At 51.0% G+C, this 67,971-nt stretch overlaps 8 protein-coding genes across 9 annotated transcripts in view; 5 read left to right on the top strand and 3 right to left on the bottom strand.

Annotated features, from left to right (window-relative positions):
* The first annotated feature begins 3,992 nt into the window (after positions 1 to 3,992).
* Positions 3,993 to 7,830, top strand: Kcna7 (potassium voltage-gated channel subfamily A member 7). The gene is made up of 2 exons (XM_027420637.2): positions 3,993 to 4,653; positions 7,015 to 7,830. The coding sequence occupies exons 1-2, from the start codon at positions 4,096 to 4,098 to the stop codon at positions 7,828 to 7,830; spliced, it is 1,374 nt and encodes a 457-aa protein (XP_027276438.2). The 5' UTR covers positions 3,993 to 4,095.
* A 4,150-nt stretch (positions 7,831 to 11,980) lies between these two features.
* Positions 11,981 to 14,748, top strand: LOC113836309 (neurotrophin-4). The gene is made up of 3 exons (XM_027420634.2): positions 11,981 to 12,114; positions 12,509 to 12,632; positions 13,401 to 14,748. The coding sequence occupies exon 3, from the start codon at positions 13,412 to 13,414 to the stop codon at positions 14,039 to 14,041; it is 630 nt and encodes a 209-aa protein (XP_027276435.1). The 5' UTR covers positions 11,981 to 12,114; positions 12,509 to 12,632; positions 13,401 to 13,411; the 3' UTR covers positions 14,042 to 14,748.
* Positions 14,749 to 14,882: 134 nt separating this feature from the next.
* LOC118239104 lies at positions 14,883 to 18,613 on the top strand. The gene is made up of 4 exons (XM_035446992.1): positions 14,883 to 16,924; positions 17,026 to 17,190; positions 17,660 to 17,778; positions 17,998 to 18,613. Exons 1-4 carry the CDS (start codon positions 16,829 to 16,831, stop codon positions 18,335 to 18,337), a joined length of 720 nt encoding a protein of 239 aa, XP_035302883.1. The 5' UTR covers positions 14,883 to 16,828; the 3' UTR covers positions 18,338 to 18,613.
* Positions 18,614 to 18,892: 279 nt separating this feature from the next.
* Lhb (luteinizing hormone subunit beta) lies at positions 18,893 to 19,821 on the top strand. Its single transcript, NM_001246810.2, is given in 3 exon segments — positions 18,893 to 18,914; positions 19,147 to 19,314; positions 19,502 to 19,821. Coding segments are annotated over 3 exon segments (426 nt in total). The 5' UTR covers positions 18,893 to 18,899; the 3' UTR covers positions 19,745 to 19,821.
* A 44-nt stretch (positions 19,822 to 19,865) lies between these two features.
* Positions 19,866 to 37,304, bottom strand: Ruvbl2 (RuvB like AAA ATPase 2). Its single transcript, XM_027420632.2, has 15 exons — positions 37,019 to 37,304; positions 31,660 to 31,714; positions 29,666 to 29,721; positions 29,020 to 29,161; positions 28,043 to 28,172; positions 27,872 to 27,938; positions 23,628 to 23,734; positions 23,324 to 23,417; positions 23,110 to 23,233; positions 22,665 to 22,759; positions 22,462 to 22,580; positions 20,716 to 20,835; positions 20,363 to 20,492; positions 20,071 to 20,185; positions 19,866 to 19,978 (listed from the first exon to the last, which is right to left on the bottom strand). The coding sequence occupies exons 1-15, from the start codon at positions 37,028 to 37,030 to the stop codon at positions 19,953 to 19,955; spliced, it is 1,392 nt and encodes a 463-aa protein (XP_027276433.1). The 5' UTR covers positions 37,031 to 37,304; the 3' UTR covers positions 19,866 to 19,952.
* A 262-nt stretch (positions 37,305 to 37,566) lies between these two features.
* On the top strand, positions 37,567 to 56,974 carry Gys1 (glycogen synthase 1). Of its 2 annotated transcripts, none has more exons than XR_004770624.1 (16): positions 37,567 to 37,897; positions 39,268 to 39,449; positions 41,068 to 41,259; positions 42,252 to 42,437; positions 42,688 to 42,832; positions 44,044 to 44,161; positions 44,529 to 44,649; positions 45,135 to 45,241; positions 46,279 to 46,338; positions 46,426 to 46,504; positions 48,476 to 48,589; positions 49,352 to 49,478; positions 51,436 to 51,656; positions 51,742 to 51,905; positions 55,206 to 55,286; positions 55,408 to 55,465. XR_004770624.1 is itself a non-coding variant. In XM_027420631.2 (16 exons), exons 1-16 carry the CDS (start codon positions 37,780 to 37,782, stop codon positions 55,732 to 55,734), a joined length of 2,217 nt encoding a protein of 738 aa, XP_027276432.1. In that variant the 5' UTR covers positions 37,569 to 37,779; the 3' UTR covers positions 55,735 to 56,974. The 2 variants fall into 2 exon arrangements, 1 of the variants encoding a protein (XP_027276432.1); XM_027420631.2 differs by having other exon boundaries at positions 37,569 to 37,897; positions 51,561 to 51,656; positions 55,408 to 56,974.
* Positions 56,975 to 58,220: 1,246 nt separating this feature from the next.
* On the bottom strand, positions 58,221 to 60,043 carry Ftl (ferritin light chain). The gene is made up of 4 exons (XM_027420633.2): positions 59,727 to 60,043; positions 59,319 to 59,465; positions 58,746 to 58,871; positions 58,221 to 58,542 (listed from the first exon to the last, which is right to left on the bottom strand). Exons 1-4 carry the CDS (start codon positions 59,826 to 59,828, stop codon positions 58,366 to 58,368), a joined length of 552 nt encoding a protein of 183 aa, XP_027276434.1. The 5' UTR covers positions 59,829 to 60,043; the 3' UTR covers positions 58,221 to 58,365.
* Positions 60,044 to 62,370: 2,327 nt separating this feature from the next.
* Positions 62,371 to 67,971, bottom strand: part of Bax (BCL2 associated X, apoptosis regulator) — a 5,890-nt gene continuing 289 nt past the window's right edge. Inside the window, 5 exon segments of the mRNA NM_001244020.1 lie at positions 62,371 to 62,640; positions 64,234 to 64,338; positions 66,715 to 66,850; positions 67,434 to 67,580; positions 67,676 to 67,727. Coding sequence (NP_001230949.1) covers positions 62,536 to 62,640; positions 64,234 to 64,338; positions 66,715 to 66,850; positions 67,434 to 67,580; positions 67,676 to 67,727 — 545 coding nt within the window. The 3' untranslated portion in view covers positions 62,371 to 62,535.

Here is a 67,971-nt window from a genome sequence, read left to right on the forward strand (position 1 = left end):
CAATGCTTGATCATCAAGCACACACATATCCAGCTTTCTGCTGTTCGCTCATAAATATCAATAACTATCCAGGTAACCAGGACAACATTCCCCAACTCACTTAAGCCTTCACTTAAGCATTTCATAGTCTATTTTCCATATGAAGTAATAGTCTAAGGTCCCAGTTGAAAAGTTTCTACACCCCAATAAGCCTCTCTGCCGATGCAGGAATCCAAGCCCACATTTAATGGAGACAATGCTCCCGGATGGCCTTGAGGAGACAGGAATGGGAAACTGGAAAAGCCACAAGTCTGTTCTCTGGGGGACACTTTAAATACCCTGTGGGAGTTGTTTTGAGTATCTCTGAGGGAGGGGCCATCATTTGGCAGGCTTTCTGAGAGCATCAGCGTTTGGAGGGAGGTGGGGGAGGGGACTTGGGTAAAACCTCCACCATAACATCCCAGACTCTTTGGATGCCAGGGGCTGGGGCAAAGCTTCCACCATAAAACCAGTGATTAGGGGATGGACATTTGCTTCCACATTGTAGACATAGAACTAGCAGCAAGGATCCCAGCTGTTTTAGCCAGAGTTCTATTGCTGTGAAGAGATTCCATTACCACAGCAATTCTCTCTTTTGGTGGGGGAGGGGACTCAAGACAGGGTTTCTCTGTGGCTTTGGAGGCTGTCCTGGAACTCTCTCTGTAGACCAGGCTGGTCTCGAACTCACAGAGATCCACCTGCCTCTGTTTCCAGACTGCTGGGACTAAAGGTGTGCGCCAACACCTGGCTCCATAGCAACTCTTATAAAGGAAAACAACTGGGGGGCTGGTTTACAGTTCCATAGGTTTATTCCATTATTGTCATGGCAGGAAGCATGGCGGCATACAGGCAGACATGGTGCTGGAGAGGGAGTAGAGTCCTACATCTGGTTTCTCAGGCAACAGGAAGAGATAATGAGTCACTAAGCCTAGCACCAGCTTCTGAAACCTCAATGCCCACCCCCCAGTGACATAATTCCTCTAAACAGATCACACCTTCTAATAGAATTGGGCAGGGCCATGGTCTGAGTCTGTACAGGACAAGTTTCTTACTCCAACCTTTGAGAAGAGAAGCATCATGTCAGTCGGGGTGCACTGTGTAGCGCAGGTCTATTGAAGGAAGAAGGCACTCCAAGATGAAATCTTAAGGCAATAGCAGGAAGGTCCAGCCTCTTCTGATGGACTGAACCCTGAACAGCTGTATAAGGATGTATTTATTGAAAGTTACACAAAGTATTTCCTCATACAAAGGTCCCTAATCTAATTTACATGTCTTACTAAAGGAAAGTATCACATGCCTCCAGGATTAATTCTTTATTTGGTATCGCCTGTAATACATAATGATACAAGAGCCTCAGGTGTGCCTGAGGTGTCCTGTGACCAAAGTCATCAGATGGCTGTAATGACCCTTCAGCAAAACAATCACTGTTTCCACAAGGATTCTTCAAGGTCAAAGTACTTCTATAAAACAAAACAAAAACAAAAAACCCACCCGCACTACACAGTGCACCCCAACAATGGCAAATAGTAACATGGACCTTAAAAAAAATTTATTAGCCTGGTGTTGATGGCTCAGCCTTTAGTCCCAGCACTGGGGAGGCAGAGGCAGGTGGGTCTCTGTGAGTTTGAGACCAGCTTGGTCTACAAGAGCTAGTTCCAGGACAACCTCCAAAGCCACAAGAGAAACCCTGCCTCGAAAAAAACAAAAAAATAAATAAATAACAAATAAAAATTAATAATTTATTGCCGGACGTTGGTGGCACACGCCTTTAATCCCAGCACTCGGCAGGCAGAGGCAGGCTGATTGCTGTGAGTTCGAGGCCAGCCTGGTCTCCAGAGCGAATGCCAGGATAGGCTCCAAAGCTAAATAGAGAAACCCTGTCTCGAAAAACCAAATAAATAATAATAATAATATAATAATAATAATAAGAATTTATTTAACTTTATTTTATGTGCATTGGTGTGGGGGTGTCAAATCCGCTGCCATGTAGGTGCTGGGAATGAACCCAGGTCCTCTGGAAAAGCAGCCAGTGCTCTTAACTGCTGAGCCATCTCTCCACCCCAGATAACATGGGTGATGAAGTGTTCTAATGTCATTTCAGCTCCCCAGACACCCACCCCAAAAAGTGTAGAGAATGTGAGAGAATTCACGAGGGTCGGGTTTAACACACAGCATCTTCAAATGGTGGCAATGAAGAGCTAAAGACACACTGGGGAAGGAGACGGCTGAGCCTTGAGATGCAAGTTATTATCCCAGCCACTCTTGAGTGAGGCTAGAGGATTGCCAGTTCAAAGCCCACAGAATGAGTTCAAAATCAGCCTAGGAAACTTAGCAAGATTTCGTCTCAACACAAAACAAAACAAACAAAAAGAAAGGACTGGAAAAATAGCTCAATGGTAGGGCTCTTCTCTAGTCAGAGGTGGACACTGAATGTCCTCTCTTACTCTCCACATTATTTGGAGACAGTTTCTCTCACTGAACTGGAGCCCACAGACTCAGCTACACTGGCTGGCCAGCAAGTCAAGGGATCCTCCTATCTCTCTCTTCCCAGCGCTGCCATGACCAGTTTTTTTAATACACGGTCTCACTGTGGAACTTGATGAGTAGATCCGGCTGGCCACAAACCCAGAGGTCTGCTTGTCTCTGCCTCATGAGTGCTAGTATTAAAAGCGTGTGACAGCACACATAGTCTCATAACTGACTTTTTGGGAGGTGGGGGGCAGAGGCAGGAGGATCTCTGTGAGTCCCAGAAAGACAGACATAAATAAAGCTGGGTTTAGTTAGGAATTGCATCTTTTGGTGCATGTCTCCGTCCCGCCAGCAGAGGGCGTGCAGGATACCTTTCCCTGATAGTTGACTAGGTATCAAAGCCCTTTACCTCCCTACCCCATCAGACGAGACTATTTTTTACCCTGTGTCATTAGACACCGGTGGCTGGAAGCCCATCCTCTGTCTGCCCTTCGGCTCCTGACAGTGACCCTGCCCATCTCCCCGCCGACTCCAGACCCTTCCCTGCAAGCCAGGCCTCCTCTGTCGCCATTCTTAGCTTCAGCCTAGGCGTTCCTTATTAATCTCAAAACGCAGAAATTCTAAGTTCAAACTCTGGTGCTCTGAGCGTCTAGGGAGCCATCCGGAGCACAGACGCAACTGTGAACAGTTGCAGAAGAGGCCATGAGAATTCGGCAAGCACCCGGGTTGCTGCCCCAGAGCTCCTTGGGAGTGATGGTTAGAGATGCAAAGGAAATAAACACACATGACTCCAGACACACAGATATTCTTTGAGAAATACTAGGCAAAAAAAGAAAGGCAGCAACGAATCCAGGCGTGGTGGTACACATCTGTCATTCCAGCTGTTGGGAGGCAGAGGCAAGAGTATTGCAAGACTGAGACCAGCCTGACTCGGTGTCAATAAAAAGTAGAATAATAAAAGGCAGAGAGATACAGAGCTCCTAGCCAGAGGGATAGATATGAGCGGCGACTGGTAAAGCGGATACCACCCCCCAACGCAATAGCCGAGGAGGACAGACTAGAGATGGAGAGATGGAAACTGCAGATAGACGCCATGACTCGTGACTGTCATCCCAGCAATCCGAAGGATGAGGCAGGAGGATGGCCACGAGTTCGCGGTCAGCTTAAGTTACAAACTGAGAAGACTGTCTAAACAACAAATAAATAGCCGTGATGGCATACACCTATAATCCCAGCATTTGGGAGGTGGAGGCGGGGAGGGGGGGCGCATAAATTCAAGGTCATTTCAGATAAACAGAGTCCTAGGCCACTTTGGGCGACATAAGATCCTATGTCATGAAACCAAAAGCCAAACAAATGAAGATGACTATAAGGGAAGGTTCACGGAACCCACGGAACCGGGGGTGGCCGTGGGAGAAGCAGAAGTGGCAACAGCAGAGGGCGCCCTGCGCCCCGCGGGGTCACGCCGCCCCCTCCCCCTCGCCCTGGCCGGACTTTCCGTGCTATTTTTACGCGCGGACACCGGACACCCGGCTGGGGCGGCTGCGGCACCGGGGCCGGGCGTCGGGGCCACAAGTCCGTCCGCCGGTCGTCCGGGCTGTGCGCGCCATGGAGCCGCGGTGCCCGCCGCCCTGCGGCTGCTGCGAGCGGCTGGTGCTCAACGTGGCTGGGCTGCGCTTCGAGACCCGTGCGCGCACGCTCGGCCGCTTCCCGGATACGCTGCTGGGGGACCCGGTACGCCGCAGCCGCTTCTACGACGGCGCGCGCCGCGAGTACTTCTTCGACCGACACCGACCAAGCTTCGACGCGGTGCTCTACTACTACCAGTCCGGCGGGCGGCTGAGACGGCCGGCGCACGTGCCGCTCGACGTCTTCCTGGAGGAGGTGTCCTTCTACGGGCTGGGCGCCGCGGCGTTGGCACGGCTGCGGGAGGACGAGGGCTGCGCGGTGCCTCCAGAACGGCCGCTGCCGCGCCACGCCTTTGCGCGCCAGCTCTGGCTGCTCTTTGAGTTCCCCGAGAGCTCGCAGGCTGCGCGAGTGCTCGCCGTGGTCTCAGTGCTCGTCATCCTGGTCTCCATCGTGGTCTTTTGCCTCGAGACGCTGCCAGACTTCCGCGACGACCGCGATGACCCGGGGCTCGCGCCGCTGGCGGCTGCCACTGGCCCGGTGAGGGGCGGGGATTTCGGGAGGGCCGGGGCGGGGCCTTGGAAGACCTGGCCAGTCAGAAGGTGCGGCCAGGGGCACTAAAAATCGCAGAAGCAAGCTGTGCTGCTTCATATGTGAATCCCAACACTCAGGAGACCGAGACAGGGGGATTGCCACGAGTTAAAGGCCAGTATGGGTTACTGTATAAGGCCCTGCCTCGAAACAACCTAGCAGTGACTGAGGTTGTGGCTCAGAGGTAGACAATCTGCTCAGTGAGGGACTGGGATGTGCTCAGTGGTAGATCTTCTGCATGGTCACAAAGTGAAGGGTTGGGGTTTGTGGGACTCAGTGGAGAGCTGCTGCCTACCACCACACTGAGAGGGACCTGGAGAGACGGCTCAGCCGTTTAAAGCACTGACTGTGGACCTAGATTCAATTCCCAGCACCCACATGGTGACTCACAACCATCTGAAACTCCAGTTCCTTGGGATCTGATGCCGGCTTCTGGGTTCCTTGAACACCAAGGCACACACGTGGTGCATAGACATACATGCAGGCAAACCACCCAATCACATAAAATAAATAAGTTTAAAGAGTCGCCCAAAAGCCGGGCGTTGGTGGTGCAGGCCTTTAATCCCAGCACTCGGGAGGCAGAGGCAGGCGGATCTCTGTGAGTTCGAGGCCAGCCTGGTCTCCAGAGCGAGCGCCAGGGTAGGCTCCAAAACCACACAGAGAAACCCTGTCTCGAAAGACCAAAAAAAAAAGTAGCCCAGTGAGGGGTGTGGTTGAGTCTCTGCCTAGAGGAACTTGGATCTTGGCTCGGTGTAGAGCTCCTGCTAAAAATCCATTAGTGAGGGGCTGGAGAACAATGGAGAACAGTTTGCCACGCATGTGCAAGGCCCCGAGGTCCGTCTCTAACAGTGTGAAATGAGCATGTGGGATCAAAGAGACTGCAGTGTCTGTGCATCTGGCAGAGAGATAGGAAAGATGAACTATCAGGCCAGGGCCAACAGTGAAGGAGCTGGAGCTGAGCATGGCAGGTTGCTGTGTGGGACTGAGCGGCAATTTGCACAGAATCAGGCTGGGGGGTGGAGCTGAGGGCCATACCGCAAAATATATAACCATTCTGAACCATTATAGTCTGGGCTGGGTTGAAGACAACGGGAAAGATGAGGCATGCAGCGGAAGGTAGAGCCAGAGCAGAGCACCGCCTTGGTGATTCAACACTGGGGAGTGGGCAAAATACCGGAAGGAATGGTTCTCCCCGAACAACCATAAGATCAGGAGTTCCCACCAGTGAAAGAGGCTGTATTTTGGTTTAATTACTAAAAAAATATTAATATGGGAAAAATAAGTTATAAGGGTCTCATTATGTAGCCCAGGGTGGTCTGGAACTTGCTATATAGACCAAGAATGGACTTAAACTCACAAAGATCCAACTGTTTCTGCCTTCTGAGTTCTATGGCTGAAAGTGCGTTCTATGGCTCCTGGCCTTGTTTTAATTTTTGATGTACTGTGGTGGAATCTAGGACATTAGGCAGATACTCTCACTGATCCAAGCCCCCAGACCCTCATTGGATAATGCTTGAACCACACCACCAGCCCCTCACTGGGGGATTCTAGTCAGGAACATTATCACCGATCCACACCCCTACACCCCTAACCCTTCTTAGAGGGGTTCTAAGCAGGGACTGTGTCATTGAACTACATCCCAGCCCTCTTCACTTTATTTTTTTCCAGACAGGGTTTCTCTGTGTAGCTTTGGAGCCTATCCTGGCACTTGCTGTGGAGACCAGGCTGGCCTCAAACTCATATAGATCCACCTGCCTCTGCCTCCCAAGTGCTGGGATTAAAGGTGTGCGCCACCAATGCCCGGCTGCCCTCTTTATTTTTTAATGTATTTTTAAACATTATTTTATTTTATGTGTATGGGCATTTTCCTGCATGCACAGATATGTCCACCACATGCATGTCTGGTGCCATGGACCCCCTAAACTGAAATTACAGACAGTTGTGAGCTGCCATGTGTGTGTTGGGAATTGACCCAGGTCCTCTAGAGGAGCATCCAGTGCTCTCAACTGCTGAGCCATCTCTCCAGCCCCTCACTTTTTATTTTAAGATGGAATTTCACTAGCTCTGCCTTGAATTTACTTCTCCTGCATCAGTCTCCTGAGTATGGAATGACAGGCTTGTATCACCAGGCCCAGGAGACACGACATTTTTGTATGTAGGTCTGAAGAGCAGAAAGTTGGCTATCCAAAGACAGCTCCTAGGGTCCTGGGTTGTATAGGACAGTCGGATCCTTGGGAACTGGTACTTTGAAACTGACAGTGACTAAGGGTGTTGGCCTGTTTCTGTAACCCCTTTCTGTCCCCTCTGCAGTTCCTCGCTCGGCTGAATGGTTCCAGCTCCATGCCAGGTGCTCCTTCCCGTCTGCCCTTCAGTGATCCGTTCTTTGTGGTGGAGACCCTATGTATCTGCTGGTTCTCCTTTGAGCTGCTGGTGCGTCTGGTGGCCTGCCCAAGCAAAGCCATATTTTTCAAGAATGTGATGAACCTTATCGACTTCGTGGCCATCCTGCCTTACTTTGTGGCACTGGGCACAGAGCTAGCCCGGCAGCGGGGTGTAGGTCAGCCAGCTATGTCCCTGGCCATCCTAAGGGTCATCCGATTGGTACGAGTTTTCCGTATCTTCAAGCTATCCAGGCATTCGAAGGGCCTACAGATCTTGGGTCAGACGCTTCGGGCCTCTATGCGTGAGCTAGGCCTCCTCATCTTCTTCCTCTTCATCGGTGTGGTCCTCTTCTCCAGTGCAGTCTACTTTGCTGAAGTAGACCGGGTGGACACCCATTTCACCAGCATCCCGGAGTCCTTCTGGTGGGCAGTGGTCACTATGACCACAGTTGGCTACGGAGACATGGCACCCGTCACTGTGGGTGGCAAGATCGTGGGCTCTCTGTGTGCCATTGCGGGGGTGCTCACCATTTCTCTGCCCGTACCTGTCATCGTCTCCAACTTTAGCTACTTTTACCATCGGGAGACAGAGGGTGAAGAGGCAGGGATGTACAGCCATGTGGACACACAGCCCTGCGTCACACTGGAGGGCAAAGCTAATGGGGGGCTAGTGGACACTGAGGTGCCGGAACTCCTACCACCACTCTGGCCCCCTGCTGGAAAACACATGGTGACCGAGGTGTGAGGCATGGCTGGGGCCTTCAGGAAGCAGTGGGGTGGGAGGGACTGCAGGGCACGTGCTGGGTTGAGGAACAGAGACTGGATGTGGATTTGTGTCACGTGGTGTCTCCTGGGGGGCCTTAAGTAGACATGAATGACCAGGATATGGGTTGAGTCCAGGGGTTCCCCATCAGTTGTACAAACTTCCAGGGGCCCCTATGGGTAGCACTGAAAGAGGCCTGTCATAAGTTGTGCCTTTCCTGGGTCTATGTGGGGTCTCATTCAAGTGTATGATGACCAGTTATGTGGCTTTGAGGCCCCTAGGGCCATGTTGGCTCCATTGTTAAGAGTGATCTTGTGGCTGCGTAGGCACATACAGAAGTTATGTAGGGAGGCATAGAAGAGTGTATGGATTTGTGCTTCTAGGACCCAGGTTATTTTGGGTTCTTTGAGCTCTGGAGCCTTGCAGACAGAATATGATCACTCTGGGTCCTGATGGGAAAAACTGTGTTAGAGTATAAGAGGTAGAAGGAGGGAGGCAGAGATCCAGAGAGTAAGGGACCCAAATAACAGTTCTCTGTGATGTATAGTGTTATAGGGCTGGAATCTGTTTAGAGCCATGCAGAGCTGATGTGTGTGGAATTGTGTGACAGTGTGAGTCTCCTAATAGCCATACAGTTGAGTCTGATGACTTCTTTAGTCTCATGGGACCATGCTGACTCGTGTCAATCTGAGTCCCGTGGGAGTGTATGTGAGGGCCATAGGGTCATAGGATCATGTTAAGTAGTAGCATCAGGGCCCAAAGATAAACAACACAGATAAAACTAACTGTAAGGGAGCAAGCATGGGCACATAGGTGGCCTATTGAACAAGCTTGCTCAGAGATATGCACTGTAGAGCCAGTAATTTCTGCCTCCCTGGGTCCCCTGCCCCATTCATCTGGAGAGGCTCTGTGGGGACTAGCAGTCAACTTACCTTGTTCATTTGGGGCCCAGCTTTATGCTGCCTTGAGCTGTAGTAGGGTTTCTAAGACTGGAGCCACAAGGGAAGGAAAACACTTGGACCAGACATGACAGGCAGACAGAGATCTAGAGAGGAGAGAAGGGAAGGGGGGGGGAGAGGGGGAGAGGGAGGAGGAAGGGAAAGAGAGATCCAGAGAGAGGAAACCAAGAGTGAGGGATGGGCACAGAGTGGCGGATGTCAGACATGCAGGATGAGGCAAAGATGTATTAAAGAGAAGAGAGACAGGAGAGGGAGAGAGAGAGAGCAGAAACCATGGTAGCCTTGAGCCCAAGGGTCACCCTTTCTGTTCTCTGAGTCATAACAGACTCTAAGCCATGGCGTCAGCACCCCTCACAGCCAAGGAAGGTCACCATACTCCTGGAGGTGCTCTATGTTTCCTAGGGCAGAAACCCAAGGCTGTAAAATGTTGTGGTGTCCCCCAAGGTCACCCAGAACGTCATAGGGCCACCAGGACTGGTAGCAGGTGGCCTGCTTGTGACACCCCCACAGCTTCTGGTGTGCAGGCATTGCTGGAGGCCACTGGTCCTGTGTCTTCTCCTTTTGTTTTGTCCTTTGAGACAGGGTTGGTCCTTCTGTGTAACTCCAGCTATCCTAGACCTGAGTATGTAGACCTGGATGGTTTTGAACTCGCAGAGATCCTCCTGCTTCTGCCTCCGGAGTGCTGAGGATTAAAAGTGTGGGCAAGGCCATGCATCTCATAGGGGGAAGCTGATATTAGAGGGAACAACATTACCCTAGGCTACAGAGAGAAATATTTTTGGAGTCTTCTGGGATTGAGAGAAATTTTGGGGAAGAGGAGAGATTACAATCACTAACAGAGTTCAAGGAATTTGACTGGCATTAACTTATTAAAACCTGTTCATGGTGCTCAGTGTTGGTTGAGTTATTTTTGATAAGGATGTCACCTGCTTCAGTCATATGAACTATTGCTTAAGACCAGAGAGTGAAGCATCTCAGGGGGGCTGCTGGGAGGATATGCCTCCTCTGAGGTGTCAGATATCAGGGGAAGATGTGAAAAGGATCCTCTTTATCACCAGCCATCTTGCCATACAAGAGAAAGGAGGGATAGTGGGCACGGCATGATGTGACAGACATGACAGAATCTTAGGGTGGTTGCTTCACTTTAACATAGACTCACATTCAGTCATAGAAATGGAGACTGGCAGTCTGAAGAGATGGCTCAGAGGTTAAGAGCACTGACTGCTCTTCCAGAGGTCCTGAGTTCAATTCCCAGCAACCACATGGTGGCTCACAACCATCTGTTATGAGATCTGGTGCCCTCTTCTGGTGTGCAGATATACATGGAAGCAGAATGTTGTATACATAATAAATAAATAAAATCTTTAAAAAAAAAAAGAAAAGAAAAGAAAAGGAGACTGGCCAGAGACCAAAGACTGAGATGTAGGACACAGACTGAATCACAGAATACACGGAAGAGATGATGGGTGCAGAGGAAGCATGGCCTGGAGAGGAGATACAAGCCAGCAGAAGAGAAGCAGGAGACCAGGACAGGGGGGAGAGAGAGAGAAGAGAGAAGGGAGGGGGAGGAAGGGGGAGGGAGAGGAGACCAAGAACAGAGACAAAACTTCCCTCTTCGTTTTACAGACTTCTCCTTTGACTCCTAATTCCTTGGCAGGGATGGCTGTGTCAGGAAAAAATGAACGGTCACAAGGGTGACCCAGATGGACACTCAGGCTAGGAAGTGTCCCTTCCCACCTCCAATAAACAACTGGAGTGGGCTCTGAGTCACCCTGGCTGGGATGGCAATTTAAGGGGAAAACCCTAATCCGGGGACACCCTTCTTGCCACTTTGCCATGCTAAATTTAGGTCGGGAGGATGGGTGCTGGGTGACCCCCCTCAATGTAAGTGTCAGCTTTCTTCCTAAATATAGCTCCCCCTCCAGGGGAGCCAGAGTCCTAGAGAGGGGCATAGGAGAGCAAAGGGCCCTGCCACCCAAGGGACCATCCAGCTGCAGTGATGCTGGCACTGCTTGAGGTCTCTCCCGCCTTTGTTTCCCAGGTCCACTTCTTGGGCCGTTTCCCTCCCTCGACTGGGTTTTTGTCCTCTCTGTCTTCTTTCTTCTCTTTCCTGACTGTTTGAATAGGCAGGCCACAGTTCTTAAAGCCCACCATGTATGTTCTCCTCACTCTAATTACCTTGAAGTTTTCTGTCTGCCCTAAGACTCCCTGGTCCCCAGCCAGGAAATTCCAGGATAGAAGACTGTGTGGGGGAGCCCCCACAGTCACTGTCTCTAGGCATTGGGCCTTATCACTGCATAGGCCCAGCTGGCTAATGTCTGGCAGGGAGATCCAAGAGGGGAGACAGGAGCAGAGGGTGGGAACCTGCACTAGACACCATAGCAATTCCAGACCTGAACCGGGGACTGAAGGGAAAGGCTGGGGCCTGGATCCCTGTGTCTGAAGGAGGAGGGCTGGAGCTTGCACCCTTAGGTCTGGAGGAGGAGGCCTGGGGTCTGCACCCCTAGGTCTGAGGGAGGAGGGGCGGGGTCTGAACTCCAGTGTCTGATGGAGGAGGGCTATAGCCTAGTCTCCTGGAACTCAAGTCCCGAGGCCAGGCTTCCGAGGTGCCGGCACTCGCGTGCTAGGCGGGATCCCCCGCCCCTCCTCCCTCCGCCGTCGGGCGCCGCCCCGCCTCCTCCCAGACCCAGGCCCTCCCAAGCTCAAACGGCGAGTAGCCGGCTAGCAGCGGGCGTCCGAGCTGCCAGCGAGCCGGAGGAGGAGCCGCGGCGGCGCTAAGGACAGCCGGGGAGCAGAGAAGGGCGCCCCAGGTAAGAGCTCCGCGCCTCCTCTGGCGGATTCTGCCGTCCAGGTCGCCCAGCCCCCGGGTAGGGAGGGGCGGGGGCGGGGCCGACAGGGGCGGGGCTTGGCGGAGGAAACTGAGGCAGGACGGAAGTGTCCAAATGGTGGAGCAGATCCCCTCCAACCGACTCAGGAGTAGGGATCCCCAGTCCAATTTTCCTAGATGGAGAAGCAGGGAGTCCCCATCTATAAGCACCTTGAAGGAGGGGCCGTAACCTCAGAACCTGTGGGTCTGAGGGAGCAGGCAGCTGGAGTCCAGGAAGCCTAGTCTGCAGGAGGAGGCTCCTGGGGAACCAGGACACCGTGGCTGAGGGAGGATGGTTCTGGGGCCTTGGACCTCTGGGTCTGAGAAAGGAGGCGGCAGCGGGTACCCGCACTCCTGTGTTGGCGTGGTCAACCTCTGCCCTTGTTCACACTCCACACTTGCCATTCTCCATCTCGGAGCCTGGCCAGCCAGACACTCCAGGTATGCGCAGTCGGAGTCTTGGGCGGGCCCTGGCCTGTCCTGCGAGGAGCTAACATTCCAGGAAGCAGCCTCAGGGACCCAGAGCCCTGAGCGTGGGCCGGCAGGGACCCGGGTGTCCGGGCCAGCCCCACCCCCGCCGCGTCCGGTGGAGGAACGGGAGGAGGGGATGCAATCTCTTCCAGTTGCCTCACCTGCCACTCCTTTCTGCCCCCCCATCTGCTTTCCATCCCTCCAGAGCTGTCACCTGCACCGGGAAGGGGCCTCTGGATGTACCCTGGAGTCTTCTCCAGGGTACCCTAGGTTTTCAAAGACATTGGAAAGGGTGGCTTTTTATGGGGGGCGGGGCGTGCCCTTCCCCCATCTGCCTATGTAACCGGTTTCCTTCTTCCCACAGGTGGTTGCCCCCTTCCTCTCCTGAGATGTCAGGGAGGAGACTACCTGTATCCTACACAGGGGCCCCACAGAGCCTGGGGGCCCCCACTCCCAGAGTGCCTAGGAGGTGGAGGTGCTGCTGACAGGTCTGGTATTCATTCACCTGCTGCTTTCCAGCCCTGGCCCAGCTTCTAGAATGTTCTAGTCTCTCCATCTCCCTTCCTCCCAGCATCTCCCAGCACCTGGGTCAGTCTCACACTCAGGGGTATCAAGGCCCAGCAAGCTCCTCTGGGAGATATATATATATATATATATATATATATATATATATATATATATATATATATCCATCCAAATGTCATTGCTCAGAATCCAAATCTTTTTCGTTTGTTTTTTTTTTCGAGACAGGGTTTCTCTGTGTAGCTTTGGAGCCTATCCTAGCACTCGCTCTGGAGACACAGAGATCCTCCCGCCTCTGCCTCCCGAGTGCTGGGATTAAAGGCGTCCGCCACCAACACCCGGCCAGAATCCAAATCTTACCCATGCCACTTGCTAGCTGTGACCCTGTAGAAATCACTTCTCCTTTGTTTCACTGTACAGCCCTGGCTGGTGTGGAACTCATTGTGTAAATAGGCCTGACCTCAAAATCAAACGTGTGGCCATCTTCCTGCCTCTGCCTCCTAGGTGCTGAGATTACAGGGGTCCATCACCACACCCAGCTTTGGCTGTTGGTTCACACTAACTGAATAGTTATTATTAATCTAAAAGCTGAGCATTCCCCAAGTTCTAGAACACAGGGTGCCCCCTAGGATCCTCCCCCAGTCGGCCATGCGGAGAGCCGCTGTGGGGGGGGGGTGTGACTTATACTACCCAGGTGTCTTCTTTCTCTAACGACAGCCTTTCTCCATCTTCAGGTGTGCAAGCCATGCTCCCTCACTACTCCTGGTCTCTCATCCTCTTCCTTTTCCTCCTCCCCGGCGTCCCCATGGAGCCCCAATCCCCATCCTCCACCTTGCCCCCATTTCTGGCCCCTGAGTGGGACCTCCTGTCTCCCCGCGTGGCCCTGTCAAGGGGCGCCCCTGCTGGCCCCCCGCTCCTCTTCCTGCTAGAGGCCGGAGCCTATGGGGACCCGGCAGGTACCCCGGCCAACCGCAGCCGGCGTGGTGTGAGTGAGACTGCGCCCGCGAGCCGCCGGGGCGAGCTGGCAGTGTGCGACGCAGTGAGTGGCTGGGTGACCGACCGGCGGACGGCTGTGGACTTGCGTGGGCGAGAGGTGGAGGTGCTAGACGAGGTGCCTGCAGCAGGTGGCAGTCCCCTGCGTCAGTACTTCTTCGAGACGCGCTGCAAGGCCGAAAGCGCTGGGGAAGGTGGCCCGGGTGTTGGCGGAGGGGGTTGTCGCGGTGTGGACCGGAGGCACTGGCTCTCCGAATGCAAGGCCAAGCAGTCCTATGTGCGGGCGTTGACTGCAGACTCCCAGGGCCGAGTGGGCTGGCGCTGGATTCGGATCGACACAGCTTGCGTCTGCACGCTCCTTAGCCGAACAGGCAGGGCCTGAGAACCACAGCTTGGGAACTGCTCAGGTTGAGGAAAGAAAAGAGCTGGATGCTAAAGGACCTCAGAGGCGATCTGGATGCTCCACTTTGCCTTTTGATTGAGAACTGAAAAAAAAATCATATCTCTTACATTTTGAGAGCTCCATCTATGTGGAATGTTTGATGAGACCAAACAGGGTTTTGAGGAATGAATAAGAGTTCTCCTGGAGGAAACTGACAGCAATAATAATAGCCAATGTTTGCTATCTACTGTTTGTTAGAACTAATACATGACTCTGCTGACTACCATCCAACTTCGGAGGGCCCTGACTCAAGAGAGACAAGGAAAGAATGTATGAAAAGTGATGACTGAGCAGGCTGTGCCTCAGTAGGTGACAGTCTGTTTGCCTAGCATACACCAAGTTCTGGGCTCTGTCCTGAGTACTACCATCATAAATCATGTACAGTGGCAGACATCTGCAATGCCAGCACTTGGGTGGTAAAGGCAGGCAGATCAGGAGTTCACAGTCATCTCTAGCTACACAAGGAATTTGAGGCCAGCCTTGTCTACATGAGAAACTATCTCAAAAAAAAAAAAAAAAAAAAAAAAAGGAAGAGAAAGAAAAAATGAAAAGGAGTGGGGCTTTGTTGTGATCCTAATGCTTGGGAGGCTGCAGACAGAGGATTGCCTCTAGTTCCAGGGCAGCCTGGGCTATATAGACAAATTTACAGGGGCGGGGGGGGGGGGGGGGGGAGGGGGGACACACTAAGAAAACGATGGGAGCAGCTGGCCCCAGAACCTTGAGAATGTGGTGAGTGAAAGGCCTTGAAGCACCTGGGAGCCTGGGAGCCTGGGAGCCTGGGAGCCTGGGAGCCTGGGAGCCTGGGAGCCTGGGAGCCTGGGTTAAATGGGGAGTCTGACCTGGCCAAGGCATACAGGTGTTGACTTGGAATGCAGCACTCTGCTTTGAGTGGCAAGCACTAGAGAGTGCAAGCACACTTGGATACTGAATATCCACAACAGATCTAGTCTTTTTTGTTTAGCTTTGATTTTGGAGACAGGGTCTTGTGCGGCTCAGGCTGTCCTCAAACTCACTAAGTTTTGAACTTCTGTCTCCTGCTCCCACCTCTCAAGTGCTGGCACTACAATTTATGTGGTGCTAGGGTTGGAACCCAGACTTTCTGCGTGCTTGGCAAGCATGCCATCAACAAGAACCCCACACACAGCTCCTTTTTTTTTTATGTTTTGGGGCAGGTTCTCATGAAGCTCAGGCTGGCCCAGAACTGGAATATGTTGCTGAGATGACCTTAATTTTTAAAAAAGATTTCTTTAACTTTGTGTGTATTGAGTGTTTTGCCTTCATGTATGATGTGCATTATGGCTGTGTCTGCAGTGGCCAAGCCAGAGTATTGCATCCCCTGGACCTGGAGTTACAGATGGTTGTGAAGCACCATGTGGGTGCTGGGAACTGAACCCTTATCCTCTGCAAGAGCAACAAGTGCTCTTAACTGTTGATCCATCTCTTCAGCCCCGCCTTCATCTTGAGTGCCACCACACCTGTGAGATAGGCTCGCTCCACAGTAGGTCAGACTGGCCTCAACAACAGGCCTATGACACCACGGGCGGGTGCATAAACAGTCTTCGGAGGCCAGCTTCTCTCACCCTGAGTGAACCTGGACCACTAGCTGGGCAGAATCTGCCCCTGGATGCTCCGAGGGTGGCCCTATTCCCACCCTCTAACCACCTCCCTCTCAGTCTCTCTGACTTCCTGTCTCTTTTCTGTGGGTGAGGAGCTCCCCTTTCTTTTCTAAGTGTTTCCCTCGGTGCCCCCAGGTGGAAGTTTTCAGCCAAATGAAAGGCAGGCAGGACTGGGGACGCCCTCCCTTCATCCTTCATGGAAAAGAGCTGTCTGGAAACTGTTACCCCGAGTTGGGCAGGCCTGGCACGAAGTCATCAGCAGATGGGAAACCACCTCAGGCTCCTCACACATGCCCAAGACACACGGTGGGCCCTGTGCTCAGCCCAAGGCAGCAGAGCATGAGGACCCTGTGCGGAGGCAGTCCGAAGGCCAGGGGCCCTGCAGGAAAAGGGCGTTTAGTTCCCCTCCCCCTGAGTCAGCCTGCCTCCCCAGTCTGCTGTGTCCCCTCCCCTGACCTCCTGTTTCCTTTCTCCTCCTCTCCTGGAGTCTCCACCCATCTCTGTGTATCTCTTTCTGTGCAGGTCTTTCTTAGGGTCTCCTCCAACCTCCTCTTTCAAAGTCCTAGTCTGGGTTCCTGAACCCTCCCCACACGATTGGCTGGGCTCGGGGTGGGCGGGTTCTGTTACGAGGGGCAACGGCCACACCACAAGCCGCTTCTTGGCTTCCGAGAGTGAGAACCATGGCAGGTCGGACCCTAGCTCTGCGATATGGGCCCCCTTGGTCCCCGATTTCTGAAACCGAGGTTCCTGGAACCTGGCCCAGCTGGTGTTTCACCAGCAGCGGGGTGGCCCACCACAGGATCCCACCGGCGCACTTTCCCCCGCCCAGTCTACAGGTGAGAGGACTCAGGGCGGAGTTCACAAACCCGTGTGCTGGGTGTGCTGTCGTAAAGAACTAGGGTGAGGCTCTTGTCTTGAAGGAGGCGGGGCATGGGAGCCTGCATGCCAGGAGCTGAAGAGGAAGGCTCTTTGGGTCTTTTGGCTGAACTACACGCCTTCTCCCCAGTCTACGGTCGCGGCACCGCTGCCCGCAGCCGTGAAGCACGATCCGCACATATGGACTTTTGACGAAGTCATCAGCAGATGGGAAACCACCTCAGGCTCCTCACACATGCCCAAGACACACGGTGGGCCCTGTGCTCAGCCCAAGGCAGCAGAGCATGAGGACCCTGTACGGTCACTAGGGATCAAATCTTTGGCAGAGAAGGTAGGGCTCTGGGCTCTGGGATCATGCAGCCCGAGGGATGGAGAGTTGGACACTGGAGCCCCTGCTTGCTCACCTTGAGTCTTTGAACCTCCTCCTTGTAGCTAAGAAGACACCAGGGCTGGGGTGTCCCCCTAATCACAAAATACCAGGTCAGCGAGACAAAGACACAGTACACGGGCTTGCCAAGTCAGGACCAGAGTGCGCCTCTTTTTGAGAAGTCCCAACCCCTGGAGCTCGCCGACCACCACCGCGGGGGCCCTTCCCAGGTAGAGAGGGATTTGACACTGCAGGAAGGAGCCTGGGCTGCCCAGAGAGTTAGCTTCACTCGAGGGTGAAGCTAAAAGGTATTGGATTAGGGTCAGGATACTGAAGCTTAAAGTCTGGAGGACACAGAGCCGGGAGGCTGGTGCAATGAACTAAGTTAAAGTTTTGCTCCCCAGAGTTGGAGAATATTCTGAGACAAGGTCAGGTTAGCAGAGGTCAGGTTTACTGGGCATGTTAGCAGTTAGGTGGAATTGTTATCCATGATGTACTTACTATCCAGTGTTTAGGCGAGGAGGGAACTGGAAAGCTGCAGCTGGAGTTTGGGTTCTTGGCCAGTAAATGTTTGGATGGGGTGCAGAGCTTCCTAAGGGCTCTGATTTGAGTCACAAAGCCTGGGACTAGTGGGAGGGCTTTGTAGGCAGGGTACATCCAATCTCTTTCTTATCTACTTCCTTTCCCAATACTCCTCAGGCCCTAATCCCCTGGACGAGAAACCCAGAGCTGGCTGGCAAGCCCTTTACAGTGAGCAAGATGGGCACCTTGGACCGCCTCCAGCCCTATCTGACCACCACTGTACGTGACTTCTCCAGGTGAGCCTATGGCCTGCAGGTTCTGGTGTAGGAGCAGCCCCTCTCCTTGGCAGTTTCAACTGCAGATACAAGAGCCACAGTACTGACCCAAGCTGAGGTCTTCAGCTCAAGATCCAGAGCCTCCTCCAAGGCAGTAAGGGCCTATTCCCAGGCCCTAGAGGCCCCTGGAATCCCAACTCTACTGCTCTTGGTCCTACTCACCCGCTGCCCCACCCACAGGAAGGAGTTGCCTGGATACCCTGATCAAGAAACAATGACTTGCTGGAAATGGAAGTCACAGGCCTCCTGCCATCTTGAGCTGCATGGCGGTCAACTGAAAGGGCGCCTAGCCCGTGCACGCCCAGCGCCACCAGCTGTGCCATACCGGGGTGCCCTGCCTCTGACCCAAGAATCTTATGGACCCCCAGCGCACCCACTCCGCAGGCTGGATCGCTTTTGCCCACTAGTGGCACCCTGGAGATGCCCCCACCCAAAGCCAGTGCCTGGTATCTACAGCGTGCCCAAGGCCTACTGCACTGAAAACTCCCGCTATGGGAGTGCCAGGGCAGAGCTGGTGTGAGCATGTGCGCCCCGCCCACCAGGCAGACATTCATTACAGAATTGGATTTGTGGGTGGGTCAACCTGGGCATACCCCATGCTCCTCCAGGCTGAGCTTACTGATCAAGGAGTTTTACAGTTAAAACCACACCCATTTCTGGACCCAAGCATCCTGATTAGGGAGTTGGGTGAGGGGTGGTTGCTCCACCTCTGGCAGTGTCTGGATATAGTAAATTCAGAGGTCCACTGGGCATGGAGGGACACTAACACTGAAGCTGTTCTTTCCTAGAAGGTTGCACCGAGAGTGAGAATACTCCCCTTTCCCCTCCCATGATGAGGTGAAGGACCTAAGGACCCTTCCTGCTCTTCCAAGGTTGGCTAGGCTCAGACATCTGGGCTGAGTGTGGGGCCAATTACCGTGACACTAGAGCTGGTCCCTTGCTTCCCTGACCTTGTCTGCCTCTCGCCCCCAAAGAGATTAGTGTCTAGGTTACCCAAGCCTACAGCTGCTGCTTGGTGGCCTTGCCACCCCCACAACCCGCAGGTATAAAATCAGGTGGCCAAGGTAGGGAAGACATCAAGAATGGAGAGGCTCCAGGTAAGAGTGTAGGGTCCAGGGCATCTCCCAGTTCCACCAGACTCTTAACTGGTACAGATGGGCAGCCCTGTGGCCTGTGGAGGGAGGTGGTGTCCTAGCTGGTGGACTCAAGCAGGACAGAAATGAATCTGATAGCAGGTGATGGGTCCTAAGGCCAGGATTTATATTATACCCTGGTCCAGAGTCTGGGAGGGAAAACCCAGAGCAAGACTGAGGCACTGACTATGTCCAGGGGCTGTTGCTATGGCTGCTGCTGAGCCCCAGTGTGGTGTGGGCTTCCAGGGCCCCCCTACGGCCACTGTGCCGGCCTGTCAACGCAACCCTGGCTGCAGAGAATGAAGTCTGCCCAGTCTGCATCACCTTCACCACCAGCATCTGTGCCGGCTACTGTCCTAGTATGGTGAGCTCACCAAATGGGCTGGGACCTCACTTGTGACACAAAGTACTGTCACTTCAGCTAGACCCAAGACAGGAGGTGGCAGTGGGGTCAAAAGGGATGGTACCTGGGCAGGGGTCATAGCCACTGTGGGGTTTGGAGGGTCAGGTGGACAGGAGAACTCATAATTGCTTATCTCCCTGGGCTCCAGGTCCGAGTATTGCCGGCTGCCCTGCCTCCTGTGCCCCAGCCCGTGTGCACATACCGTGAGCTACACTTCGCATCTGTCCGCCTCCCTGGCTGCCCACCTGGGGTGGACCCCATGGTCTCCTTCCCTGTGGCCCTCAGCTGCCGTTGTGGACCCTGCCGTCTCAGTAGCTCTGACTGTGGGGGTCCCAGGGCTCAACCATTGGCCTGTGACCTCCCCCACCTCCCTGGCCTCCTCTTCCTGTGAGGCCCACCCCCTAAAGCCTCTATCTCAAGGAGCTGGCAGGTGTTCCAACCTTCCCTCCCAATAAAGGCTTTACAAGTGCACCAGGGTGTCTTCTGTGGGCTCTGAGGACACACAGCAGGGCTCCAGCTGTTTACAACCATTTTATACAGAGTCACAGTGTCAGAACTTGTAGAAAACAAGGTAGGAAGGGTTGGGGTGGAGCTTCAGCTCAGGAGGTATCCATTGTTTCGCCTTCTGTGGAGAGAGGAAGCCAGGCATGAGTGAGGTCCAGGGTGCTCCCATGTGGCCCTCTCCCGCAGTGGCAGCAGGCTGGGAGGGATACTCACTGAGCTCGTTGAAGAGGAAGGCATCTTGGTATTCCTTCATGTACTGCGTGGAGCGGGATTCGTCCAGGAAGAGGGAGTATACTCGTTTGATGTCGTCTACCTGCACCTCTGTGCCCTGGGGACAAGTGGGACTCAGCTCATGTCAGCTTAGGGTCATGGGTCTCCCCTCCCCCGCCACTTTTTCCTCTAAGATTGCTGTGGTTCTCAGTCCCCACCCAATACCCATGTGCCATGGTCTGTAGGCTACCCCAGGGTCATCCCTTCAGTCCTCCAGGCTAACTTGCTAGCTTACCTTTCGTTTCCGGCACACCAGACTGGCTGCTGTGATGAGCTGGATGGCATAGCGCAGGGAGGTCTCTAGCCCAATGCGGGTCAGCACTGTGTAGGCGTCCTCACTCATCTCCACATCTTCCTCCTCACAGCTGTGGGCAGGCAGGCCTCAGCCAGACAGAATGGCACATCACCCCACCCATCCCCCCAAAGACACGTGACACATGCCTCAGAACCACATATGAGGGGCTCCCAACCCTACCCCCAGAACTCCCCCACTGGTAGGATGCCATACTGGTCTTCTCAGATGCAGAGGCCTAGGTGAATCCCTCCCATCCAATGTGTGTTCCTATAAAGGGGCCAGGGGTGCCCCACCGGATGCGTAGAATCTGCTTGGTGTCCTTCTCACTGTAGGGTGATGTTGACACAATGAGCAAGCGGTCTAGAAGGTCAATGGGGATGCCATGGGGACTTTGGTAGCTGGTGCCTCGGATCCTGGGGGTCAGGGAAGATTGTTAATGGATGCTCCTGGAAACCATGACAGCCATCAGTCCACTTGGGAGCTGAATAACTAACTATATGAGCACAGTCTCTTATCACCTGTAAGCACAGTCCTCCCCAGTAGTGCCAGTGGCTCTCCTGTACCCTGCTGCACAGGCAATTCTTGGTGGGCAATGGGACCCATAACAATTTGTTCCAGTCATAGGCAGTTTAGCCACAAATAATGATGCTGTTCTCCAGGAAGGTGGCTCAGGACAGCTGCCAGACTCCAAACTAGAGTCCAAGAACTAGTGCACTTCCGGGACTGGGGATTGCAGGTGAACGTCATGTGACAAAGGGATTAGAAGCAGCCACCTCCCTCAGAGACCTGAGGACTGGCTCCTCTGTAGGCACTGGTCTAAAGATGCCTCTCCTCTCACCCTGCCACCTTAAACCTATGGCCTTAGCAAGTCGATGAGTTTTGCTGGCCTAAGTGGGAGCGATGGAATGGGGTGAAGAGCAGAGCAGGTGAGGTTGCCAGGCCACAGCCTGTTGTCTACCCTCTACCTTTCTCATAACCACATATAACTCCAGTTCCAGAGGGTACGGCACACTCTTGTGGCATCTGTGCAGACCACATGCATGTGTGCATATATATAAACACACACAAAAGTGAGATGCTTAAGAACACATACTGTTCTTACAAAGGACCCCAGGTGGGCTCCCAGTACCCACAATGGGTAGCTGCTCATAACTGTTTGTCAATTTACCTGCAGGGAACCTGACATACTGTTCTGGACTCTGCACACACCTGAACTCACACTTACACATTACCCCCCGCCTACATACACATCACTCTTTAAAAAAACGGGGGATGGATGCCATGGAAAAACATGAGACAGGCTAATATGCTTGATGAAGCTCATGACCCACCACCAGCGGGAGTCTGGCACCCTGGGTCCTGTCCCTCCTGGGTCTCCAAACTCCAGCCCTCTTAACCTGGGAACCATTGCTTCAGACCTGTTTTTTGTTTGTTTGTTTGTTTGTTTTTGGGCGGGGGACAGGGTTTCTCTGTGGCTTTGGAGGCTGTCCTGGAACTCTGTAGACCAGGCTGGTCTCCAACTCACAGAGATCCACCTGCCTCTGCCTCCCCAGTGCTGGGACTAAAGGCGTCTGCCACCACCGCGTGGCTTGTTTGTGTTTTTTTTTTTTTTTTTTTTTTTTTTTTTAAAAAAAAAAAGGGTCTCATGTAGCCCAGACTAGCATAGAACTCAAAATCCCCGTTTCAGCCTACATAGTATTAGGACTACTGGTGGAGTGGGTGCCACCATGCCCAGAACTCCACAGCATCTTTAGATCAAAACTACTAGTCTGAGTGACTTGCCTGATCCCAGCAGTTTGTGACATGTCTAACAGATGCCCCTGTGCTCAGCACAGGGTGATTTCCTGGGGTATCTTTGGGTGTCTTGGTCAACAGTTCTGAACGACAAGTGGCCCAGGATTGTGGGGGCAACATACAGGGCAAACTTCAGAAGGAGGTGCTAGGTTAACCAACCATGGCACTCAGTCCACTTATGCTCAGGCTGCCATCAATCCCCTGATCCAGAGGGCCCCTTCACCCAGAAATCTACGGCTGCTCACCGGGTGATGCCTCGGTTGGTGGCCATGATGAGGACTGGGGCCATGTCACTCTCCAGGGCCCGGTTGAGGAAGGAGAAACTCTCAATATCTAGCATGTGGACCTCATCGATGAACAGCACCTAGAAGCCATTGGGGCACAGATCAAGCTCACCTCCACCCCTTTCCCCAGGTCATACCCGCCCACCTTGTGTCTAGCCACTCACCCCAGGGATGATCTCCGCCTTGCCCTCCTCCCTCCACTCAGCCACTTTGGCATTGATCTGTTCTCGGACTTCTGACTTGATCTCCCCTGTGTCTCCTGCCAGACACAGGGCACATCAGTGGAGATGGAGACTGGGTCCAGGATCCGGGGTGGGCAAGGACAGAGAAAGACAAATGCCACAGAGGAGGGCTCTACTGCTACAGCAGCAGGGCTAGGACCTGGAGCACTTTAGAAAGGACGGAAGGCCAGGCCCTGACAAAGGGTGTGAGGGCAATGCAGGGAAGGACAAACTCCAGTGGGAACAGAAGGCAAACAGCAGGTCTGGGAAGAAAGACTGAAGGGGCAGGAAAGCCGGGGGTTTGTTGTGCCAAGGGAGGAGAAAGAAGGGACACACCAGAAGGGGGGTACATCAGTTGCTGGGGACTGGTTGGGGAGGGACAGCTGACCTGAGAAGAGGGCCAGGAAGCCCTGAGTGCGGGAGTTGATGACGTCAATCTCATGGAGGGACACAGTGTGCACCACCTCCTTGCGTTTCTGCAGCTCCCCGTCTGGGCACTGCACAAACTTGGTCTATAGGGTTGAGGGCAGGTGTGAGGGCAGCAAGGGCACAGGCACCTCATGACGTCACAAAAGATATACAAACATCCCAGTGCCAGGTACCTGGGAGCCCATGGCATCATAGTCGCGAGCGCGTGTGAAGGAGCGGCCCAGCTTGGAAATCTTGCCAGTGGCCTTATCAATAGTGATCACGTCCCTGCAGGGGCAACAGCAAAGACTGAAAGGGCTGGGCAGAGGTGGCGCATACCCTTAGTTCCAGCATTCAGGAGGAGGCAGGAGGATCTCTGTGAGTTCAGGGCCAGCTTGGTCTACAAGCAAGTTGTAGGACAGCCAGGCAGAGAGACCCTGTCATGGAAAAAAAAACATTCTCACTACCCCAGCCACCTTCATGGTCCCAGTGGCTCACCCGGCCTGGACCTTGTCCTTGGTCAGAGACTCGATCATCTTGGTGCCCAGGTCATAGATGGTCTCCATCTCCGTAGTCTTGAGGGTCAGTTTGCCCACCTTAGATCCCTGAGGGGACACATCAGGAAACCCTTAGATGACCTCACCCCTTTGTGACCACAGCTTCAAAATTGGTGTGGCATAGGAAGCTTGTGGAAGGGATGGCCTCAGAAGGTGGTGTCATGGGTGCCAAGATGTACCCTCCAATGTCTGCTGATGTGTAACTGTGAAGCCCACAAATGAGTGGAGGAAAGTACCAAATGCTAACCCCCCCCCCCACTTGTTTCTGTATTTAGTTAATACTTATTTATTGTGTATAGTGTTCTGCCTGCATGTATGCCTGCAGGCCAGAAGATGGCATCAGATTGCATTACAGATGGTTGTGAGCCACCACTTGGTTGCTGGGAATTGAACTCAGGACCTCTGGAAGAGCAGCCACTGCTCTTAACAGCAGAGCCATCTCTCTGGCCCCTAACATGGCTCTTTCATACCCAGATGAAAGGCATCCCTCCCCCCACAACTCTGGGGCTGGAAGCCTGCATCCAGCGCTGTACCACCAAGCTACACGGCAAGACTCTCACACTGACTCTAGGCTGACCCTCTGCTACTGAGCTGCACATCCTCAGCCCTATTCTCTCGTTTCATTATCCCTGGGCTCATAAGACCTCCTGCCTCAGCCTCCTGAGCATCTGACCACAGTAAAAAAGTGTTTTTGTTGATTATAAAAAATCAAACAATTGAAACTGGGCCAGCAAAGCAGCTTGGTGGACAGAGTACCTGAAACCAATCTTAATGACCTTGGAACCAGTGTGGTAGAAGAACCTACTCCCACAATTTGTCCTCTGACCTCCACACCCACTAAATAAACGCAAAAACAAAACAAAAATCCTTTTATAAAAAGTTAATTAAATTTGAGGCCAGCCTGGTCTACCTACAAAGTGAATTCCAGGACAGCCAGAGCTATACAGAAAAACCCTGCCAAGAAAACCAACCAACCAACCAACCAACCAACCAACCAACCAACCAACCAACTAACCAACCCACCCACCCACACACACATTCTCCTCAGGGCATAAGCAGGCATTAGACTACTTAGGCCTTATTCGGGAATCAACTGTTGGTCTCTGGCCCCTGTAGGGTAGGTGGCATGGTAAAAGGGAGGGTCTAAGGGGGAAATGGGTTTATCTGTACATAAATATTTTAACATTTTATTCTCTTTAATTACAAGCAGCATCTGTGTGTCTATATGTGGGTTTGTGCACATGAATGCAGTACCCACAAAAGCCAGAAGAGGGTACTGGATCTCTAGAACCGTGTTATAAGTAACTGGCTGTGAGTCACCCAAAGTAGGTGCTGGGAACTGAGCTTGGGTCCTCTGGAAGAGCAGTACATGTTCTTTACTGCTGAGCCATTAAAAAAAGTTCACAGATATACACATACACAAATCTTAAAGATATCTCTTGGAAAAAGCTTTACCCATAGTATTCTCACCATGTTTATAGAATCTAAAATTTAATTACTGATAGAGCAAATTTAATTACCAATTTAGAAGTCTATTTACAATTACTAGAATTACTTAGCAGCATTGCCATGCTGAATCCATCTCTATTAACAATGAGGAATGAGCTGGGTTGGGTGTGGTTGTATACCTGTAATCTGAGCTCTAGGAAGCAGGAGGTAGAGGACCAGGGGCCCATGTCCAATGCACATTAAAAAAGAAAGAAGACTGTCTCAAAACACAAACAAATCAGGAGTGCTGGTTCATGCCAGCAATCCAGCACTCAGGAGGCCACAGTCAGCCTGGGTGTAGATCCTACCTCAGAATGCAATGGGGATATGGATGTGGCTCAGCAGAGGGCTTACCTATCATGCAAAACACTCTGGGACCATTCTCCAGCAGGGCACAACCTGGGCATGGTGACACCTAAGATCGTAGCACTCAACAGGAGGAGCACTGGAAACTCAGTGCTCGGATCATCTTTAGTTATATAACAAGTTCAAGGCTACATAAGACCCTATACCAAAAGGAAAAACAATTGAGCAGAGGGCCAGAGAAATGGCTCAGCAAATAAGCCATTTTTTGCACAGCAAAGCAAATAAGCCTTGCTGTGCAAGGGTGAGGACCGGAATTTGGATCCCAGCACCCATGATGATGATGACTATGATAGACAATCAGGCATGGCCATATGTATGTAGGCCTGTAACCCCAGTGCTGTTGGGGAGGAAGAAAGGATCACAGGAGCTCTCTGGCTGCCAGCCCACTTCCAGGTCAGAAAGAGACCTTGTCTCAAAGAAATAACACATCACGACAAAGCAGGAAACCAGATACCCTGGTCCAGTCTCTGCATGTGTGAAAAAGTGTGCATATACATCTTGCATAAACAAGTACACCCAGGGCTGGGTGTAGTGGTGCACACCTTTAGTCCCAGCACTCAGGAGGCTGAGGCAGGGGAATCTGAGGTTCAAGAGCAACTTGGTCTGCATGAGATCCTTAATAAACAACAACAACACACATAGACACAGACACGAACAGACACAGACACGCACACACACACACACACACACACACACACACACACACACACACACACAGAGCCAATGAAAAAGAAGAGGGTTCACCTATGACACAGAGGCGGGAATCACTCAAGGGTTTTATTTTGGCTCAGTGAGCTCAAAATACTTCTTTTCCCAGGCACTTCAGTAGCAATTAAAACATCATATGAAGAACCAGCAACACCGGGGTTTTGTTTGTTTGTTTGTTTGTTTGTTTGTTTATCGAGACAGGGTTTCTATGGCTGTCCTGGAACTCGCTCTGTAGACCAGGCTAGTCTCAAACTCACAGAGATCTCCCTGGCCCTGCCTCCTGAGTGCAAGAATTAAAGGTATGTGCCAACATGCTCAGCTGCAACACAGAACTTCAAAACCCAATCACCCGAGCTGGGTGTTGATGGCGCATGCCATTAATTCCAGCAACTCAGTAGGCAGAGGCAGGCGGATCTCTGTGAGTTTGAGGCCAGACTGGTCTACAGAGCTAGTTCCAGGACAGACTCCAAAACAATACAAAGAAACCCTGTCTTGAAAAACCAAAAAACAAAACAAAAAAACAGATTGTCCACTGCCCCACACTCCTACTCGTATCATACAAAGCTTCCAGAACATGCAAGTCCAGAGGCAGGAAGAGATCAGGAGGCTAGGGTGGGATAAAGTCACGGCTGTTGGTATACAGGTACAATTTTCTCATGGGGCAATAGAAAATTCTAGAACTAGATAGAGGTTTTGATGGCTGCATGACACTGAGTGCATTGCCATCCAACCACTCTCTCTGAAATAGTGCAAGAGCTCTGCTGTGGAGGCTCACATGGCGCACACAGGAGGGTCCCACCCTAGCAACTCCTGCAACGGAGAAGTTCCAAGGGCCTCTAGACTTGATCCATCAGTCCTGTGCAACCTCACCTCAGTCCTCAGAGATGAGATTTCAGACCAACTGTAAAACAGGATGAAGGGGAACCTATTATTTACTCTGTAAATTAAAAGAAAAAAAAAATCATGCCAGGCAGTGGTAGCACACACCTTTAGTCCCAGCACACAGGAGGCAGAGGCAGGTGGGTCTCTGTGGGTTCCAGACCAGCCTGGTCTACAAGAACTAGTTCCAGGACAGCCTCCAAAGCTACAGAGAAACCCTGTCTCAACCCCTCCCCCCCAAATCACATATGTTCACATACATGGGTGCACGTGCACAGTGTAGGTTGGAGGATAACTAGTGAGTTTGATTCCTTCCATCATGTGGGTGGTGGGAACTGAACTCACACCAGGCTTGGCAACAAATACCCACTTAGCCACCTCATAGCCCTTCGAGTAACTTTAAAGACATGAAATGAAACAACTGAGCAGCTGCCTAACAAACATGGGGCTTTAGGTTTGACCCAGCACAGAAAAAAGAAAACAGAAACTCCTACAACCAGGTAGAAGAAAGCCAAGTGTCAGACACCTCTGGGTGACACTGGAAGCACAAAGTGTCACACAGAGGTAGGTCAACTGGGTGGCCGTAGAGTGAAGGACGCTGGGGGAAAGTTCTGATTCTTGGTGCCCACAGCAACTCATCAGCTGACACACTCATTTAGCTAGCTTCTCATTTTACAAGAAAATCTATATCATCCTTTGCCCTTTGGCTGGAGGTGTTGGGACTGGGAAGCCACAGAGACTCACCGTGCCTGTGGCTGGCCGGTCGATCTGGATCTCCACCACCTCGCCTTCAATGATCTCTGTCTCCTCCCTGGTGGGACAGACAACAGAGCCTGGGTCAGACTGGCCCCTGAGACCCTGGCTCCCTGACCAGGACTTCGAGCAAGCAGAATGGATATCACACAGGAAACTCACTTGATACGGACACCGATGGAACGGCGGAAGGCTTGAGTCAGAGCCTCAGTCTTGCTCATCTCCAGAGAAAAGATCTCACTGCCTGCGATGGCTGTAAAGGGTGTGTCGGGGCCCAGTGCCTGAGCCATGCCTGTGGGAGCAGTGGTCAGGCAGTTGTGGCTGCTGGCCCCAGATCCCTGACTCAGTGATGGCCACCCACCCTATCAGCCATTTAGTCTCCACATTAGCACGCATCACCTTGCAAGGCACGGAGACATGGCCACCTCTCTAGGTAAGTGCCATTTCTGAACTGATTGCTGGTAGAGCTCGACTCTCCGTGCCAGGTCCCACAGGGTTATCAGAGGTGGGAGTGCAAAGACAGGTGAGGCAGGGGAGTCTCAGAGGCAGAGACGCCCCAGGAGGGTTCTGAAGGATGGACAGAGTTCCACAAGCAAAAGCAGCAGCTGTGACCCTCAATCACTAGTGGACTGCTACAGAGAAGGCTGTCTGTCTGTTTGTCCAGTGTTCATTTGCTTCCTCATCCCCAGACCCTCACTTTATTAAGAGAGTAATGATCCAAATTAAAAAATTGTACAATAATGCTGGCCTGGTGGCACACACCTTTGTCCCAGCACTTGGGAGGTAGAGGTAGGTGGATCCCCAGGCTAGACAAGACTAGCAACCTCCAAAGCCCCAGCCTGCTCTGCAAACCATGTGATAGAACCAGAAATGCAGAAGCACACAGCTTCCTTACAGGACAGCTGTGAAGGATGCATGACTGGACTACAGTGGGGAAGGCTACAGCTGAAGCAGCCTTCTTGGAATACAAGGTGACCCTAGCATGGAAACAAGGAGAAAATGTTAAGACAGAGGACCCCATATAACTTCTCAGTGGTCCCAGACAGCCTCCTTCTGACGTCTCTATGATTGTCTGTTAAACAGCTGACATGTCCCTGACCGCCACAGAAGGAGAATGTCTGCCCCACGAGGCCTCTTACCCATGGCAATGGCGGTCTTCCCAGTGCCTGGCTGTCCAGCAATGAGGACGGCCCGCCCTGCAATCTTCCCTTCTCGGATCATCTCCAGCACCACGCCGGCTGCACGCCGGGCAGCAAGCTGCCCCACCATGCCCTGGGAAGCCTGGAGGGTAGGAGATGAGAGGACATGGAAGGTGACTGATTGCCTCCAGAGCCACTGACGTGTTCCCACCACACCCTGGCCCACACCTTGCCTGCTTGGAAAAAAATAAAAAATACTGGTTTTCTTCTTGATTTTTTTTTTCTTTTTGAGGCAGGGTCTCACTCTGTAGACCAGCCTGGCCTTGAACTCAAGAGATTGGGCTTGCAGGTATAAAACACTGTGTATGGTTGAAATCCTTCATCACAGAATCAAGAGGTCTGAGCCAGGCAGTGGTGGTGCATACCTTTAATCCCTGCACTTAGGAGGCAGAGGCAGGAGGATCTCTGTGAGTTCAAAGCCAGCCTGATCTACAGAGCCAGTTCCAGGAAAGGCTCAAAGTCTCCAAAGCTACAGAAAAATCTTGTCTTGAAATAAACAAAACAAAACAGGTCTGAAGATAGGAATAGCCCTGCCCAACATGACAGGAGCAGCCCATATACCCAGCCCCCTGCCCCATAACTCTACCTGTCTTGGTTCCAAGGCATCATCCAGTCCCAGACCCCGGATGTGGGAGTGAGCACCTGTGTGGGAGGAAGGGAAGAGTCACTGGCTGGCTCCAGGCCATGCTGTGTGGATTCTGAGTCAGGGGCTTCCCTCAGAGATCAGGCTCCCCTGTTAAATGAGGCCAGGAAGATGCCTGAGTTAAGTGTTCAGCATCCGAGAGCTGGATGACTCCACCAAGTTCCCAGGTACTGGGCCCAAGAACTAACAGTGAGGGCCACTGCAGGAGGACACTGGTACTCAGGGCTGTTATTCCACATCACCCCGACAAGTACCATTCCTGGGCCCATCCACAGGGATGGGGAGAGAGTGCAGACAGGTTAGGGCTCAGACCCCATCCAGCAAGAGGTGAGGATGGAGCCCCAGTGCACCAGCCACTGGCTCTGTACTAAAGCTCAAAGGACACAGGCAGCAGGCCCAGTCACAACCCATCTCTATGCCACCACACTCTTGAAGTGAGTTGTGTCACTTTTGATAGAGATGAGATATAGCAAGTGCTGGGTCCAACCCAAGTGTGGGGAGGAGGAGGGTGTTTCATTTCAATAAAGCAGAACTCATCAGCCAGGCATGGCAGTACACATCTGTGACCTCAACCCTCAGGAGGTAGAGGCAGGAGAATCAGAAGTTAAAAATCACCCTCAGATACACAGTGGGTTCAGGGCTAGCCCGACCCACATGAGATTGCCTCAAAAACAAACAAACAAAAAACACACCACACAAAAAATCCCCCAAGGCCAGGCAGGGTGGTACATACTTTTAATTCCAGCACTCAGAAGGCAGAGGCAGGTGGATCTCTTGAGATTAAGGCCATCCTGGTCTACACAGTGAGTTCCAGGACAGCCAGGGATACACAGAAAGTAAGTAAAAAGGTCCTGCCTTAAAAAAACAAAAGTAGGTGCTGGAGAGATGGCTCAGAGGTTAAGAGCACTGACTGCTCTTCCAGAGGTCCTGAGTTCAATTCCCAGCAACCACATGGTGGCTCACAACCATCTGTTATGAGATCTGGTGCCCTCTTCTGGTATGCAGATATGCATGGAAGGAGAATGTTGTATACATAATAAATAAATAAAATTGTTAAAAAAAGAAAAAAAAGGAAGACACTTAAAGGATGTAGCTCATGGGTAGAGAGCTTGCCTAACGTGAAGAAGGCCTCAACAGACAGCATTCGAGGGCAGTTACTGACTGGTGCAGCTGGTCTCTACCGCTTCCTCAGCTGCAATAGGCTCTAGTCCTTTAAACAGGGAAGCATCAATGGCCTGTGCTTAAACCATTGGCCTTTTAAGCCTTAGAGACAGGGTCTTACCAAGTTGTCCAGGCTGTCCTGGAACCCATGACCCTCTGTCTCAGCCACCACAGCTGCCCATAGTCTCTCATTGACTCTGACATTCACAAGGGGCAACTGTCTTAGCTCCACTTTGCAGGTCAGGAAACTGAGGTGCATGGAGCCAGCAGTCTGATCACTGGACTCACAGAGTTCACTATGAGCCCATACGTGGAGCACACAGCCCTCCAAGTAGGATTCCTCAGAGATGCCCTGCCAGCCTCTGCAGCCCAGGCTTGCTGCAGGTGATGAGCTGTGGCTCTGAGCTGCTCTGAGATTTGGTCACCTCAATGGGGCTAGGATGACAGACTCTGAACCTCCTGGGGTCACAGGAGACTTCCAGCATGAACACTGGTGAATCCGGTAATCAGCTGTTGAATGCTTAGCAGGTGTGGGGCCTAAGACACACCAGGAATGAGGCAGGCCAGGTATACCCTCAGGAGGTGTTTGACCATAGGCACTTGTGTGCAGGGCACATGTTCAGATAGCTCATTGAACTTCCAGAAACCTCATGGAGGCACTAGGCCTACAGCAACATTGCCTGGGACTAGGGCCGCACCATGTCCTTCTCTGCCTGTCTGTCTGTCTGGACACTCGGCAACAGTGGTCTCCCCTGGTCCTGACCCTGCTCACTTACCAATTCGCTCGATTCTTGTCACATCCCGTATCTCAGGGACTTTTGTGGTGGCAGCCTGCAGGTCAGGAGGGTAACATGTAAGAAAATTCCCACGTTCCCCATTTCGTCTCCTCCCTCAAGGTCCTGCTGTCCTACAGGAGCTCCATTATGTTCCCTCCCTCACAGGCACGCTCTGTGCCGTCACTAATGGCAGGGTGATCAGCCCCACCAGACTCTCAAACCAATGCTCTGGTTCATAGTAGGCACATGTCCCACAAAGGGCACAGTACCTGCAGTCCACATCTACCAGGGCCTCCTGAGCTTCTGTGCTCCCAAAGAACCAGCCAACACCGTCCCCTCACAGAGGACAGACATGAGTAAACACCTCCCAGAATGTCTGAGCCCTTGGAATCCCCCATAGAGCAAGCACACCAGTGTGCACAACAGCCAAAATCCACACACAGCCACATGTCCAGTGACCGATGAGTGAACAAGCAGGGTATGGTCTATTCATTTGTGGAATATTACTCAGCCATAAATAGGAGGAGTGAAGCTGATACCTGACATGCCCTGGAAGATCACTGACTATGCTAAGTGAATGGCTCTACACATAAAGATGTCATACTGGATCAGCAGTTAAGAGTACTCACTGGCTGCTCTTCCAGGGGACCTAGATTAAGTGCCCTGAATACATGTGGTGGCTCACAGTTGTCTGTAACTCTAGTTACACATACACGGACATACACAGACATTGACGGAGGCAAAACAGCAATACACGTGAAATAAACCCTGATTTTAAAAAGCCCGCATGTTGAATGACTCTTATATGGAGAATCCAAAAGAGATAGGTCCAGGAATATAAAGCACTGGCTGCCAAAGGCTGAGGGAGGGAGGGAGGTGTGGAACAATGGGGTGCCTGATAAGAGGCATGCCTGCAGTCACTGGAGAGGCTGAATCAAGAGCAGTGCTCTAAATCGGGGGCTACACAAGCTACAGAGTGAAGCAAGAGGATCCAGATAGTGGGCCCTTCACATCTGTAATATTTTTATGAATCTAAGAAACCACAATCCTCAGCATGCCTCCTCCCTGAACAGGCCTTCCAGGGTACTCTATGGCTGCTACAGACTGTCTCTCGCTATGCAATCCTTCCTTTACTCTCTTTGAGGAGGCTGGATGGACTACAGAAGCATAAGACCCCAAACTATTATTACACGAAGGCCCTTTTAAGGTAAGCAAGCATAGAAATGCATCCAAGAACTCTCCTGACAGATCTTCCTGATATAAGTTTGCCTTCTACAAGGTCAGTTCTGTACACTGCCAAACAGACGCCCTTGCTGTGAGTAACTTAATGGAGCTTACAATGACCAGGAAAATAAACTTCAGAGCATGTCTGTGAGGAACTTTCTAGATAGGGTTAAATGGGAAGCCTTAGCCTGCACCAGCATCCAATCGCATGCTGCTTCCTATCTGAAAATGCAATGTGACAGCTGCCTTGGGCTCCTACTGTCACAAGGGACTGTATCGCCTCCAACTGTGTGAGCCATAAAATAAACCCTTCTATGCTGGTCAGTTTTAGTTTTAGGTTAATTTGACACAAGCTAGAGTCTTAATTAAGAAAGTGCCTCCGGGGCTAGATAGATGATGGCTCAGTGGTTAAGAGCACTGGCTGCTCTTCCAGAGGTCCTGAGTTCAATTCCCAGCAACCACATGTTGGCTCACAACCAACCATAATGGGACCTGGTCCCTCTTCTGGCCTGCAGACATAAACGCAGGCAGAACACTGTATACATAATAAATAAATAAAACTTAAAAAAAGAAAAGAAAGTGCCTCCTTGGGACCAGGCGGTGGTGGCGCTCGCCTTTAATCCTAGCAATTGGAAGGCATAAGCAGGCAGATATATGAGTGGCTTTGAGGCCAGTCTGGTCTACAGACAGCTGGGATGTTACACAGAGGACATTTTCTTGATTGACAATTGATGTGAGAGGACCCAGCTCACTGTGGGCAATGCCACCAAGCAGGCAGTCCTGGACCGCACGACAACAGACTGAGCCGGCCGAGGGGAGCAAGACAGTGAGCAGCATTCCTCCTTGGCCTCTGCTTCAGTTTCTGGGTGAACTACAGGTTGCTGAGATGAAACAAAGCTTTTCATCTCCAAGTTACTTTTGTTTGTTTTCTGAGACAGCCCTGTAGACCAGGCTGGAATTAAAGGTGCTTGTCAACACACCCAGATCCCCCCCTCTCCCGCCCCCCCCCAACATGCTGCTTTTGTCAGGTATTTTGTCATCAATGAGAGGTAACCAAGGAAGCAAACATGGCCTGAGTAATGCTTGTGCTGAGGATGAAGCACAGTCAGTTACATCACTGTAAAGATCACCTATAACTCCTGCCTTTGACATACATCCAAGATGACAGGTGACAGCCCAGAACACCCTGGTGGAAGAATCCCAGACTAACACTGTGGTGCCAAGAAAATTCAAGGCTACTATGTGCTCAGGCTGGCTACACCCTTGGGACTCAGATTCAGTTGTGCTGGCTCCCGGGTGCCCAAATGGGGCTCAGGAAGAATGCCTTATGCCCTGGCTTGAGGAGCTAGAATTCTATACACATCACTCCCAAAATGTGGAGGCTGTGGATCTGTCACGAGGCTTCAGAGGTTGCCACAGTCTATAAGACCTTTGTCTAAGTGGTTCCTGGCAATCTGAGGGCACCTTCAACCTGGGAGTCATGCTTTGAAGTCCTGATGAGGCCCTGGTCAGAGAATGGAGCCCAGGTGAAAGGAAAGAATGACTTCAGGAGTCAAGAGTCAGAGTGACAATGAAGCCTCAAGGGCAGGTGTGCTGGTGGGGACTGAGGGCACCAACAGGTAAAGGTACCTGCCTCCAAACCTGACACTTGAATTCATTTCTGGTACCCGTGTAGTGGAATGAGAGAAACCACCCCTGCAAGTTATCATCTGATGTGCACGTGTGTCCTGGTAAGCGGTCACCTACACAAATAAATACACACACACAAAATTAAAAAAAAAAAATCATTTAGGGGCTGGAGAGATGGCTCAGGGCTTAGAAGTGTTCATCTACCCCTCTTGTAGAAGACCTAGGTTCAGTTTCCAGCTACAACTAAGGGCTGAAGAAATAGCTTAGTGGTTAAGAGCACGGCTGATCTTCCAGAGGACCCAGGTAGGTTGAATTCCCAGCACCCACATGGCTCCAATCCCTCCTCTGCCCTTTGTGGGAACCAGGCATGCATGTGGTATACAGACACACACACACACAGGCAAAACATCCATCAAATAAAAATAAAAATAGGGGGGGCTGAAGAGATGGCTCAGAGGTTAAGAGCACTGGCTGCTCTTCCAAAGATCCTGAGTTCAATTACCAGCAACCACATGGTGGCTCACAACCATCTGTTATGAGACCTGGTGCCCTCTTCTGGTGTGCAGATATACATGGAAGCAGAATATTGTATACATAATAAATAAATAAAATCTTAAAAAAATAAAAATAAAAATAGGGGCTATAGAGTTGGCTCAGTGGGTAAGAGCACTTGCTGCTCTTGCACAGGACCCAGGTTTGGTTCCAACATGGTAGCTCATATCCATAATTCTAGTTCCAGGAGATCTAACAACCTTTCCTGGCCTTCTATAGGCACTGAAAGTACATGGTGCATATACAAGCTCATACACAAATAATAATAATAAATTTAAAATATGTTAAAAAGTAACTTTAAAATTTTGAGGTGATTGCCAGGAAACACTTTGGGAGCTCTTCCTTGAGCCTAAATATAGCTGACGCCTTGCATCTGTCCCATATGTGACCAAAGAATAAAAAAAGACAACATACACTGGCAGCCAGACCCACCTCCCTACCCTCTTCCCCCTTCTCTTCTTCACCATGGTAACAGCAACAGACACTCTGCTGCCCTTCCTACAACTTGCCTGGGCTCAACACCGGAATTGAGGGCACCAGAAGGCCAGAGTATCTCTCCACCTAGAACTCTGGGGAGCAGCAGACAGCAGACATCAGACCCTGTATGTTTGGCCCCACATCTACTTGCTCATTTTACCATCCAAATAATTGTGTGTTCACACAGACATGGGGCCTTGTATGAGGTTCTGGACAAGAAGCCAAGCTCTGAGCCCTCACCTTATTGCTCTTCCTCACTGACACTCTTGGTTCCTGACACATTTTCCCCTCTATGTGACACACGCTCTCAAGCACACAGCACAGGTTACCATCTGCTACTGACCCCAGAGCTCAGGGTGCCAGTCTCATTCCTCATAGGACACTGGGACAAAAGACTGCAGAGCTGGCCGCTGACCACATCAAGAGGAAGAAGTGTCTGTGACATGATGTGGGGTGAGCCAGGATCTGCATCCCAGGTTCTTGTTCACTCATTCACATAGATATCTGAGTATCCTGTGTGTGTGCATGTATGTGTGAGAAAAAAGAAATCTGAGTATCCACATGACTCTGCCATCACACGTACGATTATTTTTATTTATTTTTTCCAGACAGGGTTTCTCTGTGTAGCCCCGACTGTCCTAGAACTTGCTCTGTAGGTCACCAGGCTGGCCTTGAACTACTCTGCCTGCCTCTTCCCTACCGAGTGCTGGGACTAACAGTGTGTTCTACACCGCCTGGCAGACCTCGGATTCTTTCTTGTTGCTTTTTGAGACAGGGTTTTTCTGCGTAGCTATGGCTGTCCTGGAACTCGCTCTGTAGACCAGGCTGGCCTCGAACTCAACTCACAGAGATCTGGCAGCCTCTGCTTCCCAAATGCAGGAATTAAAGGTGTGTGCCACCACTGCCTAGTGCGACCTACTTCTTATAGTTACCATCTCCATCAGATTCTAAGGCCACAACGACTAGCTCTCTCCTTCCTGAGGTCAAGACACCAGCCTCTTCCTTCAGACCCAGTTCGGCCCTCTTCTCTTAGGTTCAATCATCCTCACCGGCCCTCTTCCCTCGACCCTGGTGCCCTCCCCAGTCCTCCTCCCCTAGACCAGGCCTCCTATGCAGTCCTCACTCAAGGAGTCAGGCTCCAGCCCTCCTACCTCACAGAAAGGCGCACAAGCCAGCCCTCCTCCATCACTTCCCTCACGCCATGTGTCCTCCCAAGGCCCTAGAGAAGCAGGCGACTTCCTCAGCGCTCTTCCTTCAGACTCACGCCTCCTCCTTTGCTCTCCTCCCTCAGACACAGGTATCCTCCTTATCTCTTACTGAGACCCAGGATCCTCCTCAGCTTCCTCCCTCAAACTCGTGAATCCTCCCGAGCCCTCCTAATCATTCTTCCTTCAGACCCAAGAGTCCTCTCCAGCCGCCTCCGTCAGACTGCATAAGGAGGGTTACTCTCAGTTCTCCACATGCACCCAACACTCACCACAGTTGCCATGATGCACACCAACCGCCAATGCCTGGGCGGAAACGGAAATCGGCTAGGGAAGGCCTTTGTCCTCTCTAGGCTCCCCGGTCATCCAGTCATCTCTATGGTTTAAAACCTATGTAAAACTCTCCTGGGGGCGTACAGTAGGCCGCGCCCACCCCAGAGGCTAAATTGGAAGGCGGGTGTCTGAGTCCTGGGCGGGTTCCTGACGTCTCCTGCTCCTCCTTCTTTTACCCAGTCCCTCACCCCGCCCCAACCGCTAACTGCGATTGCAAAATTCTGAACACTTTTAGGAGCAACCACACGTCGTCCACGATCTCTTTCCTATCTAGCCACCGTTCCTCCCCAAATTGGGCCACGGCTGAGACTGACAGCTCTATTCACCAATTACTTCTGGGCTGCGCAGCAACAAGCCCCGCCCCCTGCAGGTCCCCGCGGATCTCATCCGCCAATAAGAAGACGCCGCAGTCCGTCCCCTCTAGTCGCGGACCAATCGAGCTAGACCAGCAGGGCGGGCAGTGCCTCCTGGCGGCCGCAAGGCTTCACTGCAGCTGCCCGCCCAATTCAGTGTCGCCGCGCTGCCTACCTGAGTCGGAGCGCTCTGGGGCGGGGGTGCGGTCGTGCAATAGGAAGAGGAGCGCTTTGCAAGCTTCCCGTGGGACACCCGCTAACCCGGCCGGTCACCAAGTCTGGTGCAGTCCCAGCCGACAACTCCGGTTTCTATTTTTGGTGCTCGAAGCCCCCTGCTCTTAGCAGCCATGCCTCTCAGCCGCAGTCTGTCCATGTCATCGCTTCCAGGACTGGAAGACTGGGAGGATGAGTTTGACCCGGAGAACGCAGTGCTTTTCGAAGTGGCCTGGGAGGTGGCCAACAAGGGTGAGAACGCCAGCCTCGGTCCCTTGACCGAGGAGAGCAGTCGAGGATGGGGGTCCCAAAACGTATTCATAAGGGCACAGAGCTACGTGGGGGGACGCTTGGGTCCTGTGAAAAGCGCCCGTGACTTCTGTGTCCTTGTGGAGGGGCAGGAGTGTGCGTCCTAGGCCCTGGGGGGAAGGGACAGGAGACTACTCTTAAGATGGAAGGAGGCCTCAGGTCCTGCGATGTAGGGAAGAGGGCACTCAGAAAAATTCCTGGGTCTTGGAGGGAGGTTTTCGAGGGCCGAGAGACCTGGGACCTAAAAGGGGAAGGCGCTGATGCGTCTAAGCGGGGGAATCGGGACACGACACGGGGACGGGGACACTGGAGCTGTTGGCTCTGTGGTACAGAGGATGTGACTAGATTAGGAAGAGTCTGCTCCTGAAAGTTGGGACTCGTGGATTGTTAGGGAGTATGGCGGACCTGACCACTTTAGTGTAAAGATGAGGGGGACCTGGAGACTCGAATTCTTAGGTTCAAGGTGGGAAATAGTTCGGAACTTGAATGATGAGCTGTGAAGGAGCCCAGGCCTGAGCCGTGGCTTCCTAAGTGGAGAGAGGTGTCTCACTGTGGCCCGATCACTTACATACTGGAATGGGAATGCTGGATCCTAAGTTTGTCAGGGTCTGGGCCCTATGATGGGAGGAACCTACAGCACGCAGTTGTGTGTATGGGAGTCTAAGGACCACTAACTTCTTGCTCATGAGAAGGCTGGGCTGTGTGGATCTGAGTGTTTTATTTTCTGAATCTTGCGGGAGAAAGACACTGGGTTTCCTAGCATGGTAGGATTGGCAGACTCAGTGTTGTGTACTGCCAGGGTACTAGTTTTAGGCTGAGGACCCAGATTCCTAAGTCTGAGATGGGGTCGCAGGAGGGCAAGGGCCAATGTGCCTGTGCCCCAGCCCTGAGTGAGCATAGTCAGGACCCAAGGAGGTGACGAATGTTAATTCCAGCTTCCCTTAGGTAACTGGTAAGTTGGATGGGGCCATATATCATTCTCTCCAGTGCATCTGAAAGTTGGAAGCATTAAACCTGGGTCTGCAACCCTTATTTTTCCAGCCCCAAATTCCCTCAGACTAGGAGCCTTTCCTGTCCCAGGACCAAGAGTCTTCCTGGAGCCTGCTCCTCTCTCAGCATCCTCATCTTTGTCAGATCTCTCCCCCAGGAGGGCTGCCCTCCAGTCTGCTTGCCATGATCCAAGCCCCTAGCCCCTACCTCCTCTGATTCCCAAATATGGGCTCCTGCCTGTCTTCTGTCCCATCATCCCCCCTGCGTCTCAAAGCTATGGACCAATGGTGGGATTGTCTGTCCTTTTGTACTTTGGCCCACAGTGGGTGGCATCTACACTGTGCTGCAGACGAAGGCAAAGGTGACAGGGGATGAATGGGGTGACAACTACTATCTGGTGGGACCATACACGGAGCAGGGTGTGAGGACCCAGGTAGAGCTACTGGAGCCCCCAACTCCTGAATTGAAGAGGACTCTGGATTCCATGAACAGCAAGGGCTGTAAGGTGAGACCTAGTCCTACCCAGGGGGTGGGAACGTGGCCTCAGCAGGGGTCTAACAACAGGTGGCGGAGGGAGAATGGAAGCAGGAGGCCTGGATAGCAATGGGTAGCATGTCCCCAGCAAATCTAGGGAAGAAAGTGATAGACAGGTACAGGATCTGGTGAAGAAGGCCAGTGGGTACTAGATGTCTGTGAACGGCCAGATGGATGGAGATGGATGTAAGTGGAGGGAGACCCTCAGATCCACAGGGTAGAAACAAGCTGGAGCTAGAAAGATAGCCAGAGCCATGTTCACACCTGTAATCCCAGCATCTGGACCATAACAAGATGCTGTCTCAAAATAAATCAAATAAAATAAAGAACAATAGTCAGGGAAAAAGATGGAACATTGATGGAGAGAGGAGACACAGGGAAATAGTGTCTAAGATGAGCAGATCTAGGGACCTAAGAGATCAGGAAAGGCGAGTGGCCCAGTAATAGATTCCCCTGCCTAGAATCCCCCAATGAGGGGCTAGGGTGTGGCCCAGTAATAGATTCCCCTGCCTAGAATCCCCCAGTGAGGGGCTAGGGTGTGGCCCAGTGGTAGATTCCCCTGCCTAGAATCCCCCAATGAGGGGCTGGGGTGTGGCCCAGTGGTAGATTCCCCTGCCTAGAATCCCCCAATGAGGGGCTAGGGGTGTGGCCCAGTGGTAGATTCCCCTGCCTAGAATCCCCCAATGAGGGGCTAGGGGTGTGACCTAATGGTGAAGCCCTTTCCTAGAATTCCCCAGTAGGGGGGGCTGGAGTTGTGGCTTGGTAGAGCCCCCCATTAAGCATGGTCCGTGTGTTCAGTCTTAAGAACCACAAAGAACTGTCAGTCAGTCTATGCAATTGGAAGACAGAGGCAGGCAGATCTCTGTGAGTTCAAGGACAGTCAGGGCTACCCAGGGAAACTCTGTCTTGAAAAATCAAAAAGAAAGAAAAGAACCATAAAGAGAAAAACAAAAAGTGAAGGAAGGTAAGAAGAAGGAGAAAGCCTAAAAGAGATGTATCTGACTTCTGGGGAGAGGGCCATGAGAGGCAGGCAGAAGTTACAGATAGGTTAGGGACTGGAAGACAGACAAGTGCTTATTCACAGCCTGTGTTTGGGGTGGGCTCCAGCATTCAGTCAGGCCAGACTATGTCCCTACAGGACCCCAGAGCAGACACGTCCCTCCCCCAGGGCAGTTGTTCCTAATAATAGACCCCTCCCAGCAAAAGGGCAGGCAACAGCTGGGAGGGGGAGGGGTACCCCAGTGAGGCTCTGGCAGAACCAAGCTGGGATGGCAGAGGAGGGGCATTTCCATCAGCTAGAGCAATGGCCTCTACCTGTAGCCTCCCTCAGGAGGAAAACGGCTAATGAGGACTGGAATAGGACATCGAGTTTTAGGAACATAGTGCTGGGCAGGAGGGTGCAGGCCAATGGGCAGAGGAGAAAAGTAGCAGGTAGCCATTACACAGGGCACATGTGAGGCAGCTGGTCAGGGGAAGTGAGCTAGCTGAGCTTAGTTACCAGGCCTGGGCTGGCGGGCTGGCGGGAGTGAGCAGCGGATGAGCGAGACACAAGGCCAGCTTGCCTGAGCCTCCCTCTGCCTCTGTCCTAGGTGTATTTTGGGCGTTGGTTGATCGAGGGGGGACCCCTAGTGGTACTCCTGGATGTGGGGGCCTCAGCCTGGGCCCTGGAGCGTTGGAAGGGTGAGCTCTGGGACACCTGCAACATCGGGGTACCCTGGTACGACCGTGAAGCCAATGATGCTGTCCTGTTTGGCTTCCTCACCACCTGGTTCCTGGGTGAGGTAGGCCCTACTACAGACCCCACCTCAGCCTCTCTACCCAGACCTGAAACTATCATCTCTTCTTGGGCCAGATGGTGGCCTTCCCCTGGGCATTCTTGGAATTGTAGATTCTTTTTTTTTTTTTTTTTTTGGTTTTTAGAGACAGGGTTTCTCTGTGTAGCTTTGGAGCCTATCCTCTGGAGACCAGGCTGGCCTCGAACTCACAGAGATCCGCCTGCCTCTGCCTCCCGAGTGCTGGGATTAAAGGTGTGTGCCACCAACTCCTGGCCGAATTGTAGATTCTTTAATCCAAGGATCAACTCTGATTTGGGGGTACATGAGTACCCAGGAGTCTAGCTTCTTTTCTCAGAGACCAGAAATGCCAACCTCAGCTTCATGTACTGTAATCTTCCAGGTGTAAACACTGAGGCCTTGCCTGCAGGGAGTCCTGTTGGTAGTGGGCTGGGTCACAGGAATTTTGGGAGTTTCTTTCTAGTTGATATTCAGTACATCGAAGCACTCAGAGGGGATTCTTGATGCTTATGGACTAGAGTTGGTTTCAGAACCAGGAATCTGGGCTCCCCCCACCCCATTCTAGGGTTTTTAAAAGTTCTAGGAAACTTAAATGCAATGCCCTAGGACAAACAGGAGCTACTGGATTCAAAACATTCTAGAAGTTTTGGTCCTGTTTTTTACCCATAAAAAGTCTACTGCCATTGATGAAATACCAAGTCTTCTGGAATTGTGAGCAGGACTTAGGGGACGTGGACATGTTGGTCCTTCCATTTCAGACTTACCAGGGTTCAGTCATTGGCAAACAAACAAATTCCCATCAGCTTCTGGGGACAAGGTTGGCTGGTTGGCCTAATGTGGGGTTTAGTGCCTTGTCTGTGGGAAGGCTCTCTGCTGTGTGCATGTCTGTCACCCCTCCCCTGTTTCCCTGTCCATGTTGGGGATTGCTGGTTCCTTCTGTGACATGTGGAAACAGTGGCCCTGTCCTTGTTGCCCCATAGTTCCTGGCCCAGAACGAAGAGAAGCCCTATGTTGTTGCCCACTTCCATGAGTGGTTGGCAGGCATTGGTCTGTGTCTGTGCCGGGCCCGGCGCTTGCCGGTGGCAACCATCTTCACTACCCATGCCACACTGCTGGGGCGCTATCTGTGTGCCGGTGCCGTCGACTTCTACAACAACCTGGAGAATGTGAGCTGGAAGCATGGGAGACACAAGTATTGCATGACAGCCCAAAGCTCTGGCGGGGAATCCTGCTCCCAAGAGTCCAGGCTCCCAGCCCCTCCACCGAGGCAGACCCTCCTCCCTCAAACCCAAGAGAAGAGCCCAGACCCTATTCTCACACGTTCAGCTGCCAGTCCCAAGCTCCCTTAGGACCCTAGTCCAGACCAGAATCTGACCCCCGTCCTATAAACCCTGACTTCCCTCCCTTCCTGCCCAGTTCAATGTGGACAAGGAAGCCGGCGAGCGGCAGATCTATCATCGCTACTGCATGGAGCGTGCGGCCGCCCACTGTGCGCACGTCTTCACCACAGTGTCCCAGATCACCGCCATTGAGGCTCAGCACCTCCTCAAGAGGAAGCCAGGTAGGGTCCGAGCTGTGGTCCCTACAAATGGATGGGGCGAGAGACTCTATGCTGGGCCCCACATTGGCTTTATTTTACCACAGGGAATAAAACATCAACTCCTGGAAGTCCTAGGTTGAGATTGTAACTTGTAAATGAAGCTGGCTGACTCTGTATCCTGAGAGCTAATAGGAGCTATATTTTTTTTTTACTCTTAATTTCACAAGTGGCTAATATATGCCAATCTTTTGAAAGGAATGCAAATATAGTGGACTTTATTTTTATTTATTTATTTATTTATTTATTTATTTATTTTGGTTTTTCAAGACAGGGTTTCTCTGTAGCTTTGAAGCCTGTCCTGGCACTCGCTCTGTAGACCAGGCTGGCCTCGAACTCACAGATATCCACCTGCCTCTGCCTCCTGAGTGTCTGGATTAAAGTCATGCACCACCACTACCTGGCCTCTGGGGTGGCCATAAACTGAGGGTTCAGTTACTGAAGTACCTCAGTTGTACAGGGTTGTCATTATCAGTTCCTCCTTCACTCTTGGCCACAATGCACTGTCTTCATGCCTCTTAGGACTCAACCATTTCCTCCCCTCATAACATTTTTTTTTATTATTATTTTTTGAGACAGGACAGGGTTTCTCTATCTAGCTTTGTAGCCTATCCTGGTACTCGCTCTGTAGACCAGGCTGGCCTCGAACTCACAAAGATCCTCCTGCCTCTGCCTCCAAGTGCTGGGATTAAAGGTGTGTGCCACCACCGCCTAGCCACCTCATAACATTTTTTTTAAAACGTTTATTTCTTTATTTATTTTTATGTATGTGTGTGTTCGCCCAAATGTATGAACATTGGCTACTCTTCTGGAGGACCTGGGTTCAATCCCCAGCACCTACACAGTGGCTCACAACATCTGTAACTCCAGTTCCAAAAGATCTAACACCCTCTTCTGGCCTCCCCAAGCAACAGACACACACATGGTACACAGATGTACATGCAGGCAAAACACCAATACATATCAAATAAAAGGAATAAATCCAAAAATCATTAAAAAGTAAAGAAGGGTCAAGTAGCAGAGTTGAGTCAGTCATACGGAGGGAGCTGAGCTCCCCAAGGGACCATGGGGACAGGGAAGTTATGACAGGAAAGTTACTTTCCCTTCCTGTAGTCATCAATGACATTGATCAAAAGGAAGAAGTGAAACATGGGGCCCTTCTCCCCCAATCCTAGACATTGTGACTCCCAATGGGTTGAATGTGAAGAAGTTCTCTGCTATGCACGAGTTCCAGAACCTTCATGCTCAGAGCAAAGCACGGATCCAGGAGTTTGTGCGTGGCCACTTTTATGGGTATGTGAGCCAGCTGGATGACAGGAGGGCAGAGGTGGAGACTCCTGGGTCTGATGGAGGAGGGCTGGGGTCAGGACCCCTGGCCTGGAGCAAAGAAGACTCCCAAGTCTCAGGGAGAGGGTGAAGGTTTGGATTCCTTGGTCCTTTGGTCCAGGACAGCTATGGTCTCCATTATTTCTTGATATCTAGAGCTATGAGATAGGTATTAGCATAAATACCTATCTAAGGAGAAAAATTCTACAGCTTGCATGTATCCCTGTTGCCTGTGTATTATAAAAAAATGTTTTGGCCCTGTGGCTTCTGGGGTTTGTAGTTTTCCAAGCAGGATTGGGAGCTGGGACCTCACTGTTTCCTGTGGCTTGTTTAGGCACCTGGACTTCAACTTAGACAAGACTTTGTATTTCTTTATCGCTGGCCGCTACGAGTTCTCCAACAAGGGAGCTGATGTGTTCCTGGAAGCCTTGGCCAGGCTGAACTATCTGCTCAGAGTAAGGCCTGGTCCATGAGGGGGAGCTAGAGGAGACAATGTGTGTATAGCCAGGGAGAACAGAGACCTATGAGGTGGTTATGGAAGCCCTTGGTAGAAGCAGAGCATAGAGACCCAGAAAGATCAGAAGTCAGGTCTGGTGGTACATGCCTATTATCCCGGTGTTGGGGGAGGGAGGGGGGGCGAAGCGGGAAGATCAAGGTCAGCTTTTATTTACAGAATGAGTTTAAGATCAATCTGGACAATTTTGAGACCCTGTATCAAAATAAAAACAGGGCTGGAGGGTAGGGCTCAGTGGTAGAGCCCCTGCCTAGGATGGCTCAGTGAGAGGCTGGCAGTGTGGCTCACTGGTAAAGTCCCTACTTATGCAGGAGACTTTGATTTTAATCTCCTATATTATAAAAAAGAGAATCAGAAGTCCCATAATTCTTAGCAGCGACAGCATGGTTGAGTCCAGTACCCTGACATCCGTCTGCTTCTTCCCAGGTGAATGCCAGTGAGCAAACAGTTGTTGCCTTCTTCATCATGCCGGCACGGACCAACAACTTCAATGTGGAGACCCTGAAGGGCCAAGCCGTGCGCAAACAGCTATGGTCAGCAGCCCTTGTGTGTGGGTCCAGACCTCCTGTGTCCATGGGCTTCTCTCTCTGTGGCTACCTCTGACATGATCAGGATGCCACACCCATTCCTAGTGAAGTCATCTAATTAATGCATGTGGCCTGGCTGGACAAGTGTGAGCACAGGATCAGGGCAGATGATCCACCTGCTGTGGCCTTCCTTGTTACTTAGCCAAACTCACTGAGCCTATGTCCTACTCTCTGAAACCCATCCATTCACTGTCCACCAGTCTCCGAATATCTATCTGCCATGTGGTAGGCACTGCTGAGCCCTGGGGAGAGTGGATGCATGTTTAAGAAGTGAGGGAGAGCTGGGAATGCAGCTCGGTTGGAAGAGTCTTGGCCACCTTTGGAGAGGTTCCATCTCCAGCACTGCATAAACCAGGCGTGATGGTCCATTTCTCCAATCCCAACCCTTGGGAAGGGAGGCGGGGGAGGGGGGGTGGGGGGGGTCAGAGGTTCAAGGTCATATTAGGGCAGCAGGCTTCCAGGGCATGGGGGGGCAGGTGGGGGGGGAGAGGAGAGGGACCCAGTGTGGCTGGATCAGCATGTCCCGGGGAGGACGTGGGCTGCAGCCCTAGGAGGATCGTTAGTCATGAGATAGTAGGGTGATAGTCTTTCCGAACTTGTGTGCCAAGATGTTCCTATCTCCGAATGTTATTCCTCTTGTTTATAAACCAGGGCCCAGCATCACTGTCCAAGATTCATCCAAACCCTAATAATAGCTGACTTTTCTGGAAGGCTCTGTGGCCGGGCTTTCTCCTGACCTCTTGGGCTCTCTGCAACTCCTGAGGTTGAGTCTATTTTTACACTGTCTCATAGATGAGTCACTGAAGTAAGAGAGGAAAGGCCACCTGTCCCCAGCCACACATCTCAAGGAACTCAAGCATTCTTCAGTCAGTCCCCATCCTCCAGTTTGAAGTCCCCCCCAGAGCATGGCTTCTCTGTTGCCCCCAAAGCCTGACAGTAAGTGGTAGGTGGTGTGTCTGTGATATTTTCTCTCTCCCTTCCAGGGACACAGCCAATACAGTTAAGGAGAAGTTTGGGAGGAAGCTCTACGAATCTTTACTAGTGTGAGTGCCCAACCTTGGCTCTCTTCCCATTGGCAGACTGACCTGTGCCATCACTTCATTCCCAAATGCCTACCTCTCCCCTTGCAGGGGGAGCCTCCCGGACATGAATAAGATGCTGGACAAGGAGGACTTCACTATAATGAAGAGAGCCATCTTTGCCACTCAGGTATGGTTTGCATCCCTGAGAAGTGTACTGGCCATTGCCAGCATGTCCTGAGGCCTCTTACCCCAAAGGTTTCTAGGAGTTCTGTTCTCCTGGGTAGATTTTTGTAGAGGAACCAATTCTGAGAGCCACAGAAATGTCAATGTAAAAACACAACTTCCACATCAAAGGAAATAGGTGTGTTTATTCTGGGCAGGGGCACACACCTTTAATACCAGCACTCAGGAGGCCGAGGCAGGAGGATCTCTGAGTCTGAGGTAAGCCTGGTCTACAGAATGAGTTCTAGGACAGCCACGGCTGTTACAGAGAAACCCTGGCTCACACACACACACACACACACACACACACACACACACACACACACACACACACACACACAAAGGGAGAGAGAGAGAGGGAGAGAGGGAAGAGAGAGAGAGAGAGAGAGAGCGTATTCTGAAGCAAAGTATGACCATGGATCAGGAACACGGATTCAGGTCACCTGAAACACCATGTTCCAACATAGTAACAATTTTTTTTTGACATTTTATGATAATGGAACAAAGAAAATAATACCATAAGGTCTTTTTAAAATACCTTGGTAGGGACATCAGGTTAGGAGGGTGCATCAATGGGGGTAAATCTCACCTATAGACCTAGGATGCCGTCCGAATGCATTTCTAGTCTCGGTTGATGAAAACTAGGATTTCCATAAGTTAATACATTCCCCAAAGATTTCATCTATTAGTTATGGCTCTTACTAGATCAGAGACAGGTGGCAAGGAGTTGCTATTTAGTGGTCTGAAATAGCCCAAGATAAATTTTTGTTGGTGGTGCTGGTGGTATTTTTTGAAGACAAGTTTACTCTGCTTAGCCTTGGACTGTTCTGGATCTCTCTGTGTAGACCATGCTGGCTTGGAACTCAGAGATCTGCCTGTTTCTGCCTTTGGAGTGCTGGGATTATAGGCATGTATCACCTAGCCTGTGGCTGTGTCTTATTTCCCACAGAACCCTCGGATTCCTAATGTTGAAATTAAATGGATGGGAAACATTAGGAAGATGTGGCCCACAAAATGAGAACTACATTTTGTACTTTATTGACTGACTTCCTTTGCCCCTGAGGCTTCTGGGAATAGAGTTCTTTCATTTCCAGCGGGTCAAGGGACTTTGGTGCCTATGGTCCACATTGGTGAGGCTGAGTTTTGGAGTCTAGACAGCTAACATGCACTAATGAGGTAGGGTGTGCTTTTGCATAAAATATTTCTGAAGTGAGGCAGCCGCTTCCTCTATGAATAATGCTAACATGGGGCTTCTGGGAGTTGTAGTTTTTGGCCCTTATACACTGCCAATGTGCGTGTGTCTTTTAATAGGATGATGTAACAGCTGCAATGAATTCTTCAAGGTCTAGGGTTTCCTGTCAATCTATCTTTGTTTTGCAGCTATGACTCCTGGTGGGAGGAGTATGGATTTTCATAAGAAAACTACAACTCCCAGCTGCCCTTTTAGCTTGCTATCAAATGGACACAATTGTGTACTTGCCTGGGGGCATTTACATTTCCTTTGGGATTCTTTGTGGGGGCGGGGCAGGGGACAGAGTCAACATTCTGCTGCCATTCTGGTTTATGTTACATGGTTACATCGACCGAGATGACAGTAAAGTCACATGGTTGCTTCCATCTTAGTGACGTTCCTTGGGTTTCTAGAAGGACAGATAAGAGTATATAACAGAACACAGATAACTTCTCATAATCTGTAGAGTGCCTTCCAACCAGCTCTGCCTAAGTTTAGCTGGGATTTTTTTCTAGCTGGGATTTTTTGTTATTGTTTTGGTTTTGCTTCGTGATAGTTAAATGGGAAAGGAAGGGTGGGTTCTAGTCTTGAATTTGTTGGCTTCTGTTGGTGGCTTCTTCAGATCCCTGGTCATCATGGCCCTTGAGCAAGTAGAAAATTGCCTGTCCCTCCCTTGACCCTCCACCTCACTTTTGATCTCTGCAGCGGCAGTCTTTTCCCCCTGTGTGCACCCACAACATGCTAGATGACTCCTCAGATCCTATCCTAACCACCATTCGCCGAATTGGCCTTTTCAACAGTAGTGCTGACCGTGTGAAGGTGAGAGTTGGCAGTGGTTGGTTGGGTGTGGCAGGGGAAAGGGCTATTCCTTGGGCATCATAATTCTTATCTCCTTAATTTATCAGCTGTACTGTCTTAGGGTTTCTATTGCTGTGAAGAGACACCATGACCAAGACAACTCTTTGTTCGTTTTTGTTTTTTTGTTTTGCTTTTCGAGGCAAAGTTTCTCTGTGTAGCTTTGGAGCCTATCCTGGCCCTCACTCTATAGGCCAGGCTGGCCTGGAACTCACGGAGAACTGCCTGCCTCTCCTTCCCAAGTACTGGGATTAAAGATGTGTGCTACCACTGCCCAGCCGACCATGACAACTCCTATGAAAGAAAACATTTCTTTGGGGCAGCTTACAGTTCTGAGGTTTAGTCCATTATCTTCATAGAGGGAAGCATGGTAGCACACAGGCAGACATGGAGAGGCTGTAGAGAGTTCTACATCTTGATCTGCAGGCAGCAGGAAGACAGTGATCCACTGAAACTCCAAGCTGACCCCCAGTGACATGCTTCCTCCAACAGGACCACACCCACTTCAGCAAGGCCACACCTCCTAATAGTGTCACTCCCTATGAACCTATAGGGCCATTTTTATTCAAACCACCACATGCACTATTTAGAAAGAAGCCTTACTTTCTGAGGCCAACTGAATTAAGTTTAAGTCTTTGGCTAGTTGTCCGCTTTGCTATATGTTTAGAGTGATGTGCCTTCTCTGAGTGGTTAGGAAGTAGCTAAGCCCTTCTCTTCCATTGGCAGGTGATTTTCCACCCAGAGTTCCTCTCTTCCACAAGCCCTCTACTCCCAGTGGACTATGAAGAGTTTGTCCGTGGCTGTCACCTTGGGGTCTTTCCCTCCTACTATGAGCCCTGGGGCTACACGCCTGGTGAGTGCAGGAGGCAATGGGTGGCAGGGTGCTGGGGACTTGTTCAGTTCTGGCATGAACCTGCAACACGGCTCCTTAGTTGTGGGATGACGGTAAGACCTATCCTGTTCCAGTGTACATTTTTGTGACACAGAAGTCTACAGGACTCAGGACTAAAAGACTGGAGTTCATTTTCAATGGTCGTTACTGATAACTCCATCTCCAGTTTGCCTATGTGTGATCCCTCAGAGCCATGAGCTGCTGTGTGAACAAGACTGTTCCCAGTGCCTCTCAGACTTGCTATGTAGCCAAGGTTCGTCTTGAACTCCTGATCATCTGGCTTCCACATCCAGAGTACTGGGAATACAAGCCTGCACCACTCAACCTGTTTGTAGAGTCAAACCTAGGGCTTTGTGCTTTCCAGGCAAATATTCTACCAACTGAACTTCCTCTACTGGCCTCTACCAACTTCTTCCTCTCCACTCCTCTCTCCAGTCCAGAGCTCTCAGTTGGAATTGCTTGTGTATAGTCCCCCCTCACTGGGGGTTTTCTTGTTTATTTTTGGTTTTTAGGCAGGGTTTAGTGAAACCCAAGGGTGGCCCCAAGCTTACTTGTACCTGAGGATGACCTTGAACCCTTGACCTTTTTTTTTTTTTTTTAAAGATTTAAAAAAATTTACTATGTACAAAATGTTCTGTCTGCATGTATGTCTGCAGGCCATATAGATCTCATTATAGATGGTTGTGAGCCACCGTGTGGTTGCTGGGAATTGAACTCAGGACCTCTGGAAGTGCAGCCAGTGCTCTTATCCTCTGAGCCATCTCTCCAGCCCACCGTTGACCTTCTTCCCTCTGTTTTTTAATGTTTATATTATAGGCATGTTCATCTAATCTCTCTCTCTCTCACATACACACACAGTGAATTATTATTTCTCTTCCTTAGAGAGTTTGAGTGAGGGGTTATTCAAGGAAGTGTGGGGAAGCCTAAAGCAGGCATATCACAGAGTAAGTCTCAAGCCGTCTCCATGGTTGCATGGTTGTCTCCTCCCATGCTCTATGCTGTAGGACCTCCTAAGGCCACAAGACCAAGTAAAGCTGGAGCAGAATTGTTTGTATCTGGGAGGGAGGTATGGGAAGGAGTGGCTAGAATCTCAGAGAGGATGCATTGCCCTCGCCCCCTCCTGAGGGAGCATTAGCAGATCAGGTCTTGAGGGTCACTTTCAAGTCATCACACTGCTCTAGTTGAGATGGTGATGGTTGTTATACCTGAAAAACATTGTTCTGCCATGGGGTCTCTGTAGCCTAGGCTTGAACTCATATGGCAATCCTTGTCTTAGCTCCCTGAGCCTTGGGATCCCTGACGGCCATTCTATCTCACTCTGAGATCTTTTCTTACCTCTAGAGGAAACAGATTTGAGCTGGGTGTGGTAGCACACTGGGGAAACTGAGGCAGAAGAGAGTCATCATTTCAAGTGGCCTGCCCTGTCTCCACAGTAAAACCATCAGAAGCAAACCACTAACCAGCAACTAATATGTATACCTGTGGTGCAGAGGCAGGGTGATTAGGAGTTCAACGTCATCCTTGCCTACCTAATCAGTTCAGGGCTATAAAATAAAATAGTGGACCCAGATTCAATTCCTAGCACCCACATGGCTACTAACACTAGTTCCAGTGGATCCAATACTTTCTTTTAGCCTCTGCAGGCACTGCATACATGTGAGCAAAACACTCATACATATAAAAAATAAAAATAAATAAATCTCAAAAAAACAATAACAACCAACCGATAATCATATAATCCAAAGCTTATGCTTATGCGCTCTCTCTCATACACACACACACACACACACACACACTGTATTTTAATGTAGTGATGATTAAGTAAAGTTCTTTATGTGATCCCAGCATTAATTAGCATTCCATAAATAAGTACCCTCTTCATCACGGACTTTTTTGCGGATTCACACTTTTCCCTCAGCACCCTTGCTGGTACAGCGGGGTGCATTTGGCTCAGTTGCCAGCAGGTGGCAATGTAGAGGCATCTCTTGCGGAGCAGGCTGGAGAAACCTGTTGAGTATGCGGTTCCCACTCTTGGCCCTACAGCGGAGTGCACAGTCATGGGCATCCCCAGCATTTCCACCAACCTCTCCGGCTTTGGCTGCTTTATGGAGGAACACATCGCAGATCCCTCAGCTTACGGTCAGTGCAAAGGAAGGACAGCATGGGAGTCCTGGCCCAATTCAGACTTTTCTTTTCTAACCAACCTTGATCCCCGCCTCTGTAGGCATTTACATTCTGGATCGGAGGTTCCGCAGCCTGGATGATTCCTGCTCGCAACTCACCTCCTTCCTCTACAGCTTCTGTCAGCAGAGCCGGCGACAGCGCATCATCCAGCGGAATCGCACAGAGCGCCTGTCAGACCTGTTGGACTGGAAGTACCTAGGCCGGGTAGGACTGGCTTCCCTTTCCCTAGCCTCCTCTGGTTCTGTGGCCTTGAGAGGCTGGCGATGGACAGGTGTGGTGGCTGTTTGTTTGTTTGTTTTTTTTTTTTTTTTTGGAGAGTAGGTAGCACTTGTTTATTGTCCAGCTTCCCAAAAGGATGTAAAATTATCAGGCCAAGGTACAGGATCAGGAGGCTGCATGCTGGGCCTGGTGCTGCTGTGCGAACCGTTGCATAAGAGATACAAATACGCAGAATGTGGCGCAAGCTTTTAATCTCAGTTGTCGGGAGGCAGAGTCAAGTAGATCTCTGTGAGTTTGAGGCCAGCCTGGTCTACAAAGCTAGTTCCAGGATAGGCTCCAAAGCAATACAGAGAAACCCTCTCTCGAAAAACAAAGAAAGAAAGAAAGAAAGAAAGAAAGAAAGAAAGAAAGAAAGAAAGAAAGAAAGAAAAACAAAAAAGAGATTAATGTCGGGGGTCTGGAAAGATGGCTCAGTGGTTAAGAGCACTGGTTACTCTTCCAAAGTTCAATTCCCAGCACCCATGGCAGCTCACCACTGTCTGTAACTCCAGTTCTAGGGGACCTGAAACCCTCATACCCTCATACAGACATACATGCAGGCAAAACACCAATGATTTTTTTTTTTTTTTTTTGGTTTGTTTTTTGAGACAGTTTCTCTGCATTGCTTTGGAGGCTGTCCTGGAACTTGCTCATATAGACTAGGCTGGTCTTGAACTCACAGAGATCCGCCTGCCTTGATCTCCCGTGTGCTGGGATTAAAGGCATGTACCACCAACACCCGGCAATATATAAACTTTTTAAAGACAAGAAATTGATGTTGGAGCTAGTGAGCTGCCTCAGTGGTTAAGTGCACAGCATACATTACACATGTCCATAGACTCACACACACATAACATACATACACATGTCCATAGACTCACACACAGAACAGCATACATACACATGTCCATAGACTCACACACAGAACAGCATACATACACATGTCCATAGACTCACAGGCACAGAACAGCATACATACACATGTCCATAGACTCACACACAGAACAGCATACATACACATGTCCATAGACACACACAGAACAGCATACATACACATGTCCATACATTACACATGTCCATAGACGCACACACAGAACAGCATCCATACACATGTCCATAGACTCACAGGCACACAGCATACATACACATGTCCATAGACTCACACACACATGCACGTAACATACATACCCATGTAGATAAGACTCACAGGCACACAGCATACATACACATGTCCATAGACTCACACACAGAACAGCATACATTACACATGTCCATAGACTCACACACACATGCACGTAACATACATACCCATGTAGATAAGACTCACAGGCACACAGCATACATACACATGTCCATGAATCACACACAGAACAGCATACATACACATGTCCATGAATCACACACAGAACAGCATACATTACACATGTCCATGAATCACACACAGAACAGCATACATTACACATGTCCATAGACTCACACACACATGCACGTAACATACATACCCATGTAGATAAGACTCACAGGCACACAGCATACATACACATGTCCATGAATCACACACAGAACAGCATACATTACACATGTCCATGAATCACACACAGAACAGCATACATTACACATGTCCATAGACTCACACACACATGCACGTAACATACATACCCATGTAGATAAGACTCACAGGCACACAGCATACATACACATGTCCATGAATCACACACAGAACAGCATACATACACATGTCCATGAATCACACACAGAACAGCATACATTACACATGTCCATGAATCACACACAGAACAGCATACATTACACATGTCCATAGACTCACACACACATGCACGTAACATACATACCCATGTAGATAAGACTCACAGGCACACAGCATACATACACATGTCCATAGACTCACACACAGAACAGCATACATTACACATGTCCATAGACTCACACACACATGCACGTAACATACATACCCATGTAGATAAGACTCACAGGCACACAGCATACATACACATGTCCATGAATCACACACAGAACAGCATACATTACACATGTCCATAGACTCACACACACATGCACGTAACATACATACCCATGTAGATAAGACTCACAGGCACACAGCATACATACACATGTACATATACTCACACACAACATACATATACTTGTACATTTATTAAATAAATAAATAAATCTTAAAAAACAATACCACAACACCTGAGGCACGACACCTGAAACTGTCCTCTGGTCTCTGTATACAGGCATGCATGTGCACACACACTCATACATACACATGTGGCAAAAAAAAGAAAAGGAAAAGAAAGCCAGGTATAGGGGCTGGAGAGATGGCTCAGAGGTTAAGAGCACTGGCTGCTCTTCCAGAGGTCCTGAGTTCAATTCCCAGCAACATATAATGAGGTCTGGTGCCCTCTTCTGGCCTGCAGGAATACAAACATGCAGGCTGAACACTATAATAAATCTTAAAAGAAAGCCAGGTGTAGTAATGAACACCTTTGATTAAAGCACTTGGAGGCAGAGGTAGGTGGCTGTGCGTGTTCAAGGCCAGCCTGGTCTACATAGCCAGTTCCAGGATAGCCAGGGCTACACAGAGATCCTCCCTCAAAAAACCAAAAAGGAAAAAAAAAATCTAGAAATAGCATCTGGCCAGAGTTCTTTTCATTTGCATGTAGTGTGGCCAGAACAGTACTTGACTTAAGAGTTTGCTGCCCTCTGGTAGCGTGTGACTGGAGGATTGTCCATGCCTAGCCCAGATGGGACATCTGCATTTACATTTACACAGGAGATAAGTTTGCCCAATGTGCTCCTTTGCATAAAAGTGTAGTAGATGGAGCCTGGCTGAAAATTTGCTGTAGAGCCCCTGCCTAGAATCCACCAGTGACAGTGGTGGAGCAGGGGAGCTACCGGCGTGGTTAGGTTGTAGACCCTTATCTAGAAACTACCAGAGGAGTAGCCCAGTATAGAGACCCTGCCTCACTTCCCCGTGATGATCTGAGGGGCATGGCTCTTGTTTAAAAAAAAAAAAAAAATGTCCGGGGCAGTGGTGGCGCACACCTTAAATTACAGCACAGGTTCCAAAGCCACAGAGAAAAACCCTGTCTCAAAAAAACAAAACAAAACAAAAAACCTTGTCTCGAAAAACAAAACAAAACGAAGCATCAGGGACATATCAGCCAGTAGCTGGAGTGTAACCTGTCCTTGACACATTTTGCCTTCCTTTCTGCCTAGTACTACATGTCTGCACGCCACATGGCCCTGGCCAAGGCCTTTCCGGATCATTTCACCTATGAGCCCCATGAGGTAGATGCGGTAAGTAGAACGGGGACCAACCCTGGCCGGGACTGGCTGATCTGGGACTGAGGATAGTGGATACCTCTAGGGACTTAAGTAGCATCCATTCACTCTGTTTGTGCTGCTCTGGGGTATGCAGACCCAGGGGTATCGTTACCCACGGCCAGCCTCCGTGCCACCATCGCCCTCACTGTCTCGACACTCCAGCCCACACCAGAGTGAGGATGAGGAAGAGCCCCGGGATGGACCCCTGGGGGAAGACAGTGAACGTTATGATGAAGAAGAAGAGGCTGCCAAAGACCGCCGCAACATCCGAGCACCAGAGTGGCCACGCCGGGCCTCCTGTTCCTCCTCCACAGGCGGAAGCAAGAGGAGCAACTCAGTGGACACTGGACCCTCCAGCTCACTCAGCACGCCCACTGAGCCCCTAAGCCCTACCAGTTCCGTGGGCGAGGAGCGCAACTAAGCCCCTGCACCCCACTCCATGTCTGTCCTGTGTCCCTCCTGCAGAGAGAGGGTATCTGAACCCCACTCCAGACCGATTGGATTCTTACCCAGTGTGGTCCATAGTCCAACCTGTTTCAGGCACTCCAGCCCTTTGGCTCCAATCTTGGAGTCACCACACTCCTCACCACTGTGCCTTTCTTGGATTGCAAAATTCATTCTTTGTGCTCTGGTTGGAGTCTCCAGGCTTAGCCTGGGTCCCAGAAGCCAGGAATCTGCCTTTGTTCTTCAGTGCCACAGGTTTTAGGACACCTGGTTTATTGCTTTCCAGGCTGCAGCTTCTTTTGATCCTACAAATATACAGAGTATGCTATGTGCAGGCCTGCCCCCAGGGCCACCTCATGTTAAAATCTGTGTGACCTCCCTGCAACCGGGACAGCCAAGTTCAGAGTTAGGACAACTCAGGGATTAACAGAGTTGAATATGGGCCTGGAAAGGGAGCTCAGCTGTCAGAGTACTTGCCTAGCATGCCGAAGCCCTGGGATCTAACTCTAGCACCTCATAGACCTAGTGTGGTGATTACCTCTATAATTCTGACACTCAGTCGGTAGAAGTATAAGGGTCAGGAGTTTAAGGTCATCCTCTGCTGCACAGGGAGTTAGTTCATGGCCATGCTCGACAACTTGAGAGACGGTCTCAAAATCAAACAAAGTTAACAATGCTGATGGTCCTCCATTTCAACCCACAGCTGGGATGCCAGGACAGGCGGCAAGCCTGGTCTCCCTGGATGTGTCACATTTATTTCTTCAAGGGAGCATGCAGAGTTGAACCAGTCACCTTTCTGCCTTTTTATGGACCAGAGCTTATTATTCCCCTCGGTCCAGTGTACCCTCCAGGAAATGGCTCCGTTGAGAACAGAATGGCTGTCAACCTGCTTCAACCCGCCATTAAACCACCGGGCTCTGACTCCCAGTGGCTGAATCAGGAGTATTGTCACCAGTGCTGCACCCTGGCCCCCTTTCCTGATATGGAACCGAGCCCACTGGCTTCTTGAAGCCCCACATGTACCTCGAGGCCTTTCTGCCTGCAAGCTTCGTCCTGCCCCGGCTTCAGTGGATGGGCAGGCCCCTCACGTGTTCTGTGTCTGGCCTGAGGCCCTTCTTGGTTTGCATTTGGAGGGGGAGGGCAGAAGGTGTGTGATTGGAGTGTGTCCAGAGATGAAAAAAATATACCTGTATTTAAGAGTTGCAAGTGTAGCAGGACATGAACTCTTGTGTGTGGTTTGTCTCCCTCCTTACTTCCCCAAATTTCTATTCTTAAATTTAGTTTTTACAGATAGGATCTTGCCACATACCCCATGGTGACTCCAATTCTTAGCAGTCCTGCCTCAGCCACTGGAATTTACACACACCAGGAGTCCCAGCTTCCTGGTTTTAATTCTGCTCTTGCCTGCTCCATGGTCTTGTCTTGTGTTTCTGTGGAAAGCTTTGGATTACTGTTCTGGGACTCCAGTCCTGTTCTTGGGTAGAAGGTGGCTGAGGTGGAAGACACACACTGGGAAATCACAGGTGCACACAGCAAAGGATCCAAAGTTCAAAGCCCACCTTAACCGTAATGAGTTCTTAGGGCCAGCTTGGGTAATTTGGCAAGACCCAGCCTCAAAAAGTCAAAAGCAATCTAGGGGTGTGGTTAAACAGGTTGTCAGGCAAACAAGAGAACAGATTCTAGCCCCAGGACTTGGCCAAAAACTTAAACCTGTTTTTCCGCAATATTGGTTTGTATCATCAGATTTGCTTTACCAGGTTCCCAGACCTCACCACATGACTGAGTTCTCCCTCTAAACGACTACTAGGGGTCAACCAGTCATGTGGTACAGGTTATTTTCCTGCCCACATGACTACTTTACCCACAAAATCATGAGTCTCCCCGCAGTGCAATGGCAAGGTGCTGATCTAAGGATGTGTCATGTGGTTTCATACAGCCCTTGTATGTTAAAGGGTCTGAGCTGACACAGCAGTGTTGTCCAGTGTCCCCAACCCCTCCCACCATGACTAACTCCTTGGCTTAGTTTTAGTTTCTATTTGGACCCAATTTCACATCCTTTTTGATGGGCCCAACCTCTAGCTCAGCATCCAGTGGACACCCTGTGACTCTGGCTGCCCCACCCTCCCAGCATAGCATGCCTTGCACTGGCATTTCATAGAAGCCAGGGTTCAACCTTCCAATCCTACCCACCTTCTATTTGTATGTTTAGTCTAACACCCTCTCAGTAATAGGGTTGGCAGCTCATTTGAGCTTGCCTGTCAGGGCCTCTGCTCACTCCCCTGCACAGCAACAAAATAAACCAAGGACCACAACAGACTCAGAACCTGGATGACCTGAGAAAGCCAAGTGTGAGCACCTTGTAGGTAGAGATTCCTCTAGACATGGGTTCCCATAGAAAACAAGAGCAGGGCCAAACTTTTCTTTCCCCTGAGACACCCTCACAAGTATAGAAAAATCACCAGCTGCTGTTTCAAAGAGCTTTATTTTTTTCTTGGTCCAAGACCTGAGAGGGGCTCCAGTGCGATTACAAAGCTGTCTAGTGGTTCGGGTGAAGGTCCTGAGGCTGGCTGGTGCAAAGCAGAGGGTGCCCCTTGGAAGGTGAGGCCTCCTAATCATGCTTGAGAGTGAGCCGCTCAAAGAGATACTCGCCCAGAGATGGCTGGGGCACGCCAGTCTGCGTTGGCTGGGGGCCAGCCACCCTACGGATGTTGGTCAGGTGGTTGCCCATCTTCTTGATGAGCTTCACCTCCTCATCCAGGAAGTGGCTTTCCAAGAAATCACAGAGCTGCAAAGGAAGCAGTTGTCAGAGGCAGGTGTGAGCAGGAAGCTCAGTAGAAAACTCTGTCCACGGGTAGGTAAACACTGGGTATAATTCTATTACCACAGCACTCAGGCGGTTGAGGCAGGCCATATTACTGAGAGCTCAAAGCCAATATGGATAGCCATGGCTAGTCAAATAAGGGAAAAAAGGATTAGCAAGGAACTTACATGAGGATCTGTGCGACCGGAACCCAGGGAATGAAGATCCAAGAGGGCCTGGTTCAGGTTCTTCTCCAGGGCCAAGGCAACTTCCATGGCCTCCTGGGTTTTACCCCACTCATCTTGAGATGGCTTCTGCACAGAGAATATGTTTCAGAACTAGGTTTTCATCCTTCACCCAGCTGAGGATAAAACTGCCTACACAGGGAAGTGGGCACGGTGGACAAGCATTATGGCCCATGTCTAACCCCACCAAGGGTTAAGGCGGATCTCTACATTCCGAGGCAACCTGGCCTACATCGTGAGATCCTGCCTCCCCCAAATCTCAGCAGTCCTGTGGACTGAATTCTTACTGCATTTTCCAACTTCTTGATACGCATAGGCATTTAAGTTGCCTCTACCTCCACGCCAAGAGCCCACGCAGGGGCCTGGCGTGTGACCCGCCAATCCCCATCACAACACAACACGCCCCTCAAGAATGGAAGGCAACTTCCCAGCAGTCGGACCTTTACCCGCTCAAACGCAAGGGATCGCACGGGTACGGCATGCTCGGTGGTGCCCATTGTTCGCGGCTGCTCTTACCTGCACATCCTGGAAGAGTGCGCGGCCGCCGCGGTCGTTCTGGAACTTGAGGAGACGCTCGGCACCCTCGCGCTTCTCCTCCGCCAGTTCGCGGAAAAAGTGGCCTACACCCTCCAGAGCCACGTCATCCCGATCAAAGTAGTAGCCCTGCGGGGAGGAACGTTACAAGCCAGAGTTAGCGGGACGGAGTTAGCTCACCTCCAATCGCAATACTCAGGGGCAAGGAGTTCCAGGGTTTCGAAGCCACTCTGGTCTAGACAGCTCATCCTGTCTCAAAACAACCGAGGGCAGTGAGGGGGGAGCCGGAGCACGAGGAGGTCTCCGCCCTCGATGGAACAAAGGAGGCCCGCGCATGCGCAGCAGGGTGGGTGTGGGGCACAGCTCCGAGGGCGGCCCCCGGCCACTCACCAGAGAGAGGTAGGTGTAGGAGGCCCGCAGGTGCAGGTTGACCAGGCGGTTCACGGCAGCTTCCACTTCGGTGGAGTAGTTCTGACGAACCTGGGAGGTCATGGCTGATCCGCTATGGGTAGCTAACCGCGAAGAGACGGGGCTGGCTGGTCCTAGGAGCCGAGGGCGGCGAGGAGCTGGTCCAAAAGGCTGCGGCTGGAGAGACTGAGAAGCGGAGGAAAGCTAACAGAGAGGAGACCCCGGGTCTGTTCCGTCCAAACACTGTTGAAGCAAGACACAGATCCACGGGACCTCCGAAGCTCGGCGGCGGAGGCGCGGCGGCTCCTTTTATAGGGTGCTGACCCGCCGGGGGGCGGAACGCCCGAGACAGGGATTAGCCAATTGGCGGTGGCGAGAGGCGGAGCCGGAAGGTTCTCCTTGGCCAATCCTGAGCTGAGCGGAATCTCCGCCCCACCCTCCCCTCATGGGGGGGGAAGTCACGCGCCTGGAGCGCGAGGCCGTTGTGAAATGGAGGCTTGGGGGAGGGTCGGGGGTCGGGCTCCGCCGTGTTTCTGAGACCGCTAGGGATTCGAGACCTCGGGAAGGGATAGGGTTGAGGTCCTTCGGGGGTGCCTCACAAAAGGCAGCTTTTGGGCTCAGGCGAACAGGAGTGCGGGTGGGGTACGTCCGTAGTGCAAAGAGAACCCCCGTGTGCTCAAGACTTGCTCCAGTGAAGAAGGGGTATCACTACCTACGTGGGGATGTTTGGTATGCAAAGGGTACTCAGAATCCAAGGGTTTTAGGTTCACGATGGAAACTTTTTTCTAGAACCTTCTAGGGGAGGTCTTGAAGCCTTAAGGCAGCCTGCAGGATGAAAAGGGTAATTAGAGAGCCTGGGTTATCGCCTGCTCTGGAAAAGCAAGGGGACACGTGGAGTACTTTGAAGTCCTGGTCAACCTGCCTGTCTGGGTCTCATGGTGCTGCATCAGAAGACCTGTTTTTCTAGTAACAAAACTTTGCAAAGAAGAGTGCTACTGTCTCGACGAGCCCTTTTGACCTCGGAGGAATGACAAATTTGATTTGGTTCTGAGTATATAAATTTTACTTCACACTTATGTCAAAGCAACACACAAGCATAAGCAAACAATCCTAAGAACCACAGACAGTAGGCTCACAGCAGTGGTACCTCTCCTGCAGTGGCCCGTAGGTTCGGGCTCTGGATTCAGGCTGGTGAGTCTCCTGAGGGCCAGGTGTTGTGTGGAATGGTTGTCAGGTTAGCGGAGGAGAGCTCCAGGACATAAGAGTCATGGTACACTCTAAAATTCCCAGTTCTGAGCTGGTCCTTAAATAGTTGGCTAAATCATGCTAATCACACTTTGCCACAACTCACACATTTTCACTCTTATCTACAACAGCCAGGCTGCATAGTGGGCCTAAGCTCCCTTTCCTTTAATCTTTCTTCAAGCAGGCCTTTGCCTGGTTACAAGGCTCCTTACAGCTGCCTTGGTGAATTTCTGGCTGCCTTTTCTGGAGGCTGGTCCACAGGCTTCTTGAGGGCAGCTTGCTCTCTTGGAACTAAGAGAAATCCGTCTTGAGAACAATAACTCAGGACTAGATTGTCTTCACCCACATACATGTCCAAATACGACAGGACAGACTCATACCAGGGTTTCAACCTCGGGAGCTTTTAGAGGGCAAAGGCTATAACTGCTCATATCAAGGAAGAGGAGCTAACTCAAGAAAATGGAAAGACTGGTCATGGGGGCACTGCCCTGGGGCCTGGGAAATGGCCCACTGCATGCTGCTGAGGACCTTGGTGGAGCTGTAGCCTGGACCAAGTGCTGAGTCATGCTGAGCTCAGCTCCATGGTTGTTATGGGGTGGGGCACTGGCCTCACCCTGGCTGGCAGCCTGTTGTCCCCTTGTACTGAGGGACTGGTGGGGCTGTGGCCCCTGTGGTTCACTGGAGTTGGGCATTTTTATCTCAGGGGATGGCTGTCCTACACATATCTTTCTCCTGACCTGATGTCTGCGGTGCTCTGTTGATTTGGGGGCCAGAGTTACTCATTAACCACAGCACTTCAGAGCCTGACCTTCGGCCTCCAACCGACCCTGACAGGCCTGGACAAGGAAGGCAGTAAAGGTGGAGAAAGACAAAACCTGGGAACCCACAGAGAACAAGGAAGGGAAGAGGTGCACAGAGACCCTGAAGGAATGGTCAGGTATAGGGAATGTGGTTCAGAAACTAAGTGGGAAGCCAAGGACCAAGTCCCCCCACCTCCTTTTTTTTGTTTTGTTTTTTGAGACAAGGTTTCTCTGTGTAGCTTTGGAGACCAGGCCTCCCGAGTGCTGGGATTAAAGGTGTGTGCCACCAGCGCCCGGCCCAAGTCCCCTTTTAAATGCCTTCCTTTCCCCTTCTCACTCTTGGTGCCTCCCTGGCAATCCAGCTCCATTGGAGCAAAATCTACAGTCTGCTCCACTTCCTGTGGCCTCCCAAGCCTGCAGACTACTGAACCTGTTCCCAGGGCGAAGAGCAGCACTCAGCTGCTGCTCTTACTCCATATGGAGTGGTGTCTTCCAAGTCCCTGATTGGCTGCCTCCAGTGGACAAGGGGCCTGGTGCCTGTGCTTGTGATGCCAGCTGGGTGGACACTGGACCATACAATATAAAGTGGACCTGAGGTTTATTGTCCCCTCCCCCAGGGCCACCATTCCCACCCCTCCCAATAATTACAAAAGTAAGAAAAATGCCTGTCCCCTGTCCCCATTCTCCCCAGAAAAATGCCATAATTTATGAAAAAAAGACAATAGTCCAAGACGGCGGGCAGGGCCTCAGCCCATGTTCTTCCAGATCGTGAGTGAGGCAGTGAGGACTCCAGCCACAAAGATAGTCACTGTCTGCCAGGTGGGGGTCCCGAAGTATGAGAGGAGGCCATCCTAGGAACAGAGACAACCATGTTACTTCAACAACAAACTGCAGGGGGAAGGGTGGGATGGGGGCAGAGTTCACATGAGGGAATGCTAAGGGGACCCCAGGCCTACAATCATAGCCCCAGCACTCGAAACCTAAGGCAGGAGGCTTACAAGTATAATGTCAACCTGGGAAATGTGTTGAGAACCTCACTCAAACAACAAAACAGTAGTGAGAGGCAGAGGCAGGTGGATCCCCAAGTCCATGATCAGCATCTTCTACAAAGGGAGTCCAGGACAGCCAGGGATACACTGAGAAACCCTGTCTCAAAAACAACACGGGGTCAGTGAAGATGGCTCATGTGGGAAAGATGCTTGTTGCCAGGCAACATAAATTCCATTCCCAGAACCAACAGGGTAGGAAAGAACGGACTGCTGCACACCACCCTGACTCCCACACAAGCACACAAACATGCCAAACAAATGTAAAAATGAAATAAAACATACCCCCCACACACAATCCCAAAATGGAAAAACAAAGAACAAAAAAATGATTCCAATCTGGAAGTGGTGGCCCACACCTGTAATCCCAGCACTTGGTGGATAAGACTGGAGGATCACACAGTTTGGACTAGTGTGGGCTACATAGTAACTTCCAGACCAGACCAGCCTTGAGCTAAACAGCATGACCCTGTCTCAAAAGAAAGGAAGAGGGCTGGAGAGATGGCTCAGAGGTTAAGAGCACTGACTGGTCTTCCAGAGGTCCTGAGTTCAATTCCCATCAACCATATGGTGGCTCACAACCATTCGTTATGAGATCTGGTGCTCTCTTCTGGTGTGTAGATATACATGGAAGCAGAATGTTGTATACATAATAAATAAATAAAATCTTAAAAAAAAAAAAAAAAAGGAAGAGGACAGAGGCTGCAGCTCAGCTGGTTGAGTGCACAGGGCTGGGGCTCTACCCAACACCTCACAAACTGGCATGATGGAAGCAGGATGATCAGAATTTCAAGGGCACCTTCAGCTACAAAGTAAGTTTGAGGCCAGCCTGAGATACATGAGACAATCTCAAAAAATAAAAGAAATTCAAGCTGGGGTCAGGGGTCACCATGCACTTAGGGATCCTGGAAGGGAAGGCAGCTCTCTGATGGTAAGAATCAAGTCAGGTCACAGAAAAGTCAACAGGTACCAGATGAACCAGGCTGGGAGATTTGGTTCTGCATAAGTGGTTCTCAACCTATGGGCCGAGACCCCCAAAAGAGGTCCTATATCAGACATCCTGAATATCAGGTATTTACATTATGGGTTTGTTGTTGTTGTTTTGTGTTTTTGTTTTTGAGGCAGGGTTTCTCTGTATTGCTTTGGAGGTTGTCCTGGAACTCGCTCTGTAGACCAAGCTGGCCTTGAACAGGAGAGATCCGCCTGTCTCTGCCTCCCAAGTGCTGGGATTAAAGGCGTGCACCACCACCGCCCATCCATTATGATTTGTAACAGTAGTGATGAAATAGTTTTATGGTTGGGAATCACCTCAACACAAGGAACTGTATGAAAGAGTCACAGCATTAGGAAGTTTGAGAACCACTAGTCTAAAGTGTGACAAGGACTAAGGGGTCTCACCCAGCCACCCTGGTCTTGGATCCAGACAAGCAGCCGCTCTCGGAGGAAGTCCAGTGTCCAGCCCATGATGGTTCTGATTAGCTCGGGCACTTTGGTACACAGGGCCTGCAGGGAGTGGGAAGGTTACACGGGAGGACTGAGTCCTGTGAACACTCCTGGAGAAGGTGGTCTCAAGCCTTTGCTTTCATTCCTCTGTCTCTACTATGCAGTCTCTCCTCCTCCCTCCTCTATGACTCCTCAGTGCCCTCTAGATAAAAACTGGAAGGCAGGGAAGAGGTAAGCTCAATAGTAGAGCAGTATCCTAGCTAGCTAGTGCACCTGGTTCTAGTCCCAGCACCCAAAACAAACACTGGGAAGAAGAGAGCTAGGAGCAGTATGTTTGAGCTGACTTGCAGGGCACAGACACCTAGGTTTTGGTTTTGGGGTTTTGCCTGTTTGTTTTTTGAGATAGGATTTATATCTGTGTAAACCAGGCTGGCTTAGAACTCAGAGATCCAACTATCTCTACTAGTGCTGGAATTAAAGGTATGTGTCACCACCACTCTTGGCCCAAACACCTAGTTCTTTTGCAAGGACAAGCATGTAGAGTTCTAGGACTCTAAGGGGACCAAGTTGTACATCTGGGTCCCTGGGAACAACAATGGCAATCTGGAAAAGACTGAAAGCCCATAAGGCCCATGTGAAGACCCCAAACTTTGCAAGCCAATCTTTTTTTTGTTTGTTTTTCAAGACAGGGTTTCTCTGTGGCTTTGGAGGCTGTCCTGGAACTAGCTCTTGTAGACCAGGCTGGCCTTGAACTCACAGAGATCAGCCTGCCTCTGCCTCCCAAGTGCTGGGATTAAGGGCGTGCGCCACCAACGCCTGGCTGTAAGCCAATCTTGAACTTCTGGCCTAAAGCCACTCTCTTGCCATATCTTGCTGGGAGATATACACACACTGAGAACTCAGGCAATCCACCTCTTCATATCTATCTCTGATGGAGGTTGACTGACTGGACAAGCCGAAATCCAGCAATTCTCACCCCTCAAAGCTCGGGTCCTATTTATTATGTATACAGCGTTCTGCCTGCAACTACGTCTGCATTCCTGAAGAGGGAACCAGATGGTTGTGCACCATGTGGTTGCTGGGAACTGAACTCAGGACCTCTGGAAGAAGAGCCAGTGCTCTTAACCTGAGCCATCTCTCCAGCCCTAGAGGTTTTCTAAACCAGGTAAGACCACCTCCTGGCAGAGGCAGGACTTTCTCTCTTGATTGGACAATGCTCTCTTCCCCGCCTGTACTTGGGTTCCAAGGGGAATACTGTACAGACCACTATCCTTCTGCCTCCAATACTGAAGTCCCACCAGCTCAGGGATGAACCACATCAAGGAGATAGAGGTGGCATGGACGATGGTCACAGAGGCACTGAGCATGTGACAGTGCCACTAAAAATAACAAAATATGGAAGGAAACATACCTGCCTCAGTCTCTGCTCTGCCCTAACATATACTACCACAGCCTGGTCTTGAATGTTTTCCGTATCTAAAGCTGACCTTGAACTCCTAATCCTCCCACTTCCACCTTCCCAAGTGCTAGAACTGCAGATACACACCAACCACACCTCTGCTAGGCAAGGACTCACTGAGCCATAGTCCAGTCCTTTTCTGTATTTGTTTTGTTTTGAGACAGGGTTTCTCTGTGTAACAGCCCTAACTGTCCACGAACTCGATCTGTACCGAAACCAGGCTGGCCTTGAACTCAGAGATCTGCCTGCCTCTGCCTCCCCAGTGTTAGGATTAAAGGTGTGCACTTGCACCACCACCACCCGGACCTTTTTTGTATTTGTATATGGTAATGACAGAAAGAGCCTAAGGCTTCACATATGACATATGCTGAAGACCCACTACTCAGCTACACCCGTATCTCCTATCATGCCCATTTCTTTTTTTTTTTTTTTTTTTTTTTTTTTTTTGAGACAGGGTTTCTCTGTGGCTTTGGAGGCTGTCCTGGAACTAGCTCTTGTAGACCAGGCTGGTCTCGAACTCACAGAGATCCGCCTGTCTCTGCCTCCCAAGTGCTGGGATTAAAGGCATGTTTTTTTGTTTTTTTAAACAAGATTTTAGGTAACCCAAGATAGCATGAAACTCAGTATTTATCTTCAACTTTGATACTCCTACTCATTAGTCCTAGAATTACAGGCATAAACCAAATCACTTTTAAGGCCACCTACCCTAAGAAATCTTCCTGGACTTCTCTAACCCATCTCAATATCGCACCTTACCTCAACTTCGCAGCTATCAACCCGTCAGAGCTCTACCAAAGCCTTGCTTGTTTTGTTCGGGCAGAGGCCAGGAACTGGGGCCAGGCCATCATATATGAGGCTCAATACATTTGTTGAACAAATAACACAGTCATCTCTCTCCATTCCCTGAACCTCACTACCCCCAGGTCCTCACAGACTTGAGGGTACATCTCTGAGCCCATGGCCCTGTAGCTGCCCACCTTGAGCACCAGTTTGCTAGCAAAGTAGAAAAGGGCAACAACCCGGCCCCAGTTGAAGTTGCCATCAGCAAACATGTCAGCTGCCACACGGAAGAAGACCTCTCGTGGGGAGTTAGTATCCACATTAGCAATCATCCTACAGGAAAGAGAAGAACAGACACTAGGCAAGATGGTCAGATCCAGTGTAGGAGTTCCCACATCCTCCCCAGACTGGAGATGAGGAAACCAAGGCCGGAGCCACGCTGAAAAGGCGGTTAATAGGGGCTACGAGGGAGACAAGATACCTAAGAAAGCAAAGAAAACAAATGGTACCTTGAATTAGTTTCAAGGTCCTGGGGAGTCAGTGGCTGGAGCCTTAACTCAGCAGAAGCATGTTCTCCTACTATCTACAAGCAGAGGGCAGTGGAACACCTACCTTGAGTGGCTTTGAAATGTGGCTGACTAGCTAAGCATTTGCCTGTGATCATCACCAGTGAGGTGTCAGAGGCATGGCTCAGTGGTGGAGCACCTACCTAGAACCTGACTCAGAAAAGACTTGCTTAACTCCTACCAAGCACAGGGCTAGGCTACCATGTAAAGAGACCCTGGATTCTATGCCCAGCACGGAATATCTGAAGTGGTGGAACACCTGGTCCCTTGGGAGGACAAGAGTGTACGATGCCTGAGTTCTTGAGGTAACACGAAATCCCCGGATGGACCCCAGGACCCAGGAACCACACCTCTGCAGCTCCATGTTGCTGTCCAGCTCATCTCCAATTCGCCTGAGGCACTCGCTCAACTTCTTGGTGGACGGATCCTGGGGTGGCTGCTCCAAGGTCAGCTCAGGTGTATCCCCGGCCATCCTCCCAGCTCGATCCTGGATGAAACTAGATGTGAATGGAAGCGGGGGGACGGAGGCGCAGAGTGAGAACCGAGCGTTGCTCCTGAAGCCCACCCCACCACAACAGCGCCTCACACTCACCCCTGTAGCAAAAAGGCCCCTGTCTTCATGATCTGCTCAGAGCTGGTGGGCCCTGGTGGAGAGAGGAGGGAAGGAGTGCCTGGACTCCTAGGTTCCGGGAAGAGCGAGGGGGCTAGGGAGGCTCATAACCCTGAGCGGGGAGAGCTGAGCGCCCTAGCAGTGAAAGCTAACATGGAAAGCCGGGGGACTGCTACTGATGGACAGGGGGCGGGACCCGGCCTGCATCCCAGCTCCTCCGAAGACGCAGACAGGGGACCAAAAGCAAACAGACCCCCGGGCCGAGGGGCGGCACTGGG

The sequence above is a fragment of the Cricetulus griseus genome, chromosome 6 (genome assembly GCF_003668045.3).
Source record: "Cricetulus griseus strain 17A/GY chromosome 6, alternate assembly CriGri-PICRH-1.0, whole genome shotgun sequence".
NCBI lineage: Eukaryota > Metazoa > Chordata > Mammalia > Rodentia > Cricetidae > Cricetulus > Cricetulus griseus.

Bases quoted from the DNA above. Each gene is read 5' to 3' on its own strand.
- Kcna7 (XM_027420637.2), top strand. From the start codon at position 4,096: ATGGAGCCGCGGTGCCCGCCGCCCTGCGGCTGCTGCGAGCGGCTGGTG. The intron at 4,654-7,014 runs GTGAGGGGCGGG...TCCCCTCTGCAG, and splicing joins TGGCGGCTGCCACTGGCCCG to TTCCTCGCTCGGCTGAATGG.
- LOC113836309 (XM_027420634.2), top strand. From the start codon at position 13,412: ATGCTCCCTCACTACTCCTGGTCTCTCATCCTCTTCCTTTTCCTCCTC.
- LOC118239104 (XM_035446992.1), top strand. From the start codon at position 16,829: ATGCCCAAGACACACGGTGGGCCCTGTGCTCAGCCCAAGGCAGCAGAG. The intron at 17,191-17,659 runs GTAGAGAGGGAT...AATACTCCTCAG, and splicing joins ACCGCGGGGGCCCTTCCCAG to GCCCTAATCCCCTGGACGAG. The intron at 17,779-17,997 runs GTGAGCCTATGG...CCCCACCCACAG, and splicing joins ACTGTACGTGACTTCTCCAG to GAAGGAGTTGCCTGGATACC.
- Ruvbl2 (XM_027420632.2), bottom strand. The intron at 29,162-29,665 runs GTAGAGTTATGG...CCTACCCTCCAG, and splicing joins ATGCCTTGGAACCAAGACAG to GCTTCCCAGGGCATGGTGGG. The intron at 20,186-20,362 runs GTAAGCTAGCAA...ACTTGTCCCCAG, and splicing joins TGGTGTGCCGGAAACGAAAG to GGCACAGAGGTGCAGGTAGA.
- Gys1 (XM_027420631.2), top strand. From the start codon at position 37,780: ATGCCTCTCAGCCGCAGTCTGTCCATGTCATCGCTTCCAGGACTGGAA. The intron at 44,650-45,134 runs GTAAGGCCTGGT...GCTTCTTCCCAG, and splicing joins GGCTGAACTATCTGCTCAGA to GTGAATGCCAGTGAGCAAAC. The intron at 51,906-55,205 runs GTAGGACTGGCT...CTTTCTGCCTAG, and splicing joins ACTGGAAGTACCTAGGCCGG to TACTACATGTCTGCACGCCA.
- Ftl (XM_027420633.2), bottom strand. From the start codon at position 59,828: ATGACCTCCCAGGTTCGTCAGAACTACTCCACCGAAGTGGAAGCTGCC. The intron at 58,872-59,318 runs GTAAGAGCAGCC...TTCTCTGTGCAG, and splicing joins CACTCTTCCAGGATGTGCAG to AAGCCATCTCAAGATGAGTG. The intron at 58,543-58,745 runs GTAAGTTCCTTG...CTTCCTTTGCAG, and splicing joins CCGGTCGCACAGATCCTCAT to CTCTGTGATTTCTTGGAAAG.